This window comes from Rutidosis leptorrhynchoides, chromosome 4, assembly GCF_046630445.1.
Source record: "Rutidosis leptorrhynchoides isolate AG116_Rl617_1_P2 chromosome 4, CSIRO_AGI_Rlap_v1, whole genome shotgun sequence".
Lineage (NCBI taxonomy): Eukaryota > Viridiplantae > Streptophyta > Magnoliopsida > Asterales > Asteraceae > Rutidosis > Rutidosis leptorrhynchoides.
Window position 1 is genome coordinate 23,296,009 of NC_092336.1, and position 72,089 is coordinate 23,368,097.

Here is a 72,089-nt window from a genome sequence, read left to right on the forward strand (position 1 = left end):
GCGCGGTTTTACCCTGTTTTACATAAGATAAACTACAAACATATATATACATATATTATTATTATTATTTTTTAAAACCTTTATTTATTAAAACAATTTAAATGAATAATTTTTTTAAAAATTTTGTTTCCTTTTATTTTAGGTAGTTTCGGTACGTTTACCTAGTTCTTCCCTCGATAAAATTTAAAATTTGTCGTTTTTAAAGCGATTGTTTTAAAAGCAAAGATTTTTGGTTTTTTTAAATTTTTTTTGGTATACTTTAGATCAATAAAATTATAAATAATGATAACAAAATTTTTCACCCCGCCCTCGGGTAAAGCAATTTCGGTTTCATGACCTAGTCTTCAACTTACGATGAATTTTAGAAATTATTTTTTAAACTTAATGTAATAAAGTAAATTTTTGTTTTTTAAAATCACACAAAAATTAAATTTAAAAATGCATATAAATTTCATATAAACCTATAAAACAAAATAAAATTCAGAATGGGGGGAAGAAAACTAGTTCTTTAGTGTCTGCTAGTGGAAAAGACCAATCGGATTCCATTCTCGGAACTACACGAGAACAGAACAACTAACCCTAGACAGTATTATTTCTTAGAACATTTGAATCTCCCCACACTTAGGTAGCTATGGTGTCGAAATTGTGGTTAACTTCATTGTCAATTTCTCTTGAACCATAATCAACTTGCATATCTGTGACTTTTGCTTTAAGCCATTGGTCAGATTCCTGTGTAATATCCACAAATTCAACTAGTTTTGCCTTTTCTTTAGGCGATAGATTGGATACTAACCGGTTACATAACTTAAAGTTCCCCTTGGTTCTAGCATCGTGAATCCGTTTAATAAGTTTCTTCATTGAACTATTAATAACGGGGTCATTTAATTTCGTATCAACAACGGGGTTCTTTGTTATCAAGTCATCATTAGGTGTTTCTTCATTTTCCCCACACTTAGGCGTTTTATTATTGTTAAGCACTACCGTTGGAGTTGGTAAAATAACATGGTTCTTACCAATCGTTTTTGTTGGTTCAACGGTTTTGGTTGGTGGAGATTTAGACTTTCGACTCACAAAGGTGATCGATTTTTCACCATCACTAAGTGTCATTCTACCCTCTCTTACATCAAATAACGCCCCGGTGGACGCTAAGAATGGTCGACCTAAAATTAGAGGAATGTTTGAGTCCTCTTCTATGTCAATGACAATGAATTCGACTAGAAAGGTTAAATTACCCACTTGAACGGATAGGTTGTCAGTAATTCCAACTGGGTGCCTAATGGTTTGATCAAAGAGTCGAACACTCATCTCTGTTGGACTTAACTCACCTACTCCTAATCTCTTATATAATGAAAGAGGCATTACACTCACACTTGCACCTAAATCTGCTAGTGCATCATACATGACACAATCACTAAGTAGACAAGGAACAATAAATTCACCCGGATCACCCAACCTGGTTGGAGGTTTTGGTGGAACTGTCTTCACCGGGTTTATCTTTACGGTTTTTGTTTCTTGCACTTTCTTATTCTTCTTCTTCTTTCCAGAGGTATCACAAACTTTATTACCTATTACTTGCTCATACTCAACTCCTTTTCTTGGAAACGGGATAGGTGGTTTGTATGGTGTCACCACTGGCTTTACATACTCGGGTGGTGGTGGTGGTGTAACTTCTTCATTGTTACTCACATCTAAAACCTTCCCATCTTCTGATGCTGGTTTTTCAGAATTCGTTGAAACCATATTAACATTCTCATTCAGAGGATTTACTTTAGTATTACTCGATAGCTTTCCTTGTTCCCTCTCACTCATCATGCTAGCAAGAGTACCTACGTGTTTTTCTAGATTTAAAATGGAAGCTTGTTGAGTTCTTAATGACTGATCAAACCTCCCATTTGTTTGGGTTTGAGATGTAATAAATTGTGTTTGAGATTCCATTAGCTTTTGTACCATTTCTTCCAGATTTGACTTTTTCTCTTCGATTTGTTGTGGTGGTTTATACAAGCTAGGTCTTTATTGATTGAAAGTGTTGTTTTGAGTTGGTTGGTTATTCGGACCTTGTTGGTTGTACGAGTTATTGTTAGGTCCATTTGGATTGTAAAGAATGTTTTGATTTCGATTGAAGTTTGGCCTTGGCGGTTGATAATTATTTTGATAATTATTTCTTGGCCTTTGGTTTATGTAGGAAACATTCTCTCGTTGTTCCATCATTTGCTCAATGTGACAATCTTTCGTTTAGTGTGGTCCACCGCATTGCTCACAACTGATTCGTATTGCGTGAATATCTTTATTCATCTTTTCCATTCATCTCTCGAAAGTATCTATTTTTGCAGAAACGGAATCAAAGTCATGGCTAGAATCGGCTCTAGCTGCTTTAGATGAACGAAAGATATCTTTTTCTTGGTGCCACTCATGCGAGTGGGAGGCTGTATTATCAATTATCTTGTGAGCTTCGGTAGCGGTTTTCTTCATAATGGAACCACCAGCTGTTATATCGATGTCTTTTCGTGTAGCAATGTCGCATCCTTGGTAGAATATTTGTACTAATTGAGAAGTATCTAAACCGTGTTGAGGACATCCTCTTAACAACTTTCCAAATCTTGTCCACGCCTCATATAATGTTTCATTTGGCTTTTGCACGAACGTAACAGTTTCTCCTTGAAGTCTCACGGCTTTAGATGCCGGAAAGAATTGTTTAAGAAATTTTTCAACTAAGACATCCCATGTGTCAATCGCCCCTTCAGGTAATGATTCTAACCAATCTTTGGCTTCTCCCTTTAAAGTCCAGGGAAACAACATGAGATAGATCTGTTCATCCTCAACTTCTCTGATTTTGAATAGAGTACAAATCCTATTAAAGGTTCGAAGATGTTCGTTTGGATCTTCTTTTGGCGTACCACTATATTAGCATTGATTAGTTACCATGTGTAGGATTTGTCCTTTGATTTCATAATCTGGCGCATTAATGTCTGGCTTAATAGTAGCGTGACCTTGGCCAGTGCGTGTGGCTCTCATTCGGTCTTCCATACTTAGAGGTTCTGTTATTTCCATAATTGAATTTATTGAATCTGAATCACTAGAGGATTCTGATTTAATGGTTTCTTCCTCGACAATCTCTGGTTGAATGATTTGTGGTTCAGGAGGAATGATTAGTGGTTCTGGATCTTGGAATTGTCCTTGAATATCCTCCGGGCTTTCAATTTTGAATTCGGGTTAAAAAAAATGGATTATCAGGATTTTGAGTTGGAGTACTTGGATTACTAGATGATGTTTCTAAAGAAAAATCAACGGCGACAATGTTGGCTAGATGTCTTGATCGAGTTACAGGTGGTGAACGTATGAAAGGTGGTGAACGTTTTGCTCGGTGCATTCACTGAATATCCTATTAGTTATAAAAAAAATTATATAGGTTATCAAATTAATAGACTTTTTTGATTTTGCCCACGTTTCGAATAGCCAATAGATGCAGCAGGTAGCCAGGACCCTTTAAATCGAAAGCCCACAACTCGCCACTAACCAATCCAACTATTACTACGAACCAGAAACTTTTGGATGTCTATTAATTTAATCGCTTAAAATAATTTTTCGTTTTGAAATTTTAGAGAAGAAATAGAAAATTCTATGTCCTAAAAACTAGAGCGTCAAGAAATAAGAAAGAAAAAGAGCTCATCGAAAATCGTCGACAAAATAAAAGGTCAAAAAATAATAAAAAGAACGTAGCGCGTCTAAACTTAAAATTCTAAAAACTAAGAATTAAAAGTTACGTCTAAAGGTATTAAGTTTAAAGGAATTCTATATCCAAAACGGCAATTATTTAAAAAGTACTAAAATCTTAAATATAAAACAATAAGTGATGTCGTAAAATTCTAAGGCGCCTAAATCTTAATCTAAAGAAAAAGCACTTAAAGGATTTTACGGCAAAGCCTGAAAATCTAGAAATAAAAGTAAACTACGGCAAAAACTATATCAAAAACTAATTACGAACGAAAAATTATAAAATTACGCTTTAACGATTAAAAATATACAATATATAAAAATAGGCTTAAAGTTATAAAAATACAATTTTTTTATAAAAATATTATTTTTATATTATTTATATAAAAGTATTAGTTTTATATATTTAATTAAACTTAATAAAACTAATTAAAACTAAAAATAAAACTAAATTAAACTAATTATTATTTTAATTAACGCTAAATCTAATTAATTAATAATAATAATTAATTTTAAACCTAACCCTAATCGTACCAGCTAATGATCAGACCTATCAGAGGGAACCATGCGATCGCATGGGTTTATAACTGCCTTCTCATGCGATCGCATGAGATGCAGGTTCAGATGACATGCAGGTCGAAATTTTGCAGGTTCAGTTTCTATATTATTATTTATTTTTTCTTTTTACGTTTTACTTTTTTTTATGTTTTTAATAAATAAAAACTTATACTTTAAAAATTAAAAAAATAGAAATACTTTATAATTTTATATATTTTAAACAAACTCTTAAAAAATATATATATATTTTGTTTTTCTTTTTATATTTTTGTATTTTTAATATTTAAAACGTATTTGTACAAAAGTAAATTAAAACCTAATAAAAATCTTTTTTTTTATATAGCGTTTCGCTTTCGATGTTGTTTTTCCCCGGCAGCGGCGCCAAAAATACTTGATGTGCGTAGAGGTGTATACGAAATAGTTATATTTTTACTACGAAATACTATTAAATACGATACAATTTTACACAAGTTATTTATTTATTTATAGAGTGGATATACCTAAACCTTGCTACAACACTTATAGGCAGTGTACCTAATCGTACAGTAGTGTAGTTTTTAGTAAGTCCGGTTCGTTCCACAGGGAGCTAGCCAAGTTTAACGCTATATTTTTAAAACTATATTTGTATAAACATAAATATATGTATATAAGTAATATTATTATTATAAAAGGGGGTTTTTACCGTTTAATGACCGGTTTGTCGATTTTAAAACATTAGTCGTAGTTAAAACCTAATGTAAAATATTAAAAGTAAATATAACTTAATTTAAAGCGTAAAGTAAATAATGATAAATTAAAGTGCGATAAATAAAATGACGATAAATAAAATTGCGATAATTAAAAAGTATGATAATTAAAAGTGCAATTAAATAAAATGACAGTAAATAAAAGTGCGATGAAATATGAAATAAAGGAATTATGCTTATTTAAACTTCTGTAATCATGATGTTTGACATGTTGATTTTAATTTATTACCATGGGTTAATTGTCCTTTGTCCTGGATTATTCGATATGTCCATCTGGTTTTTGTCCATAACAGTCCATCAGTCATAAATATAAAGTGCGAGTGTCCGCCCATCGTGTCCGATCGAGTGTATGTGGTTATTTATAGGTACGTCCAATTGTAAATCTTTATATTAAATTAACGAACTATCATTCAATTAAACAAATATAAAGCCTATTAATAGCCCATAGTCTAATTTCTACAAGTGTCGTTCTTTTGTTCAAACCCCAATTATGGTACAAAGCCCAATTACTCTGTCTTTAATATTTTAGCCCAACATCACGATTACTTCGGCTTAAATAAGCATAATAATAACTTAGCTACGAGACATTAATTTAAAAAAGTTGAACATAACTTACAATGATTAATAATAGCGTAGCGTTACACGGACAGAATTTCGACTTACACACTTACAACATTCGCTAACATACCCTTATTATTATTAAATTAAAATTAAAATTAAAATTATAAATTATATATATATATATATATATATATATATATATATATATATATATATATCTCGTAAGAGTGAGAGATAGATTAGAAAAAGGTATATTTCATTCGACCAAAACACGCGAAATTTATAGGATGTCAGCTGATACTGTTCACCATGCGATCGCATGGGTTTATAACTGCCAGGCCATGCGATCGCATGGCCCCCTGGGACAGCTCACATTTGCTTGTTTTCTTCTTGCCGAAGGTTTTAATATATAATATAATATATATATATATAATTTTTAAGTATTAATTATATATTATATTATATTCATGTGCATAGTTGACTTGTAATTTTTAGTCCATTGCGTCGAGCGTTGAGAGTTGCCTCTGGTCCCGGTTCCGGATTTTCGAATGTCCTTTCGTACAATTTAATATCTTGTACTTTGCGTTTTGCGTCTTGTACTCTTGTAATTTTGAGACGTTTCTCATCAATAATTTGAACCACTTTGATTGTACTTTGTACTTTTGAGCTTTTTAGTCGTTTGCGTCTTCAATTCGTCGAATTTGTCTTTTGTCTTCACATTTTATTATTTTAACGAATATTACTTGTAAATAGATTAATTGCAACTAAAAGCTTGTCTTTCTTGAGGGATAATGCTATGAAATATATGTTCGTTTTTAGCATTATCAATAACAAAGAACCCCGTTGTTGACACGAAATTAAATGACCCCGTTATTAACAGTTCAATGAAGAAACTTTATAAACGGGTTTACGATGCTAGAATTAAGGGAAACTTTAAGTTATGTAACCGATTAGAATCCAATCTATCGCCTAAAGAAAAGGCGAAACTAGTTGAATTTTTGAATAATCCAGAAGAAGCTGGCCAATGGCTTAAAGCAAAAGTCACAGATATGCAAGTTGATTATGGTCCAAGAGAAATTGACGATGAAGTTAATCACAATTTCGACATCACGTCTACCTAAGTGTGGGGAGATTCAAATGTTCTAAAAATAAAATGCTATCTAGAGTTAGTTGTTCTGTTCTCGTGTAGTTCTGAGAATGGAATCCGATTGGTCTTTTCCACTAGCAGACAATAAAGAACTAGTTTTCTCCCCCATTCTGAATTTTTGTTTTGTAGGTTTTGTATAAAATTAATATGCATTTTAAATTTCAGTTTTGTGTGAATTTAAAAACAAAATTTACTTTATTTCTTTAAATTTAAAAAAATAATTTCTAAAATTCATCGTAAGTTAAAGACTAGGTCATAGAACCGAAATTGCTTTACCCAAGGACGGGGCGAAAAATTTTGTTATCATTATTTTAATATTATTGATCTAAAGTATGCCAAAAAAATAAAATAAATAATATATGTATATATATATATATATGTTTGTAGTTTATCTTATGTAAAATAGGGTAAAATATCGCACTTTTAAAGACTGACATTAAGTTCAGCAAAAGCTACTAATTTTGACGATAAGACGCAAAACATATGTGAAATTACAACAAAAGGAATGAACGATGAGGCGTGCCATCTATCATTAGACGAGCTTAGTAATTACAAACTGAGTATTTTTAATCACTTTTCTACACTAATCACCCTCATGAATTTATAATTATAGTCTGATTTCATGCAAATGAGGGCATTTCATGATCTCAAGTGTGAGGAAGGGTTATAAATTCTCTCGGGTTTACACTTGGTTTAATTGCCAAATTTTGTGAAAATTTGAAAAATTTTAATTAAATGAATTCAAAATCATTTTTATACATATTTATGAACGGTAAAACTAGGTTTTATTACCGAAATTATTGTTACCTCGGAAAGGACATAAATTGAGAAACAACCCAAAACGCTAGAATTCATTTAAAATGGAAGAGAGAAGAATAAAAAGGCAAAGAAAGAGATAAATAAAAGCCAAGTGTGTGGAGAATGTACCAAGTTATTCAATTAAAAACTATCTATCACATGTTTCTGTAAAGTTATTGCAGGTGCTTTTGTTTTGGACTAAATTAACTGTTTTACCCGTAATATTATAATATAAATGGAAGAAAAGATGGATCTACATGATGAATCAATCCCATCATTAAAAGGAAGTAAAGTCTTCTGAAAAAGACACGCACTTCTTGATTTAGGTCAGGAAGTTGTCGTCCAGACCAGCTGTAGGTTGACGAAAAATCTAGAAAAGTCATCTCTAAAATCCGCAGGAAATTCACGGACGTCAGCATCAAACAGGGTCGCCAAGTGGTCAGACTTATTCTAACCATGAGAGGATCTGTCTCGTAAAATGGGGAGGGCGCCGTGCAAATTAGCTTGATAAGACTAATGAATCAGACTCCCAGAACGGATAATCTCCTTAAAGATTAAAAATCAGCTTTTAAGCCTGATATTACTCAATCCTTGAGATTGACCTTAAAGATTGAGAATTACAAACTCATGGAATTCGATGATATCTAAACTCGAGCTTGAACTAGAAAATATTTTAATCAAAAATAAAACCGATTTGTTTTCTGAAAACCTATTTTCAATGCATTCATTACCATTGAACGTAAAATCCCAAGAATTCATCAAAATTCATTAGGTCACCTGAACCAAATTGGGTGTCAACCGTAAGAACGGTGGTTGCATAGCATGGTCGAAGATAGGACCTTATGCCAGACCAAAAAATTATAGGGTGATCTTTACTATTTCTCCTACAAAGGATAGTAATTGCATCCGACACATTGTGGACCATGAACATCTGCATGTCATTAGACATTGCCTTAACAGTTGCTTGTTCATTGCTTTCCTTTACAACTGGACGGTAGTTTACCGAAAGGTAATATACGGAGCAAGTAAACTGGATGTGTGCTTTCCTAATACAAGGATTAGCAAGTGGGTGACACAAAACCACAAGATTTGAGCTAAAATTTTAAAATCTGAAACCCACAAAAATATTTTGCAACATCGGTGAAGGGTTATTTCGGAAAACTTGTCTAGGATAAAATCTAGCTTGAATTTTCAAAAGATAAAATGTTTTCATAAAGATCCAATTTTCTTAAGGATCTAAATTTTCATAGTCACGTGGGACTTTAAACCGCCTTTCAAATGTGCACTTTGCTTTGGAAAACGAAAGTAAATCGGCTATTTGGTTGCAAGTGTCGTTGACCTGAACCCGAGGCAACTGTGGATGGCACACCCACCTTTAACCATGGTTCTATAGTTACTATCATTGTTTATACCGCCGTATCAAAATCACTGATGTACAAAGTGTGAGAATAAAAAAGTGATTCGAGTGAAGTGTGATTTAATTTCAAGTTCTGTATTGCTTGAGGACAAGCAATGCTCAAGTGTGGGGATATTTGATAGTGTTCCAAACGAACATATATTTAGTCACAATATCATCCCAATATGTAAAGTTTTTAGTTGTAATTATTCTATTTTTAAGTTGTAATCGTTTAAATAAATAAATGCGAAGACGGAGCACGAAGATTAAAGAATTGAAGAAAAAGTGCCACTAAAGCTGGAAAAGTGCCACTAAAACCATAGTGCACTCAAAAGTGCCACTAAAAGTGAGTTAAAGACTTGCGCGGATTTTGGGAGTTAAGGAAAATAATTTTTTGTGCAAATTACAAGTTGCAAAACGCAAAGTACAAGATATTAAATCATACGAAAAGACGTTCGAAAATCCGGAACCGAGACATAAACCGAGCATCAACGCGCGAGTCAACGGACCTAAAATTACAAGTCAACTATGCACAAGAATATAATATAATGTATAATTAATTATATATATTATATTATATATTATTAAAATTCAGCAGCCCATGTTTTTAAAAGCCAAAAATATCTGGATCAGAGGGCCATGTGATCGCATGGCCAGGAGGCACAAAATCCATGCGATCACATGGGTGTCAGAAGCTGGCCAAGTCTATAAATTTATATGTTTTCTGCTCGAAAAAACACACACCTTCACACTCTTCTTTCTTTCTTTATGTAAACTATATTTATATTTATATTAAGTTTAAGTTAAGATTAATAATAATTGGGTTATTGTAAGAAATGTTTTACGGGTTTTAAAGTCGGAACTCTGTCCGTGTAATGCTATGCGATAAATAATTACTGTAAGCTATGTTCTTCCTTTTTAAATTAATGTCTCGTAACAAAGTTATTTTATGCTTATTTGAGCCGAAGTAATCGTGATGTTGGACTAAATATTAAGACGGGGTTAATGGATTTTGTACCATAATTCGGGTTTGGACAAAAGACCGACACTTGTGGACATTGGACTATGGACTATTAATAGATGGGGGGTATTGTCTAATCGAATGACAACTCATTAGAATCTGTCGAACCTATCTTCAAATTAGGTAATCTAATAATTATTAAATGATTATGCATGTCCTATTTAGTGACGTTTACACGACATCTTTTATGATCATTTAATTAATTATTCGAGGTTGGGTAATTGATTATTCAAACTAATCAAGTGGGTAAATTAATTTTCATATCTTATTAAAACAGGGGTGGATTACATACAAGGGTAATTGATGTAATTGTTAACAAAGTATTAAAACCTTGGATTACACGCAGTCGATAACCTGGTGTAATTATTAACAAAGTATTAAAACCTTGTTACAGTTTAAATTCCTAATTAGTTGGAATAGTTGACTTCGGGAATAAGGTTAATTTGACGAGCATTTTATAATTATGACCGATGGACTATTATGGGCAAAACCCAGATAGGTATCAAATAAACCAGGACAAAGGACAATTAAACTCAGAGTAATAAATTAAAATCAAAACGTCAAACATCATGGTTACGGAAGTTTAAATAAGCATAATTGTGTTATTTTATATCTCATCGTACTTTTAAATACTGTTATTTAATTTATCACAATTTTATTTTACGCATTTTAATTATTGTCATTTATCTTTACGCTTAAAATATTTAATCGACAAATCGGTCATTAAACGGTAAAACCTCCTTTTTTATAATATTACTACTTATATATATATACATATATACATACATATATATATATATATATATATATATATATATATATATATATATATATATATATATATATATATATATATATATATATATATATATATATATATATATATATATTTGTAAAAATATAGTTGTATAAAAATATAGTACGTAATCACTAGCTCCCTGTGGAACGAACCGGACTTACTAAAAACTACACTACTCTACGATTAGGTACACTGCCTATAAATATTGTAGCAAGGTTTAAGTATATCCATTCTATAAATAAATAAATAACTTGTGTAAAATTGTATCGTATTTAATAGTATTTTTTAATAAAAATAATAGTATTTCGTACCCCACCGCTGCACACATCAATACTTAAACTTAATTTATTCACTTTTAAACTTTTGGGGACAATTTACTGAGCTAGTAATCTTTGACTTAGGTTGAGGACCTTTCGTACCGACTCACTACTTGCATACTTTTCATAGCGACTTTTACCGCACATTCACTGTGAGTTATAGCTTCCCTTTTTTACTTTAACTATTTTTGGGACTGAGAATACATGCGCTTTTTATGTTTTATATACTAGACACGAGTACTTAAACTTTATATATGTGTGGGTGACATAACGGCACAAAGATTCCCCTTAGCTCGGTAACATTTAGTCATTGGTTTATGAACCGGTGAACGCGAATCTTAGATATGGATCCATAGGGTTTGACATCCCCATTCGGACTAGTCGAGCTAGCATTAAATGGGTGTTTAATACTTCGTAAACTTACGCACTTGCCAGGTGTACTTTTAGGGGGTGATATTACTTGTTAAGTTAGTTACCAGGTGCCCACGGATAAGCATATACTTTATCATACTGATTTGAAACGCTGGTTGAAGCACTGAAATCTCGTGGTCTACATTACTTTACTGATTACAAACAAACTATAGCTCACCAACATTCGTGTTGACTTTTTAAGCATGTATTTCTCAGGTGCTTAGACGTTATTGCTTCTGCTGTTAGACTTGTTATTGTAGTCTTGGTGCTATAGACTTGCTGTTACAAACTCGCTGTGTTAGACTTCCGCTGCATTACTTAGAGATGTCTCAATCATGGAACTTTTACTTTGCATTCACAACTTATGTTACATTTGAACAATGACTTTGTAATGACCTTTGTGTCACGTACTTATGTTAAGGCTTTCTATTCGTAGAAGCACGTTATCTTTGTAAAACATTTGACGTTGGTAAAGACGTCACCTTTTCATGAATGCAAAACTTGTTTTAAAACAGCATGTAGTATTGTACCCTGTAATGGACCTATTTTTGATGATCCATACACGTTGATTTTGTACGGGGCGTCACAATGTGTTTTAGGGCACGGGTGGCCAAAATCCTAGTACATATTTCAGATTTCAGTGTTTAGTCATTTCATGCTACTTAGTTGAAATAGTGCAGCAAGCTAAATCGGAGTTCCAAAGTTCGGTTTTAGAGTGGCGTCAGAAAAGCCTGCAAATCGGAGTTCCAAACTCCGGCTAAGGCTTCGTAGGGCAACGGGTAAGGAATCGGTCAGACAAAAGAAGAGAGAGGATCCAAAGCGAAGATCCAAATTCCGGTTTCGACTGAAAAGGGTAAAATCAAAGTTCAGAACTCCGGTTTTACTAGATTTCTAAAACGAATCCCAACATTTCTATTCTTGTATCATTTGAATCTTTTATTACTATTTTAAAAGAAAAAATATCAATTTTGTACTTAATTATTGTAGTATTTTAGGGCACATAACAACTATATTAGAAGTTGGCTTCTATAGTTCGATACTTTGATCGAATTTTTTGACGGAAGAGTTTTTTTGAGTGACTTTTTAAAACACAGTTGTCTTCTTAAATTTTCAAAAATTAGTACAATGTCTTAACCAATTGATCCTTATTAAGTCTCATAAGATGTGTATAAACTGATAAATAATTATTGTTTGTATTATTTGCAAAATAACTGTCTAAATAAATGAATTATCAATTGAACCTTTATGTGAGTAGTTATAAAATAAGTTAATAATAAATTTTAAAAAGTTATTATCAAAATATGATTCACACTATTTATTATTTTTATTGAAACGTATCATAATAAGTTAAAAATAAATACCTTTTTTACTTCTATTAAATTAAATTTAGTATGTCGAAATTAGGAGTGTAAATTAACCGAGCTAATTGCGAGTTACTCGAGTTCGACTCGTTAAAATTCGAGTCGAGTCTAAACTAGCTCGAGCCTGAGCTTGAATATATTTTAAAGCTCAATTATTAAATGAGCCCGAACTTGAGCTTTATATCTCGAGCTAGAAAATTTGATGGTTTCCAGTGGTTTTCAGCCGTCATCTAGATGGCTCTGTTCCAGCCGTCATCTAGATGTTCAAAGCTGCCGACGTTGATAACGCGTATGGAAGTGGCAAACTTGAACACGATGACGGTCGCCAACTTCCGCCAACCTTCCTCGTTCACACCATTCACCGCCATAGAATTTTTGCTATATATAGAGATGTAAACTTTCATTGTAAATCATCCCAAATCACTCAGAGAAGTGTAATCACAACCTTGAGAGTGTGTGTGAGTTTGAGAGTTTTTTTTTTAGTTTTGTAATACTCGTGTAATCTATTCTTGTGAGTAATAGAGTTATTTTCTCTCAAATTTATATCTCCGAAAGTCCAGGCGATCCACTCTTCCTAACAAGTGGTATCAAGAGCTTGGTTAGAGACGTTGGTCAAGTTTTGGGTTTTCTGAAGTTTTTTCAAAATTCAATTTTGAGTGTACCATTGGATTCGTTTCGTCGAACCGAGTCCAGCGCAAAAAATGGTGACTTAAACGGAGTTATAACGAGCCTAGAAAACACGGTCAAAGTTTGGTCAACTCGCCGGAATCTCGCCGAAGAAGACGACCGGTGCCGGAATTTTCGCCGGAGAAGAAAGTCATGTAGCAATTCACTGTAGCAGTCCTGTAGCAATTCACTGTAGCAGCTGGCGGCACTGTAGCAAGTTCATATAGCAGTACTGTAGCAAGTTTATGTTGTAGTACTGTAGCAGTACTGTAGCAATCCTGAGATTTTACAATTTGGTCCCTGAAATTTTCAGAATTTCATTTTTGGTCCCTGAAGTTTATAAAAATTATAATTTTGCCCCGTAAGTGGAATTTAAGCCGCGAATTGTCTATTCCACCATTTTCAACCGTTCCGGACGTAACGGTGATCTCTGTTTTCTAGAATTCAACCCCGTTTGTGTTGAAAAATTATGTGTAAGGTGATAATGTCCATAGAAGAGTCAACATCATCTTCGAGAGCTATGATTATGCTCACAGGCACAAACTACACACTGTGAAAACCTCGAATGGAAGATCTCCTCAGCTGTAAAGATTTGTTTGATCCTATTGAATTGAAGGGTATAATCCTTGATTCTGCCGAAGAGATAGATTGGAAGAAATTAAACCGAAAAATTATTGGTCAGATCCGTCAATGGATTGATCATAGTGTCTTCCACCATGTTGCACAAGAGACAGACGCATATGCCCTCTGGAAAAAGTTGGAGGACATATACCAGGCTAAGACTACTCGGAATAAAGCCCTGCTGATGAGGCGTTTAGTCAACATGAAGCTCAAAAGTGGAACTTCAGTTGCCGAGCATACCAGTGAGTTCCAGAGCTTGGTCAACCAGTTATCGTCTGTAGAGATGCCCCTTGGCGATGAAGTTCAGGCGCTATTGCTACTTAGTTCTCTTCCCGATAGCTGGGAAATGCTGGTCGTAACACTCAGATACTTAGGTCTGAATGGCAAACTTACCATGTCAATGGTCAAGGATTCCCTATTCAGTGAAGAGGCAAGGAGAAAGGACATGGGCACAGATCAGACTCATGCCTTTGTCACCGAGAATCGGGGGAGACAACGAAAGAGTAGCAAAAACAAATGGAGAGGTAGAAGCAAGAGCAAGGGCAGGTCAGCTGATGGCAGAAAACCAACATATAAATGCCATCATTGTGGATTAGAAGGACATATGAAAAAGAACTGCTATAGATTGAAAGAGGAACAAGGTCAAAGCAGTTCACAGCCGAAGAATAAGGGTGGAGAAACATTAGTGACTATCTCTGGTGATGTCGCTTATTGTTCAACCCATGATGAGACATGCCTTCACGTCTCACGAGAAGATACGGAATGGGTGGTAGATACTACAGCTTCCTACCATGTGACTCCATACAAGGAATACTTCACAACATACAAAGCTGGTGACTTTGGAGGTGTGAAGATGGGAAATTCCAGTTCCGCTGAGATTGTCGGAATTGGTGATATCAAGATAAAGACAAGTTCCGGGAGCACAATCACTTTAAAGGATGTCCACCATGTGCCAGATCTTCGGCTGAATTTACTTTCTGGGGTAGCTCTAGACAAACAAGGCTATGATAGTCATTTCTGTAAAGGCATGTGGAAATTGTTAAGAGGCGTTATGATAGTCGCTCGAGGACACATTTGTGGCACACTATACAAGACTCATGTGAAGATCTGCACAGACAACATTAATGTTGCAGAAAAGGAGGCTTCACAAAATTTATGGCACCAGAGACTCGGTCACATGAGTGAGAAAGGGTTGTCTACCCTAATAAAGAAGGAGCTTATTAATGTAGACAAGGACGCTGCACTAGATCCTTGTAATAATTGTTTGTTTGGTAAGCAGCATAGAGTCTCGTTTAATTCCTCTTCAACGAGAAGATCAGAGTTAATCAGTCTGGTGTACTCTGATGTTTGTGGTCCCTTGGAGGTTGAATCAATTGGCGGCAACCGATACTTTCTAACGTTTATCGATGATGCTTCTCAAAAGGTGTGGGTATATTTATTGCGGACGAAGGATCAGGTTTTCGATTGCTTCAAACAGTTCCATGTCATGGTAGAACGTGAGACAGGAAAGAAGTTAAAGTATCTTCAATCCGACAACAGCGGTGAATACTCTTCCAGGCAGTTCGATGCCTATTGCAGATCATATGGCATCCGACATGAGAAGACAGTTCCACGTACCCCTCAACACAATGGTATAGTAGAAAGAATGAACTGAACAATCATGGAACGTGTTCGGAGCATGCTCAGTATGGCTAAGCTGCCAAAGCCATTCTGGGGAGAAGCAGTCAGAGCCGCATGTTACTTGATCAACCGATCTCCATCAGTACCACTAAATTTTGAAGTTCCAGAGAAACTTTGGTCTGGAAAGGATCCATCATACTCTCATTTAAGAGTATTTGGATGTTTGGCGTACACACATGTATCCAAGGAGCTCAGACAGAAGCTGGATGTAAAGACTACTCCATGCATATTCATAGGCTATGGAGATGAAAAATTTAGATACAGATTATGGGATCCAAAGGAGAAAAAGGTGATCAGAATTAGGGACGTAGTGTTCCATGAAAGCCATACAATAGAAGATATTAAAAATCCCACAATATCTCAGAAATCAAATGTTGCTGCTCAGGTGCCAGAGGCAACAACGGAATCATTCATGAGAAATGAACTTTCAGTGCAAGATGAAATACCGGAAGTAGAAGATAATGAGAAAAATGACGGTGCTGAGCAGGGGGAGCCACAACCCCATCTGCCAGATGTTCCAGAACCATCACAAGGCGAAGATGATGGTGGATCTCCTCAGTATATTCCAGAAGTTTGTAGATCTGAACGAGGTCGGATTCCATCGAGTAGATATCCGGAATCCGAGTACCTTCTACTTACTGAAGATGGAGAACCAGAGAGTTTTCATGAAGCAGTATCTCATAAGAACAAAGAAAAATGGTTGCTCGCAATGAAGGATGAGATGGATTCTCTGCAGAAAAATCAAACTTATGAGATTGTAGAACTTCCACGCGGGAAGAAGGCACTGAAAAATAAATGGGTGTTCAAGCTGAAAAAGGATGGCAGCGGAAAAGTGGTGAAATACAAAGCACGACTTGTAGTCAAAAGATTTCAACAGAAGAAAAGGATTGATTTTGACGAGATATTTTCACCAGTAGTCAAGATGACTTCAATTAGAGTCATACTTGGATTGGTCGCAAGTATGAACTTGGAGCTTGAACAGATGGATGTAAAGACAGCTTTTCTTCATGGAGATTTACATGAAGACATTTACATGGAGCAGCCAGAAGGTTTTGAGGTTTCAGGAGATAACCTCGTATGCAAGTTGAAGAAAAGTTTGTACGGTTTAAAGTAGACACCTAGGCAGTGGTACAAGAAGTTTGACTCGTGCATGGTGAGTCAAGGGTACAAGAAAACTGCAGCAGATGAGTGTGTCTACATTCAGAAGTTTTCCGAAGGAAATTTTGTTGCTCTTCTACTATATGTAGACGATATTTTGATCGTAGGGAAAGACGCAACGAAGATCAACCAGCTGAAGAAGGAACTCTCGAAGTCTTTTGACATGAAAGACTTAGGACAGGCTCAACAAATTTTGGGAATGCAAATTACCCGAGATAGGAAGAATAGAAGATTATGGCTATCTCAGGAGAAGTATATTGAACGAGTCCTTTCACGATTCAATATGAACAATGCCAAACCTGTTAGCATTCCATTAGCCAACCATTTCAAGTTAAGTAAGAGATCATGTCCCTCATCCAAGGAAGAGATCGGGGAGATGTCGTCAGTACCATATTCTTCAGTAGTTGGAAGTTTGATGTATGCAATGGTGTGTACAAGGCCCGATATTGCTCACGCAGTGGGAACAGTGAGTCGTTTTCTCTCCAACCCTGGGAAAGAGCATTGGGAGGTGGTAAAATGGATTCTCAGATATCTTAAAGGTACAACAAAGATATGTCTTTGTTATGGGGGAGCTGATCCAATCTTGGAAGGCTATACAGATGCGGATATGGCCGGAGATCCTGATAGTAGGAAATCTACTTCAGGATTCATTTACACTTTTGCAGGAGGAGCTGTTTCATGGCAATCAAGACTACAGAAGTGTGTTGCATTATCCACAACCGAAGCAGAGTATATTGCTGTCGCAGAAGCTGGAAAAGAAATGATGTGGTTAAAGCGTTATCTCCAAGAATTTGGAATCAAGCAAAAGGAGTACAAGGTATATTGTGACAGTCAGAGTGCTCTAGATTTGAGCAAGAACTCCATGTACCATTCCCGTACAAAACATATTGATATTCGCTATCATTGGATACGCGAGGTAATTGATCGACAACTGTTGAGACTAGTGAAGATCCATACAAAGGAGAATCCTGCGGATATGTTAACAAAGGTGGTGACTCGAGAGAAGTTGGAGTTATGCAGAGACATAACTGGAATGTTCGTTGATTCGGCTGGAGGGGGAGAATTGATGATTTCCAGTGGTTTCCAGCCGTCATCTAGATGGCTCTGTTACAGCCGTCATCTAGATGTTCAAAGTTGCCGACGTTGACAACGCGTATGGAAGTGACATACTTGAACACGATGACGGCCGCCAACTTCCGCCAACCTTCCTCGTTCACACCATTCACCGCCATAGAATTTTTGCTATAAATAGAAATGCAAACTTTCATTGTAAATCATCCCAAATCACTCAGAGAAGTGTAATCACAACCTTGAGAGTGTGTGTGAGTTTGAGAGTTTTTTTTTTTTTGAGTTTTGTAATACTCGTGTAATTTATTCTTGTGAGTAATAGAGTTATTTTCTCTCAAATTTATATCTCCCAACGTCCAGGCGATCCTCTCTTCTTAACAAAAATCTTAGGAGCCTAAATTTAATTTATATACATTACATATTAATTTATTTAATAATATAATACATATTTATAAATATGAGTCCAAATAATAATGTTACATATTAAAATATGTAATAAAAAATTATATAAAAATGAATATAAAACTTAATTAAATTATATAATATAAAATAAATAATATGATTTACTTAATGAGTCGAGCTGAAATATCAAATATGCTAAATTCGAGCTTGTGAATTATGATATTAGGCTCGAGCCGAGCTCGAGCTCGAGCTCATACCCTTTGAAATAAAAACGTTTACACCCTAGTTCAAATCAAAACGGCCTTATTAACTACCTACCATTCACGTTTTTAATACGAGTATATCATTAAAAGTTAAATACAGTAATGAGTTTTTGTCATATTTGATATATTAAAAGTTAAATACAGTAATGAGTTTTTGTCATATTTAATTTAATGCTTTCACAACAAATTTATAATGGCCACCTTGAAGCCTTGACGTATAGTCAATTCCACACGTCGTAAGTTGATTTTTGTAACTGTTATTAACAACGTGGAATTTCAACAGCTTTATTCAGATTTTTAATTCTAAAAATATGTAGATTCTATTGTTGTCACATTTTTTTCATGCAACTTTGCAAATTGCAATCTCGTTATCATATTTTTAAAATCAAACAATCAAGATAACTTGTATACTGTACGTACTACAGAGTATTTTAAATTCATGATTTTTATAAATGAAAATATATTTAATCTGTAATGAATGTATACAGAAAAATTGTAAACTTAATCAAAAAATGTAATACAATATACAAATGTAATATTTTAAAGTTTGAATCTGTCGTGATAATACTTGTGACTTTGTGAGGGACATCCAAAAGACCAAAACAAATGTAATTATCCTTATCATAGATTTAATTTTTATCCACAAATTCCGGCCTTAATCATGAGTTACCAACTTACTACTATAAGAGAACATTTCCCGGCGACGATAACGTCTAAATTATGTATATTTTAATAAGCATTTCAAGGCGTTATCTTGGTATTTAATCGTCATTTTACTTAAGTTTTTATCTAAATTGTTAATTGTTAATGATTCTTGTAAAGAGGTATTTTGACGTTTTGGTTTAGAAAATGTGTTAAACAGGACAAAAACAAGAAAAATGCAGAAAAATGGTCAAAGCCGTCGGCTAGGATTAAAAGAAGCCGCCGGCTAAAGTGTAGAATTCCATAATGTTCCTTATATACTAATCTGGGCCGACAGTCGATCAACTGGTTCAACAGTCGGTCGACTGTCTCTCTTATATTGGTTGATCCGAACTTGAGCCTTTTATGCACCAACAATAATCATTTCTCTCGTTTTTATCATTCATCATATACTAAATCCAAAAATTTTAAAATATTAAAGAGAACATACTACCATTGTTCATTTAATGTTGGTGTTTTTTTATTTTATTTTCTTAAAAGCAAAAAGACCTTTTTGATCAACCCACAAAATATTTACAAATAATGTTAGTGTGGATCATCATATACGATCTAAGATCTAAGATCTAACAAGTAACAACTACAAATATTGGTGATCCAATCGCATTTAAATTAACGATTAACGTTATTCATTCGTAATCAAAGCGTATTTACGCCACGATATACGTGATTAATCTGTTATACATGGTTTCTAAAGTACATTCATCGTACTCAAATGATCTTGTTTGATTAATCAAGAATCTCTAATCATCATCATCTTTAACGCTAGAATATATTATTCTACGATTTACTATGCGAACATCGATTAATTATGGTACTTATCGGAGTTCAAGTATCTTAACGATACTCCGTATTTACTTTAACTTCATTATCATCAAATCTTGGGGTAGTCAACAAAATGATCGAAAACTATTACATATGTACAGGTAATCGTTTATCACATATATTTGTGTAAAAATGTTGGTGTTCTCCGATTATATGAACGATGTAAATTTTATATATATATATATATATATATATATATATATATATATATATATATATATATATATATATATATATATATATATATATATATATATATATATATATATATATATATATATATATATATCCTCTATCTTATGGGTAATCGTTTATCAATATCTTTGCTTGATGTAATCTTACAATTTGAAATAATTATTGTATAAAGAATTAAAAATTAAATTTTGAAGTATTGAATGAGTGGTTAACTGGTTATAGATAAACACAATTGATAAGCTCGAAGATCGTCTGTCATTAAATTTAATTATTTAAACATATTGGTCAATCGGAATACGCATCACAAACTGTTATTGGTCATCATTATCCACAGACCACAACAATATCGAAACATATTTAAAACATAGATTATGTTTCATATATCTGATAAGAATGAAACATATTTAAAAAAATAGATTATACTTGATGGATCTCATAAAATACGGAGGCTTTTAGATAAAATACGGAGTACATTTTTAGCATGTTGTAAAACATTAGTGTAATTAAACGTTTTATTTTTTTATCATGTTAATAGGTAATAATGGAAACCAATTTTTAGTAATTAAATTAAATTAGTTTACTCTAAATTAAATTAGTTTACTCCGTATTATAAACACAAGTAAAATCAATGTGTTTCTATAACATAGAACTAATTAAATTAAAATGTTACTCTAATTATTTTGGATAAATTTTAGTACTGTCATGTACTCCGTATTATATAAATGAATTATATATATAAAATAAATGAGTGGTGTACTTAACCTGTTACAGCTCGTATGGGTCCTAACATAAATCCACAAGACACTATCAATCATATATATCACAATAAATCCATCACTTATATACTCAACCCAAATGAAACAATTTCAAGTCTAAAAAAACCTGAACTTATAAAATGTTGACCCACTTCAGATCTGCATTTATACAAAAACCCATATCATAGACAAAATAGCAAACCAAACCCAAAAAAACCCATGTCATAGACAAAATAGCAAACCATTAGATCATCATCCTTCATGACCTACATAAGGTGTTATTGAAGACAATTACCGATACTTTGAATAATACAATTACCGGCGTACAACAAAAAGAAAACACGCAAGATTACAAAAACACTTTATCCAATTGATCCAATAGTAGTGTATCCACCAAGATTGATGCGAATAAGGTTTGATTAGAGTTGCAAACACCCAAAAGTTACTGCAACTCCACTACTGCATATCATCAATTATATCAAAATGGTCACTTCTAATTATGAACTCTTAACATAAAAAATGGGTATCATTATGAAAATCATACCATATGTTCCATATGCAATCTGCAACTTACATTTTCAGCTACAATGGCAGCAGATGCTTCAAAACCACAAAATTTTATCTGCAAATTCAAAACCCGAAAATTTTAGTATCGACTATTAGAGCACAGCAATTAAAACGAAACCTATACCAAAAAAGAAATAACTTGAAATAATACCAAAAAAGTTGTCGGAGAATATAGATAGCTTTTTTGTAACCAGTATGAAAATATAGATAGCTTTTTTGTATGTAAGAACTACATGAACCTTGCTTATATAGCAGACTCACAAATATCAAGTACAAACATGAGCAGCGAAAAAAAAGGATCTAGAAACAGAGATACTAAATTACGTGGATAGCCTCTTTTAAGTTTACCTCGTCATTGAAGGTCCAACAATTGTCAGCAAGTACCTCAACGAAAATATCCTCATAATAGCTTAGTTTGTTAACATAAAGTAGCCTATGAATACAGTGAATGAGGATGAACATGAGGTTACAGTAAAATTAGTTTGTTAACAATAAGACCCATATATATTGAAAAATGGCTGGGGAAAAAAAGTGTTTGATAAAAATCATGCTTTCCTCAAAACAATGCCGATGCGTTGCACGGGTGGGTAAAATTCCGTACAAAAATTAATTGAGTTTCTGTCTTATATTATATTTTGTTATTAAAATTAATAGAAAAGGTTTCATCAAAAAAATTAAATGAAAGGTTAAAAGACTACACCACAAGTTTGGTTTAATAAAAAAACGTAATGATTTGGTATTAAAATGTGGTTGCGTCGTCTTAGTGAAGAAACAGTTGTAAGAAACAATGTAAACCATCAGCCCATATTGACTCGTTGACCTGAACATATAATTAACCCGTTTTGACTCACTATCACGCCTTATTTACTGACAACAAAATATGTCTTTACTTGAATGTGGTAATGTGACGACCCGGAGATTTCCAACCAAATTTAAACTTGATCTTTATATGATTTCGAAACGATAAGCAAAGTCTGTACTGTTGAGTCTCAAAACTTGTGAACTATTTTCATGGATTCAATTATCCTTTGACCGATTCCCGACGATTCACGAACAGTTGTGTGCATATAAATATGTACATATATATATATATATATATATATATATATATATATATATATATATATATATATATATATATATATAAGTGCAAATATATAATATTAATAAGGTATACTTTAATCAATTGAAATTGAAAATGTAAAATAACAAAATAAATAAGTTATTATTAGGATGAATATATACAAATAAATATATGATATTATTTATGAAACTATATGAATATATAGATAAAAGATTTTAAATAATAATTATTATATTATAACCTCTATAAAATATATAAATACTAAATATTCATTTAATGTTATTTTCTAGTATATAAATACAATTAATAAATATGATATAATTAATGAGTTGTAATATTATTATATTAAATGAAATTATAGGTTAAAATATAATTGTTATAGCATTATTATCATTACTTTCATTATTATTATTAATACCAATAATAATATTAATAATTAATCTCAGTATTAGGTATATTATAATAGATAATATAGATATGAAATTTAACGCATTTAACTTGTCATCTTTTCAAATATTATTATTACTATTATTTGAAAAAGTATCTAATATTAATATCAGTGTTATTATAATTATTATGTATATTACCTAATTATGAAAGTTGATACAACTGATTTGATATGTTATTACTATTATTACTAGTATTATTGTTATCATAATTAGTAGTAAGATTACAACTTTAGTTATTATTAATAGATATGTATTATTATTATTGTCTTTATAAATATTAGTATTATTAATATCATTAATATTATTATAGTTATTATAATTAGAAAATAATACAATCTATTAGTGATATCATTAATAAAATTTGTATTTTATTATTAATAACTCTGTTAGTACAAATTAGTATTTTAATTATTATTAATTAGTATTATTATTATTTCTAATACATATTTATTAATTAATTAAAAACTATTTATATAATTTATATAAATCAGAAAATGGTGATCGATTCAGTGTAAAGCAACTAACAACTTGTTGCTAATTTTTGTATCTGTCTTTGAGATTATTACTTGTCCATATCAGTCTCCATCAAATTTTATTTTCTTTCTCCTGGCTTCATTATTATTCGAATCATTCTGTAGGCACACAATAATTTTATCAATCTTCCTTTGATTCCGATTTCAATCATTCAGCAACCAACAACAATCACATTATATGTATACTACTCCAATTTGTGAAAAATAAAAACAGAAAAACAAGATATACAGCTCGTTACCTCTGTACCTTCTACTTTTTAACCAAATCACAAAATTGAATGAAATTTAAAAATCCTTAAATGAGGTCTTGTTAGGAATTCTTCATTCAAGCTATGTGCAAAATTTCAAAAGCTAATTTATTGTATCGAGTACGAATTCATGAGTCAAAGTTTTAAATTCAAAAGTTAACAGATTTGTTCTTGGTTAAATTCGAGTTGTATTTGATGTTTTGAGTTAAATTGACAGTTCTAATAGTTTGTAGGATTGATTTGAAATACACTTCGTGTTATAAACTTTGTCCAAATCCTTCTCAATTACAAAATCAAATTTTTTTTTATTCTAAAAAGGCCAACGACGAGCAGCCTTGCTGCTGTGACCTTTTTTTTAATTTTTATTTTATTTTATTTTGTTTTCAATTAAATAAAAACAACTGATATTGATATTGTTTTGTTTCAAAATATTTAAATCTTGCTTTGTTGATATGAATCCTGGGATTTCAGTCGATTTTTTTTATTGAAGATGAAGAGATAGAGAGAAATAGATGAAAACAGTTTAAATAAAGTTAAAATGGGAATAATATCAGAAAAATAGAAACAGAGGAGTGGTCTTGGGGTGTTATGGGTGCGCGAGAGGTCGCGGGTTCGATCCATGGCAGGGACGTTTATTTTTGTTTAGACAGCTTATTCCTTGAGGTAGTCTCAACTTTTTATTATTATTATTATTATTATTATTATTATTATTATTATTATTATTATTATTATTATTATTATTATTGTCATTGTGATCCTTATCAATATTAATGATTGTTGCTGATTAGGTTAATATAAATAATAAAATTAATATTATTATCATTTTTGTTATTACAAATTAATATCACTAAGTACTGTTAGTATTATTATTATTAATATTAGTACATGTATTATTATTATTTTTAATGGTATTATTAATTATTGTTATTAGTACTAAATAATATAGTTATTATTATTATTATTATTACTAATATGTATTATGTATCAATTATCATTATTATTATTATAATCATAGTTATAACTAAGAATATTGTTATTACTATTATTATTATTATTATTATTATTATTATTATTATTATTATTATCATGTTAACAGAAATACTATGATTAGAAATATTATCATTTTATTAGTAAGTAATGTCATTAAGTGTTATGAGGATCATTATTAGTATTATAATGAAAATAATAAAAGTTACTATCATTTTTATTAATATTAGTATTAGTATCATTTTAGCATTATTATTTTTATAAAAGTATTACTATTAAATATTACCATAAGTAATAAGGTTGTTACAATTAGTATTACTAAGTACTATGTAATAATATCAAAAAATATAATTTTCATTATCATTATTATTAAATTACTTAATTTATTAAAAACTATTAATATTAATTTAGTATTAATATAAATTTTTTTTACACACTAATGAAATACATACATATAAAATATTTGATACATATAACATAACAAAAGTATATTTGTATATAGTAATAATGAGATATGTAAATTAATAATCTAAAAATTTTATCACTAATAATATATATATATATATATATATATATATATATATATATATATATATATATATATATATATATATATATATATATATATATGTTCGTTTACAAGGATATGTATTAATATATACACAAATGATATAGGTTCGTGAATCCGAGGCCAACCCTCCATTGTTCAGTATCGTCGTATGAATATTTTTACTACAAAATATTGGATCGTGAGTTTTATTTACCTTTTTTACCCTTTATATTTTTGGGCTGAGAATACATGCGCAATTTTTATAAATGTTTTACGAAATAGACACAAGTAATCAAAACTACATTATATGGTTGAATGATCAAAGCCGAATATTCCCCTTTTTGCTTGGTAGCCTAAGAATTAGAAAACATCACTAATTTTGAGAATTAGTGCACGCCTAATTGACGCGAATCCTAAAGATAGATCTATTGGGCCTAACGAACCCCATCCAAAGTACCGGATGCTTTAGTACTTCGATGTTATTTTATATCATGTCCGAAGGATTTTCCGGAATGATAGGGGATATTCTTATATGCATCTTGTTAATGTCGGTTACCAGGTGTTCAATCCATATGAATGATTTTTGTCTCTATGCATGGGACGTATATTATGAGAACTGGAAACGAAATTCTTGTGGTCTATTAAAATGATGAAAATGAATATTTATGATAAACTAATGAACTCACCAACCTTTTGGTTGACACTTTAAAGCATGTTATTCTCAGGTATGAAAGAAATCTTCCGTTGTGCATTAGCTCATCCTAGAGATATTACTTGGAGTCATTCATGACATATTTCAAAAGACGTTGCATTCGAGTTATTGAGTTTATCAAGATTATTATTAAGTCGTTGATAGTTTGATATATTATGAAATGAAATGCATGCCTGTCAACTTTCGATGTAATGAAAGTTTGTCTTTTAAAAACGAATGCAATGTTTATAAAATGTATCATATAGAGGTCAAGTACCTCGCGATGTAATCAACTATTGTGAATCGTTTATAATCGATATGGACTTCGTTCAGATGGATTAGGACGGGTTATGAAAGTTGGTATCAGAGCGATGGTCTTAGCGAATCAGGTTTTGCATTAGTGTGTCTAACTGATAGTTGTTTAGATGCATTAGTGGGTCTGGACTTCGACCGTGTCTGCATGTCAAAAGTTTTGCTTATCATTTAGTGTCGAAAATTAATTGCTTATCATCCTTAAAGTCTAGACACGTCTTACTGCCTCTATTGCATAGATAGTGTATAGACAAAATTCATATCTTAGCGTATCTGCTAATTTATATCTTAGCGTATGTTACTATAAACTTTGCCTGACAGCTTCCGTAGATTCCTCCGTAACTTATGGGATTTTAGTATTATATATGCATATGTAAATTATGTATTGCAGGGTACTAATATACATCCTATAATCTATTTATTATCGAAAATCCTTCATCTGATCGTACGAGATGAATCCCTCAACCAGTTCGAGTCCCTCAAATTCCGATAGCTATTCCGATAGCTATTCCGACATGAATGTTCACCTAAGCTCCAGAAGCAGCGTCACCAGAACGAATCAACCAATCGGCCATCCCCAATTCATCTGATGGGTTCGTAGTCGACTTAACCGATGGAGACGAGAAGAAGGCGATCCTTTCCACCCACCAACCTGCACTTTTGACGATGAACCTGAAGCACTTACCGACGAACCCATTCGAAACACCATTTTCACACTCATTTTCCGAATATCTCGCCAAGATTATATTCTATCTAAAATTCTAAACCTTATTCATTCGCTCATTCCTACCGACAATCATCCTGGAGTAATAAGTCAACGAGCCTCGCACCCGAGTTGTAGCCTTGGAAAATATGGTGCAAAATGCACCAGCTTCAGCAACATCACCGGCACCAACAGTACCATCAGTAACAGCACCAGTACCATCAACAATCCATGTCTCAACATCTCATTCTGTACCTCGAGTATAATTATCGTTCCATGAATCGTTCTACATCATTTATCTTCGTTCGACATGGCGATTATATAATCTCTAATATTTTAGAGATTATATATTTTTATTCTAACGGTAAATCAAATGAGTCTAATATCATATTGACTCATTAAATCCATGATTACATCTGAAGAAAATATATATGTATATATGTTTTCATAAAGATTATAATTAAAAATTCTTTTGTACAAACTGTTAATGATGAAAATATTTTAACGGGTAGGTAATACCCGAGGAATATTTAGGATTTCACATTAATAAGTTACACTGTACATTCTTCGAATCTGATTCAACGGTCATTTACTATCCTACTTACATCCACAGATATACGTATCCGTTCACCGCAGAATAACCATTTCCATTCAATTTCATACTTGGATTTTGATCTATCAGAATCCAACAAGTGGCATAATGAAGAAAACGTTGGACAAAATAAAATTTGTTAGAAATAAACAAATTAACTATGAGAAATTTTGTTAAGAATCCACGCTAACGAAATCCTAGCTAACTGTTCCTAGCTAACTGTTAATTTCGTATTACATCTTAATTATCGCAATTTATTTATCGCAATTTAATTATCGCAATTTATTTTAACGCAATTTTAATTCTTGCAATTTTATTTATCGTCATTTAATTTCTGTTATTTATTTTATGCACTTTATTTATCGTCATTTAAATACTGTTATTTACACATTTAAATATCGGGACACGTATACAAGGTTTTGACATATCATATCGACGCATCTATATATATTATTTGGAATAACCATAGACACTCTATATGCAGTAATGCTGGAGTTAGCTATACAGGGTTGAGGTTGATTCTACAATAATATATATAGTTTGAGTTGTGATCGAGTCTGAGACATGTACACGGGTCACGATACGTATTAATTAATTCGAATATTATATATTAAATTATATATGAATTATTGGACTGTTAACTGTGGACTAAAAAAAACATTGGACAATTAAAATAAATTAAAATATTGATTATAACATATGAAACTAAACAATTCTTCAAGCTTGCCACTTGATTTCATCTTAAACCTCATTTGTATCTTGACGATTACAATCTGCGATTCAAACCTTTCATGATTCTAGAAAACACCTCAATCGAGAGGATGAACCAACCGCACTTCATCTATGAAAGGAAAGAATGATGCATATAGTTATGCACCTGAAAACACTCGGAACCAGAGTAAATATTTAACACGTATCTGTACTAACTCCGTTGGCGTTGCTATTACTGAAAATAACTTTGCGATATCTTTTCAAATTAGCCAATTTTATCACAGCTCCAGTAAATCAACTTCGACTACTCGTTCAAAACAACCATATTATAACCTTGATATATATGCGTGCTTTTTTATTATTACCGGGGAACCTTTTATATTCCACCATATTACCATCAGCGTTTAATCATCTAAAAATATAATTCTCTTGAAACCACCTCGGATTGATAACTGATGATTCAGATATCGTAGCATTAAATGCAGAGGAAACAGAAAAATTGTAGATGGTCGAAACGGTCAAAAGTTTGATGATGAAGAAGGGAGTGTTAGAAACGCTCGATAGAAAAGTTAGAACTGGAAAACAGATTGAGCTAACCACGAAGGAGACCAAGGACAAATACAAGGACCATACCCTATATTCAAAGAATCCAAGTAATTCTGAATCCGTTGAAATCTTTAGAGAATATCTTGCTCCGAAGTCATGTTAAATCTTGTGGAGAATCCTTCTTCATTAACCTTCGATCTTAGAAATTCTGAAAATATCATCATAAATATCTTCAATATTCCTGAGGATATTTTCATAACTCTTCTTGTCCGAAATTAGTTATCTCTTCGTGCTATCGGTGTTACATCATAAAAGAAACTATTTTAGTTTCTAAATTCTGAAACCTTCGAGTTTAAAATATGAATGATTTTGAAGTAGTGTTGGGGATTGAAGCATGAGTTAATATAATATAATGACACTTGATCAACGTAATTATATTACAGTAAGTTATGCTGAGTTTCTAATGAAACGTGATGATTCACAGACCATAACGTCATCATGTGCCATATTACACGACTCTTACATTTTATCTAATCTATAAACATATCAAGAAACATATTTTCTTGTTAGTTCTATCTTTTCTCTTGATATCTGGTAATTTGCCAAATCAAATCGTGCTACTACCTTTCCTTTCTACCTTGTATATTATGATAATTCGAAACTCCATACCTACGAATTCTGGACCATTACTTGCGAAAAGAAAACAAAAGCATGAAGCTCCGAAATAGAAATAGGGGTATAAATCGCAGCAAATAGGAGAGAGCATTAACTGTGGATAACAATGATTATAGGAGACAGAAGCAGGGACATCGAAATATAAGGGAAGATATAAAACCCAATAACAACGCAGAAATTACAAATCGTAAATATTAATACGAATAGCAATATAAAGACACGGTATAATTAAGAATAGTATCACCCCAAGGTAATAGTAGAAGTAAACTGATTTTTCTGGTGGAAGACTGAAAAGAAGGATGACAGAAAGGATAATTAGGAGAACATCAAGGATTAGAATTGGATTAAGCATTTTCACAATCTTTTGGATGTATGAACTAAGAAAGAAAGTATAGGAATGGTGAAAATAATGGAACGGAAGAGCTTAATTTATAATGGAAATATCAGACAGAGTAATCAAGGCAGATCATCGTATTTAATTATATAGATCTTAATTTCCTTATTCGCCGAAGAATCAAATCTTTTTGATTTCGAAGATTTTTTTTTTAATCCCGTGAATTTCGGAATTCAACCAAGACAATGTCAAAAGTTAAGACACACCTTATTATCTAAATTCAACCCTGACTCTGTCAAAAGCTAAGACAAATCTTTATCCTTTCATTTCACTATTTTGTGATAGCTTCACTCGTACGCTCCGCATAATCGAATCGTTTTATCTATATTAATCAATAATGATAAAACTCTATTTATCAACTTATATTCGTCAGGAAGATATTCTTATTGTTAGTTATGACGACCCCACTCAAATTTTGGGACGAAATTTCTTTAACGGGTAGGTACTGTGACGACCCGGAGATTTCCGACCAAATTTAAACTTGATCTTTATATGATTTCGATACGATAAGCAAATCTGTACTGTTGAGTCTCAAAACTTGTGAACTATTTTCATGGATTCAATTAACCTTTGACCGATTCCCGATGATTCACGAACAGTTGTGTGCAAATAAATATGTATATATATATATATATATATATATATATATATATATATATATATATATATATATATATATATATATATATATATAAGTGCAAATATATAATATTAATAAGGTATACTTTAATCAATTGGAATTGAAAATGTAAAATAACAAAATAAATAAGTTATTATTAGGATGAATATATACAAATAAATATATGATATTATTTATGAAACTATATGAATATATAGATAAAAGATTTTAAATAATAATTATTATATTATAACCTCTATAAAATATATAAATACTAAATATTCATTTAATGTTATTTTCTAGTATATAAATACAATTAATAAATATGATATAATTAATGAGTTGTAATATTATTATATTAAATGAAATTATAGGTTAAAATATAATTGTTATAGTATTATTATCATTACTTTCATTATTATTATTAATACCAATAATAATATTAATAATTAATCTCAGTATTAGGTATATTATAATAGATAATATAGATATGAAATTTAACGCATTTAACTTGTCATCTTTTCAAATATTATTATTACTATTATTTGAAAAAGTATCTAATATTAATATCAGTGTTATTATAATTATTATGTATATTACCTAATTATGAAAGTTGATACAACTGATTTGATATGTTATTACTATTATTACTAGTATTATTGTTATCATAATTAGTAGTAAGATTACAACTTTAGTTATTATTAATAGATATGTATTATTATTATTATTATTGTCTTTATAAATATTAGTATTATTAATATCATTAATATTATTATAGTTATTATAATTAGAAAATAATACAATCTATTAGTGATATCATTAATAAAATTTGTACTTTATTATTAATAACTCTGTTAGTACAAATCAGTATTTTAATTATTATTAATTAGTATTATTATTATTTCTAATACATATTTATTAATTAATTAAAAACTATTTATATAATTTATATAAATCAGAAAATGGTGATCGATTCAGTGTAAAGCAACTAACAACTTGTTGCTAATTTTTGTATCTGTCTTTGAGATTATTACTTGTCCATATCAGTCTCCATCAAATTTTATTTTCTTTCTCCTGGCTTCATTATTATTCGAATCATTCTGTAGGCACACAATAATTTTATCAATCGTCCTTTGATTCTAATTTCAATCATTCAGCAACCAACAACAATCACATTATATGTATACTACTCCAATTTGTGAAAAATAAAAACAGAAAAACAAGATATACAGCTCGTTACCTCTGTACCTTCTACTTTTTAACCAAATCACAAAATTGAATGAAATTTAAAAATCTTTAAATGAGGTCTTGTTAGGAATTCTTCGTTCAAGCTATCTGCAAAATTTCAAAAGCTAATTCGTTGTATCGAGTACGAATTCATGAGTCAAAGTTTTAAATTCAAAAGTCAACAGATTTGTTCTTGGTTAAATTCGAGTTGTATTTGATGTTTCGAGTTAAATTGACAGTTCCAATAGTTTGTAGGATTGATTTGAAATACACTTCGTGTTATAAACTTTGTCCAAATCCTTCTCAATTACAAAATCAAATTTTTTTTCTTCTAAAAAGGCCAACGACGAGCAGCCTTGCTGTTGTGACCTTTTTTATAAATTTTTTTTATTTTATTTTTTTCAATTAAATAAAAACAATTGATATTGATATTGTTTTGTTTCAAAATATTTAAATCTTGCTTTGTTGATATGAATCATGGGATTTCAGTCAACTTTTTTTTTATTGAAGATGAAGAGATAGAGAGAAATAGATGAAAACAGTTTAAATAAAGTTAAAATGGGAATAATATCAGAAAAATAGAAACAGAGGAGTGGTCTTGGGGTGTTATGGGTGCGCGAGAGGTCGCGGGTTCGATCCATGGCAGGGACGTTTATTTTTGTTTAGACAGCTTATTCCTTGATGTAGTCTCAACTTATTATTATTATTATTATTATTATTATTATTATTATTATTATTATTATTATTATTATTATTATTATTATTATTATTATTATTATTGTCATTGTGATCCTTATCAATATTAATGATTGTTGCTGATTAGGTTAATATAAATAATATAATTAATATTATTATCATTTTTGTTATTACAAATTAATATCACTAAGTACTGTTAGTATTATTATTATTAATATTAGTACATGTATTATTATTATTATTTTTAATGTTATTATTAATTATTGTTATTAGTACTAAATAATATAGTTGTTATTATTATTATTACTTGAAACAACCCAACCCGTATTCAACCCGAGTAAATTTATTTTTTCTTTTTATCATAATAATATATGCAACATTGGTCCATGTACGTTTCCAAAAACATCATCATTACAATGATAAGTTTAAACACCTTTAAAACATACAATATATAAATTAAGTTTACAAAACGGGAATGCAACCCGGGACCCATTTGATGTATCCAAAATATAATTCATGATCCGAATAGTTCACTTTACAACCAAAACCGAGCATGATGATTGGGAACGCTACCCAATCCTAATCAAAAGTATAAAGCAATCTGTAAAGCACTAGTCCCCAAGCAAACCCAAGCCGCCACTTGCAACCTATAAAAATGTAAACAACGAGAGGGTAAGCTAATGCTTAGTGAGTAAAACAATTATACACATACATATACAATTTACCTACTCGTATCCACGAACACGAACTACGCATGCATAACAAGCTAGTAACAACATACAACTAGCACAATATTAGCATAATAAACACAACAATGTAATAATGCTAAATATAAACACCAATGACGTACAACAAAACTAACCGAAATACAATAAGGGGTAAGATCCCTGCGTACAAGTCACCGATGCTCACAACATCCCTCGGGTTACCAAATAAACCCCATGAGTGGTATTGCCAAATCGAACTTAAGAACACCCGTCACGTCTAATGTGGTATCGTCTCATCGAACTTTAAAACCTACATATGAGGTATCGCCAAATCGAACTTTAACCCTCATTACCCTCCAATATAAATCATTGATATGGTATCGACAAATCGAACTTAAGACCATATCATACATACATGACAATGAGGTATCGTCAAATCAATTTAAACCCTCATTCCCTACGACACGAATAAATAAATCATATATATACATATATAATTATTCCACTCACCTTATCACGCCGGTGGTGATTAAAACACTTCTGTGAGCTTCAAGCGAAGTACCTAATACATTAAGTACCCAAATCAACATACAAACTAGTGGGACTAACCACCAACACTTAACTCTCGAGCATTTAATGACCCAATTGCATTACATGACCCATTTACACCAAAACCGCCCATTAAAGGCCAAGACTCATCATTAATCACTAAAAGCTAGTGATTAAAGTCTACTAATGCCAACTAACACAAACTATGGGTATTTCATACCCATCTTACCTAACTAGGTCAACCATTACCCATTTGGCCCATTTCAACACTTAGACTTATATTTTGGTCAAACTTGCACCCATTAACAATCTTTCACAAATTCACAAGTGTACTAGTGTTTTTAACATCAATTTAACACTTACAAACACCAAGTCCATGACCAAACCCTAGATTACAAGCCTTAGGGTTTTCATACACCAATTTAACCCAAATTCACCCATTTAACCCCCAAATGGGTCTTACAAGTCTCAAATGAACAAACCCTAGCTATAAATCAATTAAAACTCAAAACACGGAGTTAAGACTTACCAACACTATCACGACGTAGCTAGAGTTGTAAGGAACAACTTTAAAACTCGGGCTCGGGCGAGATTTGGTCTCCTTCTTCTCCAAGTGAGCTCTCTCTCACTAAAAACCTCAACTCTCTCTCTAGGATTTAATTGGTGAAGGTGAAGATGTGATAAATGAGGATTGGGTAAGGTTGAATCAGCTTTAAACTCCCCAAAACAGGCTACAAGTGAAAGGACTATTATACCCCCAAAAGATGCCATTTAAAATGGCTAAAATGTCATTTCAGCGACATTTGTCGCGTTTCGCGACACTTCGTCGCGTTTCGCGACACCAGGACGCGATTAAAAGCACTCAAACGCGACAAAGTGGTCAGAAATCACCATCAGAAGTTGTCTCGTTTCAAGCATGTTTGTCACGGAACGCGACACACCAGAACGCGACAAACTGCACTCAAACTCGACAGATTACCTGATGTACTCCAATTTCACTTTTAAAACATCCCAAAGTCAAACGTGGTCAATGCATTACATCCAAACTATTAAATAATCATTCTTGGACTTTAAAGAGTCACCTTTAACAACTAAATCGTCACCTGTGATTTATCGAATCCACAAATCCGAGCACAAAACTTGCTCAATCCCTCACATCGGGAAAACTCAACCAATCTTCCTCGCATACCATACCAAGTACATCGCTAGTAACAACCACATACCTAAATAAAGTCAACCATCTAGCCGATGAAGACCGAATCAAAGCGAATCCTTACGGATAACACTTACCACTCAACATGGTCACAAACGACTCAACGGAGCCAACAAAAAGGCCTCACGATTGGATAACGCTCGACATAATATTTGCAAGAAAGCAAACGTACCAAGTGATATGGTATCGTCAAATCGAACTTAAACCCACATCACATACTAATGCGCCTATCGATATGGTATCGTCAAATCGAACTTAAACCCATATCTCATGCCAACTCACGCCTTGATATGGTATCGGTAAATCGAACTTAAACCCATATCTCATTCCACCGCTTATGCAAATGAGGTATCGTCAAATCGAACTTAACCCTCATTGCACGTACGCTAAGTATGTACACATACTTAGTATAATTCTACTCGACTTGGAATTTCCGTTCACTAGTTACATGTATCGACATCATGACCTAGTAAAAGTCACTTACATCACTAATATGCACAAAACAACGATTCTCTAAAAGAGATTTTGACGCGTCATTCTTTGTCCACGAGGCCTCATATTGCTCGTCAAAACCGCTCACTTAACTCTCGATGAGTTATCAACGTTACTACCTCGAGTAGTAATTTAAATCTAAATCAATAAATACAATTTCAACCTAAATTGTACTTTTCCATCATTCGACCATTCAAGGTCTCGACACGAATTCCAAATCTATCACAAACACCGTCCGAAATCTCACATTAAAATCCCTTTGTGCGAGAGTAACACTCCCCCACTTAGGATCTCGTCCCATAATCACATTGTCAAGATAATATCATCCGACGATAGTTATCATTTTCCAAAATCCGTGACCAATCACTCCATCGGTCGTAGTCCTCGAATTCTCAAGAATTCATTTCGCACACTAGAGATTAACGTTTACCGTCACCCGTTGGCGTTAATTAAACAATGACATAAAGCCAAAACACAACACGCACCTTGTACAACCGTACAATGCTACCGAAAGGTAGACTTTTCTAACAATTGGGTTCACCCGACCCGTCACAACACTTGCTCCAATCTTGGGCATACGAAGGATCTTAACCTATCCTTAATCACTTCAACGAAGAGTTCATCACAATTTACACAAACCTTGTTCTTGCAATTCTCCGAATGCCATAATTTGTCAAGGTTCCACCTAGTCACTCATGTACCTAAAGGTTTCTCTCCGGTACCCTAAGTACAACGTAACAACAACACCGTCGGAGTCGAACATTACGCTTTCAGGTATGAAAAAGGCACCTGACATCGCATCATTTAGACTCCACTACTAACATTATCAAAGTCAAAAGACTTGTTACCTAGGGTTCCATCCGCTCACGGATACCCATATCCTAATTAGAATGACCTTAAGTCATACGTGCTCTTCGAACCTTATGGTTCATAATCTCACAACACAAAAGTGACCATGCACTAACAAGTAACTCCAAAGCCTACTCCCATGGCTTGGTAAAATATTTTACCCCACACTAAGGAATGCTTGGAAGCACCAAGTCTTACGCCCTTCGACCGTCATCCCAAACATCATCATGGGGTAATTCCGAAAGGAATGCTACCCTTCCTTTCACTACGCACTTAACACAATACATCAACCAAAAATTCATAAGTACATTCCATTAACATAATCGAAAAGTACCTCAAACGTTATGGCTAGTTCCTCCGCGCATCACCAACCAACTCAGGACACTCCGACTTTCGGTGTCCCTTTTTCTGACAATTAAAACACGTAACCTGGTTGGAAGTTGGCTAGGTACAATCGCGAGACAAATGACCCCGTAACCCACAGTTGTAGCAAGCAGGGAGGTAATTTCTGGAGCCATCCTTCTTCACACTACCGACAACTTCGGTCACACTTTTACTCTTCTTGTTCGAATATATCGTAGTTTCGAACTTTTGCTTACTAACATCGGAACCGCTTGCCTTCGACACCTCCGGTTCGAAACCCCGAGCTAACTCAAACAACTCTTCGAAAGACTTAGCCATCCCCTGACTAATCTTACGTTTCAATTCATCGCTTAAAGTACGATAGAAATCTAGCATCAACATTCGGTCATCACCGACATACTCCGGACAAAAACGAGTTTTTGACAAGAAAGTAGACTTGAGAGTAACCAAGTCCATCGAACATTGTCGCAAATCACGCAACTCGTCCCGGATTTTATTAAGGTCGGACTGAGTTCGGTATTTATCAAAGAACTCCTTTCTAAACTCTTCCCATGACAAGCTCGAACATTGTTCTTCACCATACAATTGAATCTTGTCATCCCACCACAACTTGGCTTCTTCACGCAACATACTAGAACCGTATCTCGTTTTCTTCTCGGGAGGACATTCACTAGTACGGAAAGCCCCCTCGATGTCGGAAACCCAACATGTACTCTTCAACGGATCCCTCACCCCATTAAACATAGGAGGTTGAGCATCCTTGAAGTTCTTGTAATGGAAGTCTCGCCTTCCATGTCCACCGTTACCATCACCTCCTTCACCGCGAGGATAAATGTTTCTAGCTTCGAATACCTCTTCGATCGCGACATTCATTCGTTCATTGATTAACTCGGTTACTTGCCCATCAACCGATTCCTGGAAAACCTTTCTAACATCCTTGAGAAACTCCGCTTTTTGCCGTTTAAAGATGGCCTCAACCTTAGCCGTGAACTCAGAGTCGTCGCCTTGTTCCTCGTTAACTTGTTTGTTCCTTGTCGTCATTCTAAGAAATGAACTCGGTTAGGAACGCAACATAAATAAATTACATACACCGCCACGATCTATATTCGCAATCATATAAATACATTACCGTTCGTACACCCCATCTAGTTCAATACTTGTGGTACATTACTCACTTGACTTGGCTTGCAACCGTAATAATGGTCGCGAAGCATTATTACGCTCACACGCCATGCCGAGCTCATAAATATAACAACCATCTTGCTAGATGTCCAACATAAACAGCATGATTAGTAACACAAAATCAACATATAACTAAAACCTGAACCGACCCGTAATCCTACAAGTCTCGCATAATAGCACACACAAAAGTCTAAGTCTAGGCGCCTATCTCAAGTCACCTAAATCCCTTAGACCATGCTCTGATACCACTTGAAACAACCCAACCCGTATTCAACCCGAGTAAATTTATTTTTTCTTTTTATCATAATAATATATGCAACATTGGTCCATGTACGTTTTTGAAAACATCATCATTACAATGATAAGTTTAAACACCTTTAAAACATACAATATATAAATTAAGTTTACAAAACAGGAATGCAACCCGGGACCCATTTGACGTATCCAAAATATAATTCATGATCCGACTAGTTCACTTTACAACCAAAACCGAGCATGGTGATTGGGAACGCTACCCAATCCTAATCAAAAGTATAAAGCAATCTGTAAAGCACTAGTCCCCAAGCAAACCCAAGCCGCCACTTGCAACCTATAAAAATGTAAACAACGAGAGGGTAAGCTAATGCTTAGTGAGTAAAACAATTATACACATACATATACAATTTACCTACTCGTATCCACGAACACGAACTACGCATGCATAACAAGCTAGTAACAATGTGATGATTGCTCCAAATCCATATGGACGAACACGTCATTCATCGATTTCATTGCAAGGTATTTGACCTCTATATGATACGTTTTGTAAACATTGCATTCTTTTAAAAAGGCACACCATAAATGAATATTTAAATCAAAGGTTTTCGACATCTGATGATTTCTACATATAGGCAATCACCGTAAATAATAGTTTACAATAATACTTCCATTGACAATGCAGTCAAAATAAGATACATGGTGATGATTTGGTGAATGCAACGTTTCCTTGAAAAATATGTCATGTAAGACTCCATGCACATAGCTTGTCTAACACATAAGCAAACAGCGGAAGACTTCTAGGAAACCTGAGAATAAACATGCTAACAAGTGTCAACACAAAGGTTGGTGAGTTCATATATTTATAGTTTCATATAATCTGTATATAAAGGTGGATCACAAGATTTCAGTTGTTTCGTCCAGAAACGTTTATCAAAATATTCTACAAGATTGAGCACCCTGGTAACTAAACTTTAACGTTATAATAAGTACCCCTGTTTTAACATACATGCAACCAACATGTACAATACACGCAATCCAACGTGTACTAAACTCAAATAGCATACGTCTGTTTTATAGTTCAGGCTAGGGTTTCTATACCTGGAACAGACGGGGATGTCAAGCTCTATGGATCCATATATAACTACTCGCGCCCACCTGTGCTTATAACCGGCAGTTACTAGTTACCAAAGCTAAGAGATTTTCGGTTCAAACTCAGTGTAGAATTTAGTATGTACTTGTATCCATTGCGTTTAAAATAAATTGCATGTATTCTCAGCCCACAAATATAGATTGCAAAAGCAATTAAAAAGGGAGCAATGAAACTCACCTTAGCAGCACATAAAGTTGTTCATCGTAATGTGACCAAAACTCGAAATATCAAATAATCGTAGATCTCAACCTAGAGAACATATGTTGGTCAATAAATGTCTATCAAGCTAGGTCAGGTCATACTGTATCACAATCCTAATGCTCGATATCGACATACAAAAGTTATCCAATGTTGTTTCAAAAAGTCAATTTTGACAATAGTTCAACAAACGAGACGTACCTTATATAAGGATTCATTTACTCGGCTGGTAATATTTAAAAATCCACTTTATCAATCTTGTAAACAAGTTGTTTAAATCTTAATTGCAAATTCATAAGCAATTCCAATTAACGTCAATTATAATTCAGTTGATCATATCTTTTAATCCGTTCATCGAAACTATTCGATGTCTAAATGAAAAGTCATTGATTTTTCGCCAGCTTTCCAAAAACATGTATATCATATACCTTTTACCAGTAATATATGTATTTAATTCGTGATTCATTATAAACTGTTTAGCGACGAAATTTAGCATACAAGCATGTATAAATATATATACTCGAGCACTAGACATGGATACACAATTAATATATAAAATATAAAATATGAGTGCTTACGTATCAGTATTGAGATTCAATATTGTAGGAAAGTACGTAGACGTAACGGAGATGATAAACACTAGGTTTGATTCACAAATATACTCTCGAACATTACCCATAACCACCTTGGCAATAACCCATAATTTCCTTAGCTCTATCTCGCTTGAAAACCATTTTGAAAGTGACACGCTCATAACCTCGTCTTAGTATTTTATGTATAATACTAATTAATAATATTAATAATAATAAGATTAATAATAATATTAATCTTAATAATAATAATAATAATAATAATAATAATAATAATAATAATAATAATAATAATAATATAAATATAAATATATATACGAGTGTAATATGTATGTGTGCAAAACTGGAACGAATTCGACTGAATTTATAGATGTGGCCTGATTTCCAACCCCATGCGATCGCATGGTTTTTAGGCATCAAGGCCATGCGATCGCATGGCCCTTTGATCCAGCTCACAAACTTTTGTTTTCTTGTTTGTCGACATATTTATTTATTAATATATAATATATATAATTTATATTAATTAATTATATATTATATTATATTCTCGTGCATAGTTGACTTGAAATTTTCGTTCCGATATCTCGTACGTTGTCACTCGACTTATGCCCCGGTTCCGATTTCTCGAACGCATTTTCGTACGTTTAGAAAACTTGCATTTTACGTTTCATGTCACGTACCTTTGTCAAAATATAGCCTTAAATTATCCCTAAACTATACCACTCAAAGTATATATTAAACTCAAACTCGACACACCAGAACGCGACAAACTGCACTCAAACTCGACAGATTACCTGATGTACTACAATTTCACTTTTAAAACATCCCAAAGTCAAATGTGGTCAATGCATTACATCCAAACTATTAAATAATCATTCTTGGACTTCAAATGATGCCCCGAGCATCATGTTTAGAAAAACGGGATGTTACATTACTAATATGTATTAGGTATCAATTATCATTATTATTATTATAATCATAGTTATAACTAAGAATATTGTTATTGCTATTATTATTATTATTATTATTATTATTATTATTATTATTATTATTATTATTATTATTATTATTATTATTATTATCATGTTAACAGAAATACTATGATTAGAAATATTATCATTTTATTAGTAAGTAATGTCATTAAGTGTTATGAGGATCATTATTAGTATTATAATGAAAATAATAAAAGTTACTATCATTTTTATTAATATTAGTATTAGTATCATTTTAGCATTATTATTTTTATAAAAGTATTACTATTAAAGATTACCATAAGTAATAAGGTTGTTACAATTAGTATTACTAAGTACTATGTAATAATATCAAAAAGTATATTTTTCATTATCATTATTATTAAATTACTTAATTTATTAAAAACTATTAATATTAATTTAGTATTAATATAATTATTATTTTTTTACAAACTAATGAAATACATACATATAAAATATTTGATACATATAACATAACAAAAGTATATTTGTATATAGTAATAATGAGATATGTAAATTAATAATCTAAAAGTTTATGTATATATATATATGTATATATATATATATGTGTGTATATATATATATGTATATATATATGTATATATGTATATATATATATATATATATATATATATATATATATATATATATATATATATATATATATATATATGTTCGTTTACAAGGATATGTATTAATATATACACAAATGATATAGGTTCGTGAATCCGAGACCAACCCTGCATTGTTCAGTCTCGTCGTATGAATATTTTTACTACAAAATATTGGATCGTGAGTTTCATTTGCCTTTTTACCCTTTATATTTTTGGGCTGAGAATACATGCGCAATTTTTATAAATGTTTTACGAAATAGACACAAGTAATCGAAACTACATTATATGGTTGAATGATCGAAGCCGAATATGCCCCTTTTTTCTTGGTAGCCTAAGAATTAGGGAACATCACTAATTTTGAGAATTAGTGCACTCCTAATTGACGCGAATCCTAAAGATAGATCTATTGGGCCTAACGAACCCCATCCAAAGTACCGGATGCTTTAGTACTTCGATGTTGTTTTATATCATGTCCGAAGGATTTCCCGGAATGATAGGGGATATTCTTATATGCATCTTGTTAATGTCGGTTACCAGGTGTTCAATCCATATGAATGATTTTTGTCTCTATGCATGGGACGTATATTATGAGAACTGGAAATGAAATTCTTGTGGTCTATTAAAATGTTGAAAATGAATATTTATGATAAACTAATGAACTCACCAACCTTTTGGTTGACACTTTAAAGCATGTTTATTCTCAGGTATGAAAGAAATCTTCCGCTGTGCATTAGCTCATCCTAGAGATATTACTTGGAGTCATTCATGACATATTTCAAAAGACGTTGCATTCGAGTTGTTGAGTTTATCAAGATTATTATTAAGTCGTTGATAGTTTGATATATTATGAAATGAAATGCATGCCTGTCAACTTTCGATGTAATGAAAGTTTGTCTTCTAAAAAAGAATGCAATGTTTGTAAAATGTATCATATAGAGGTCAAGTACCTCGCGATGTAATCAACTATTATGAATCGTTTATAATTGATATGGACTTCGTTCAGATGGATTAGGACGGGTTATGAAAAGTAAGCCTAAACTTAAGCATTCAAGAACCAATCTTCTTATTGTAAACTTTCTATAAGATTCCAAAAAATACAAAATATATACTGGTTGTTAGAATTTTTAAATGATGTATTTGGTATATAATATAATAGATTGTTGAAAATCAAGATTTTAAGTGAACCTCGTGGGTGCACTAAAGCTCATCCCAGCCTACATTCCTTATAATTAACTTTAATCACTAAAGAAGGAAATCACCCTAACTAATCTATAATCTATTATTCTTATCACGATATGGTATTGGCACAAGTGATCATAAATATTTTTCTATATTTGTTCTTTATAGGAATGCCCCTAGCCAAGTCTCACTATTCAGAGCCCACCCGTACATAATTAAGTCAACATTACTGGATTTAGGTTCAACTAATATGTCAGAAGGTGATCTCCCCATACATACAATGTACATAATTTATAATGTGCAGTTCTTGGTAAATAGGTTAATTAAATGATTAAATTGAAGAGGTGGATTATCCATATTTCACATGCTTTTATTTATCTTTACATATGCAAATGACTAAATCGCTACACGATATAGTTGTGGTAAAGTACACATACCAACGAAACCAACGTTTTGCCATAAGTGTGTAAATCTCCCTATCTGCAAACTCACAATTGAATGTCAAAGACTGAATCTAACACTGAATGCACATGAAACCTACAAAAGTTATACAATCAAACCGTTTAGCGTATCTCTCTTTTAAAATAAAAAATAAGATAGATAAGATTTTAGGCAATCATAGGTTTATTGTGAAGGAACAAAATGGGACATATAAATTCATATGGGCATGCTTGTTTCATTAAAAAACATAAAACAATGCAGAATATATATGAAAATAGCAAATATATGACTGGGATTTGATCTATGACACATAATTATTTGGAATATATATGAAAACAACACGAATCTTCAAGAAAACCATCACAAATCACAGAATATATATGAAAACAATGCCGAATCTTTACAATATATGAAAATAGCAGATAAAAAAACAACAATTGAATCATTTAAGAACATCAACTAAATTCTGATTTCAGTCGCTTCTATCCATGAATTCAAACAAATAAATTAGAGATGTAAACAAATATGTATATCAGTGATGCCAAATAAATCATGTATTATACACCAAATAAAAGAACCAATGATGTGCTTACATGACCCCAGTTGAATCCCTCCATAACCAACTGATGATCCCTAGGAATCAGTTTAAAGCTATTCGTATGATTGAACTCCTCAGATATGTCCTGATTTGCAATATATAAAGTATAAACAAACGATAATTAGGAACGCCATACAATAAACTGCTAATTACTATTATATGCAAGTAGATGTGAAAAATCGAAGGAAAATGAAATAAAGGTGGAATGATATATATATATATATATATATATATATATATATATATATATATATATATATATATATATATATATATATATATATATACTTGACCAAATGTGTATCCAGCACCCCGAGGTGAGATACCCCAACCACAACAGTCATCAGGGTCAGACCATAAAAGATTACACATGTACCCCTCTTGAGTAATCTGCAGAGATGATATCATTAAAGTTATCGTTAGTGATAAACAAATATTTTCACAGCAAATAAAAATAAACCTAACGACTTTCATTTTTTAAAAGATTCAAATACTTTTCTAATCTATACATATAAACCACAAAAAATCATTTCATTAGAGACCCCAAATCATTATCATGAAAACACCGAAATTTAAAACCTAAACAAACACATTACTCCATAGCTTTTTTCTGGCTTTTTCATCAAAAACTTAACATCACACTCAAATTATTATTAGTATCATTATCGTTATCGTAAGGATAAGGATTTACATTTAATAGAAAAGGAGACTAAACAAAGAGAAAATGAAGAAAAATTTATTGATAATCGGAAAAAGTGGTTACTTGGGTCAGCATCTATTACAATATTTATCAGAATCCCAAAATCTGTAGAAGATGAATTACTAATCTCCTTCACACATCATTCATCACCTCCACCGTAACTACTACTTAATTCCTTTCCAAAAGCAATATATATATATATATATATATATATATATATATATATATATATATATATATATATCAACAATAAGATACAAATGTTATTCTAATTTATATTTCTTCACCATTACTTTAAGCAATCAAAATTCTACTAATTAAGCAAAAAAGAAGAATGAAACTAACCTGTTTCCTGTTTTCCATTGATGACACTTTTTCAGCAAGAACCGTATCAAAAACAGAAGGATCTGCATATGTAAATGAACAAATTATTTAAATATATTTTACAATTGAAAAACAAATTATGCTTGTTTCTGTTACCGGATCGATGATTGTTTCAAGAAGAACATATACTAAAATTAAATCAGGTTGAAAAAAGCAAAGAGTAGCGATTATACATACATCTTCATCGAACGTATATTAGACCTTCACAGCATATGCATAAAACCTAATTATTTACTTTTCAGTTTGGGGTAAAGGGATAGTAAACCCTAAATGATGAGAGATGAAGGACGAATTTTTATATCGAAATTTGTATATTATTTTAAATATACAACCGTTAATTACTTCATATAATTAAAATTAAAATGTAAGAATAAATTGTGGCATAAAATCGAACAATAAGTTGGAATAAAATCATACCTTCATGAAGAATCAAGTCAAAAAAAGATGAGATCAAAAGGAAGATCATGAAGAGAGAGATTGTGTAGTTTATTATGTCTGTAGATCTAAATTTGATTTCATATACTTACGGAGAGAGTTCAAATTTCAAATTTTAAAAAAGCTTTGATAAATGTGTTAAGCTTAAAAGATGTTTTTTGCACATGGTGTCCTGCAAAAAAGTAGTCTTGGGAAGGGCACTAAAAATTAAAATTTGAATCTGATTTTAAAAACTTGGGCCACATGGGATGGTGAGGTGGTGTATGTATATATATGTATAGGTATGGTGTGAGGTAAAAAAAATAGGAACAAATGTTGTATATGTATAGGTTTTTTGTGAGACAAATATCTCTCCTAAGTAGCCCTAAAATCATGGGTTGGATGACACATATGATATATGCTTATAGATTTATATGTAGTTATATATATATATACACACACACACACACACACACACACACACACACACACATATATATATATATATATATATATATATATATATATATATATATATATATATATATATATATATATATATATAGCTAAAAGTTCAAACGAGAACCAAAAAAATGGCGAGAACTGCGAGAACCACTAAATTACAAGGATTTTCACATTTGAGTAGGTTGAATCAAATATAAATATTGATGGAGAGTAACATTCAACAAAAAATAGTTTGAAAAAACCTATAGTTTAACTATATAATTCAATATATAATTTCTCATTCACATGTGCATATGTGTTTGTGTAACATGCGAACATTTCATATACTTAACAACTGAACATTTAATTTGTGGTTGTGAACATTTCTTTGCCAATGATATGAACATTAGATAACACTTATATGCAATTTGTTGAATATAAATGCATATAAACCATGTAATTAAAGAGTTCTCGCAGTTCTCGTCCTTTTTGTGGTTCTCGTGTGAACCTGCCCATATATATATATATATATATATATATATATATATATATATATATATATATATATATATATATATATATATATATATATATACCAAAATGCAAGCTTGGATTACTGTTGGTTTAGCCTTCGATGTCATTAGTGGAGAAGCCCTCGCTCAGCGTCGGGACTCCGTTTCGAATATAATTTATTGTGTTTGGTTCGTAAAATTATTTCGTGTTTAACGGTTATGTCGGTTAAACCTATCCCAAGTCGTACGAAAATTTTAAATGCGGTTAAAAATTTAGGTGGATTTGTTTGGGAGTTTTATGGAAAATAAAGAAGTTACGATTTGGCCCTTAAACTTTAACCTTAGACCCCTATGGAGTTTACATTTTTTACCCTAGTAATTACATTTGGCGCCCTAAATTTTATAATGGTTCTCAATGTTTAGTGTGGTGTCATTGTAGGTACAACCTTTTTGCACGACGTATAAACGATTAAAGCATGGGGAAGAACTAGTCATAAAGCCTTTGTCTTTTAAAGATGTAGAGAATAATATATATATATATATATATATATATATATATATATATATATATATATATATATATATATATATAATGAGTTACGTAGTTAATTTTAATAAGAAAAAAAGTTAAACAATAATAAAGTGAAAAATTATGTGGTTGATTTTATAATAATAATAATAATAATAATAATAATAATAACAATAATAATAATAATAATAATAATAATAATAATAATAAAGAATAGTTGTTAGTTAGTAAAAATTATGGGATCGATTTATAATGAATGAGAAGTGTTATGGTTAAAGTATAAAAATGTGAAAACTATGTGGTAAGTTTGTAAAAGCTATAAAGTTACGTGTTATAAAAGGCGGGATTAAATTGTGAAAATATAAAAAGTTTGAGGGGTGTTTGTGAAACTATTGAGGCCTACTATTCATTTGCTCCATATCATGTAGATATATATAGTAATAGTAATAGTAATAGTAATTTGACATATAAACATTCTTTTAAATCAATTAATTGCTTAGATAAATAGTACTCCGTATAATTATCAATATGCCCTTTTTTTTTCATTCGCAAGAATTCGAGGATCGCTCACAAACCAAATGATCCCACTTTCTTTGTCACTTCTTTTGACGAATATATATATATATATATATATATATATATATATATATATATATATATATATATATATATATATATATATATATATATATATATATAAATAGATCAAATGATCGGTGGTAATACATTGGGCAGATCCTGACGATCTGCATTGGAAGTACATTGTACATGGTCACAAACGACCAAGACTAATTGAATTCACATTGTATGTCCTACACAAACCGGACAATATTGAAACAAACATTGAAATTACAAGCAACCAACACCACCTATCAAAAATCTAAGAAATACATATAACCCCGATTTCGTATCCAACCTTGCATTTGTCGTACCCTGTAAACCGCTCAACCAAAAAACGTTCACCGGGCAATCCAATAACACCTAACCTGAGGCCTGCAAACCAAAGAACCCACTCGTATCCAATAAACCTCATTCCCACTCCAAGTAAAACCAGAGAACCACCAAGCACTTCGAGTAAGTACAAATCAGTGTTCGGGCAGACAATACGACCTCAAGGGAAAACACCAGCCCACATCAATTTTCTGAAGTCAACCAAGGACCACGTCGGCAACGACACTGAGCCCACACGAATAGAGCCGGCGACGGGACAGATGGAATGAACAAACTAGACGAGCAGCAACCGACCGGAACAAAACACAAAATCACACCACAAAGAAACCGAGTCAACTTCACCAAATTTTCTAAGGACGTTAACAAACCCTCGGACCCAAGCAGCCAACAAAACAACGGCCAGCTACCGCTGGTAGCCACCAACAGCAGATAATGACAACCACCACAGCCGACCACTATAATCCGTCGTTCGCAGCCACTTAGAGTCCGACAACCACCAACCCTCCAGCGCCGCCGACAGCATCACGACCACCGAGCATCGCTAGGATTCACACATAAACAGGCACCACCGTCACCAACCCCAACGACCTCAACCCCCCACCAAACCCGAAGCCGACTGAGAGTGTTGTAAAGTTCCACTGGAACTCGCCGCCCACAACCATAAAAGAGTGACCATGTCGGCGAGGGACGGAGGAACGTCAGACGGCCGGAACCCTCACAAAAACCCCAAAAAAACACTCGAAACACCCAGATCCCAAGCAAGAATCGTTCGGAATTGTCGCCTGGCCGCCTAGAGTGAAACCGGAGAAGAAAGTCGGGCCCAAAAGCAACGCCGGATAAGAGATAAGGGACGATGGTACCTTATTTAAAATGGAAAACAAGTAAAGCCGAACCACTGGCGATATGCCGATGGTCGGAGAAAAGGAGGTACCTGGATCTACAAACGGCTATAAGAAAAAGAAGAGATAAAATAACACCTTACTAATTGAAGGTAAGTTTAGGGAGTTCATTTGTGGTGGTTAAAGGTGGAGATGTGATGGTTGTTGGTGGAGAAAGATGAAAGCCAAAAGATTCTGTTCAAAGAAAGGGATGGTTCTTATCCCAAGTTAGAGCAAAAATTGATCATGGGCTTGGCTAAAAAACACTAAATTGTTGTACTTGCTTTGTCACTTGATGTGACTTTTTATTTAAGTCACATGCATTGCATATGACTTTTTCTTTTTGGTTTAAGATGAGTAGTGTTTTTTTATTTCTTTAAAACAATGTCATTTTTTTTCACTTTATCATCATTGATTTTTTGTTTAATTTAGTAAAATAAAAAAATTTATTCTATTGTACAATAGAGTTTGTAGGATAAAGGATTTGTATAACGAAAAAAGAATAACTAACAATGAAATTTATTTATTTTTATTTTAAAAGATATATTACAGTATAACTATTTGCTATTATAATCTTGACAATTTCGCAGCAAAGGCGTAGACTAAAGCTCATTTAATCTATTTGTAAAGACAAAATTGTCCAAATCGTTCTCGTGTTTATGGGTTTTGCCCAAATCGTCATGTGTTAACAAAACTGCATAAATCATCCTTAAATGCCAAATAACGTCCCAAATTAGTCACTGCTTTAACTTTTGTTAAACTATCCTTTAATCAAAATACACAAAATATACTTGAGGGATCATTCAAGTCACATACCATCCTTAAAGGGTTACAAAATTCATTTTACCTAAAATGAAGAACCAACCAACGATAACTCCTTCCCAATTTCACATAAATAAACATCAAAATTATAACAAAAACTCACACAAAAAGTTCTCAATTCTAAGAATTAAATTATGTTCGAAGACGTAAGAACTGACCGCAATCGGTTGAACATTAAAAATGCTATACCGTTTTATCTATATTTGGAGGGTAGAAATTGGCACCAGGTGGTTTCTGCAAGGGAAACGTGACCTTATATTCAAGACCTTTCCACCCAGGCAAGACCTATCAGAGCATATAACTTAACTTACAGACGCAATCAATCAGTTGTTCCATAGTTACGTCACATTTAAGTTTAAAAAAGCAACAGTTTGTATCAAATTTTATATTTCATTGTAATTGTAATAGCTGACATTGTTTTATTATTTTCATAGCACTCTTTTAGATTATTTCTAGGACTCTCATGGACAGGTTTGTGAAAAACAAGATTCAATAAATAATAAGCTCACGCAAAAGTTTGTATAAACATCAGTTTGTAATAATTATGAAGTAGATGGCTAGTTTTAAAACTATTAGATAGATAAGATTGTACAAACAGAATTAAATGAAGGTTTATTACAATAAGCGAACGAAGAACATCAATACCGGGGTGACCAAGGCGATGATGCCATAAACTTGAGGAAGAAGCTGTAAAAGTAGAAGGTGAGGACAAGCTGCGTAGTAAGCTGGAAGTGAGCGGGTAAAGATCACCAGTACTATTGCATCTCAGAACCGGTATGCCCTGCGGAAAATCCTTCACGGTAAAACCAAAAGGATCAAATTCTAATGAGATATTATTATCAGTTGATAAACGACGAACAGAAATTAGGTTTTTAATAAGATTAGGGGCATGAAGAACATTATGCAAGTATAAGGGACGAGAAAGATTAGAGATATGAGATTGTCCAAAACCTTTGATGGGGATTCCATGACCATTACCGACAATTATATTTTGAGACTGTGTTAACGGATAATAATATTTTAAATTACCTGCATTAGTAGTCATGTGTGATGTGGCTCCTGTATCCATGTACCATGTATCTTCTGGAGGATGAAGGGTCATTGTGTGCATCGCACTCTCAATATCAGTGGTAAAATAACTAGCATTAGAAGAAGCAGATGCCATATTAGCCTGACTAGGCCGAGGCCCAAGAATTCCTGCATTCGTGGGCGAGTGAGTTGGCCGAGCCCAGTTGCTTGTTGGATATGGACAGGGAGGCACATTCCAAGGGACCTGGTGTTGGGCTGGTTGAGAGGCCCAATTAGAATTGGTGTTGTGAGCCCAATTAGGGTTGTTGTAGTGCCAGTTAGGTGAAGTGTTGCCCCTGTAACTATTTCCTTCGAGTGTTATGAGAAATACGATCTGATCCCTGTAACTATTTCCTTCGAGTGCCAGTTAGGTTAAGTGTTACCTCGCTCCGTCCCTTGTGTCTTTCTTGGATATCCTTCTAATCACTCATGGTCTGCAACTCACACGCTCATCACTGACTTCTTTAGTTTCCTATACTGATGCTGACTGGGGTGGATGTCCAGACACCCGTCGTACTACTTCTGGTTATTGTGTATTCTTGGGTACCAATCTAGTCTCCTGGTCTGCTAAACGCCAACCGACGGTTTCACGCTCTAGTGCGGAGGCTGAGTATCGCGGGGTAGCAAATGCCTTTTCAGAATCATGGTGGCTTCGCAATCTATTACTTGAGTTACGATGCCCCATTTACACAGCAACCATTGTTTTTTGTGATAATGTTAGTGCCATCTTCTTGTCCGGTAATCCAGTTCAACATCACTTAACGAAGCATATAGAAATGGACATTCATTTTGTTAGGGAAAAGGTTGCACGTGGGCAAGTTCGAGTCCTCCATATTCCCACGAGATTTCAGATTGCGGATATATTTACCAAGGGGTTACCTCGTGTGTTGTTTGAAGATTTTCGGTACAGTTTAAATGTCCGTCTTCCCTCCCGCTCAAACTGAGGGGCTGTATTAGATAAGATTGTACAATATATTTTATATAGTCACATAATACTCGACATATGCTGGCAGTTAGTCAGAATGGAAAGTAAATCCTCTCCATAATTTGTGAGATATTTGTTTAGAATAGAGTAGGGCAAACCTGTGTATATATACACTGCCGCATGTATTGTATACCATCGATCAATTCAGCATATTGAATTATAACAAAAACGATAATATAAAATTGGTATAAAAAATGTGATGCCAATTGCAGTGGAGGGTCTTACCAAGGAGATTTGTTAATTGAATAGTAACTCCATTTTAATTTATCAAACGATAACTCATCACGCCCCTTTAACCATTCCTTTAAAGACGTATTGCTGCACCAAACCTGGCTCAGCAAAAAAAAAAAAAATACAAGTTAATAAAATAAGAACAATATATCAAATGGAAATGATACTCAACGATAGAAGCAAGATGTGGACAAAAATGAGTAGACTCTTAAATTAATGAAGACAAACCTGCTGAAGGAAATTATTATCCATCATTCTTGCAGCTTGAATGAGTAAAACTAGAGCATAATTTAATTCTTAGATTTGAGATTTTTTGTGTGACTTTTTGTTATAATTTTGGTGTTTATTTATGTGAAAATTGGGAAGGAGTTATCGTTGGTTAGTTCTTCATTTTAGGTAAATGAATTTTGTAACCCTTTAAGTATGGTATTTAACTTGAATGATCCCTTAAGTATATTTTGTGTATTTTTGATTAACGGAGAGTTTAACAGAAGTTAAAGCAGGGACTAATTTGGGACGTTATTTGGCATTTAAGGATGATTTGTACAGTTATGCTAATACAGGGACGATTCGGGCAAAAACTCATAAACACATGGACGATTTGAGTGTCATTTGTAAAAGTAGTAGGGAGTATAAATTGTGTAAAATAAAGGGGGGAAACCCCTAATAACAACGTATGAAATTGGTAATCACAGAGTGACGTGTCAATAACTGAAGGTGGTAGGGTTTAAAAATGACAAAGAAAATTAATGGACTTTAATTAGAAAGGAACTAGTTTGGAGGTCCGTGCTTCGCTACGGACACCAAATCCACATACACATATAATTTCAATACTTTTCTTAATCAATAATAAATAAACGGGTTATAAAATAAGGTAAATTATAAGTCGACTTTCAAAAATAGATAAAAATAATCATTACATTTTGTATATAAGATAAAAATATAGGTAAAAAGTAAGTGGTTAAATGGTAAAGTAATTAAAAAGCATAATATAATGAATGTAATGTTTTAAACTGTGTATTTTTACCTAAAGACTATTAATATTGGACCGAGGAGTAACATATAACAATATTTTATAATACTTAAAAAAGTAAACAATTTTTCTATTTTGTATGTAATATTTGTATATGTTCGGTTTCATATTGGCCGGTGGTCTTCACTTGGGGTTGAGAAACGACTTTTCTTTATTGAAGAATAAATGAAGGATTATCAACGTCTCATCTCTCCTATAACCCATACATGTGAGATTGAGTTTTGTTGTTGTGTTGTTGTGTACAACAAATTTTATATTTTAAAGAAAAATCAAAGAAATCATTTGTTCAATTACTCAATCAACGTTTTAACCTCCAAAATCCACCAATGGGCCTCTGGGCTGACCCGTCTTATATATTATACAAACAAAATCACTTTTTCATTAATTAACTTATTTCTCCAGTGTTCTTTTCCCCTTCTTTCATCCCATATACCACATTCTCCTTCTCATTCTTTTCTTGTTATTCTTTTACTTATCATCTACTAAATGTCTAATATTTAATATCTAATTAGGTAATTAAAATTAGTTCGTTATGAATACTTGAAATATTGAAGTTTTCTAGATCTGTTGTATAATCCTTTTAACCACACGACTTCATTTTAGTTAATCTAGTTCGTTTAAAAACTATATATATATATATATATATATATATATATATATATATATATATATATATATATATATATATATATATATATATATATATATATATATATATATATATATATATATATATATATATATATATATATATATATATAGTTTTTCGACTCAAATTTTTGTTTGTATATCGATATACATAATATGTATATTTATAGTTGCAAAATACAGAGCAACTGTGTTTATCTATGGATTTATATTTTATACTCCATTGTGGCAAGAAAAAAAAAATTCAGAGCAACTGCGTTTATCTATGGATTTATATTTTATACTCCATTGTGGTAACGGAAACCCCAAAAGATTTATATTTTATACTCCATTGTGGTAAGCAAAAAAAAAAAAAATTCAGAGCAACTTTGTTTATCTATGAATTTATATTTTTATACTCCATTGTGGTAAGGGAAAAAAAAATAAAAAAAAAAATTGCTACAGTGATTTCGCTACAGTACTACTATAGCTGATACAGTAGCTACAGTGATTTTTAGGGTAGGTGGCGTGGTATGATTGGTGGGTTTTGTCCATATTTAGTATATAGTATAATATAATATAATATAATATAATATAATTATAATAATGTGCCAAACCACACCGTGAAATGCTTCTATTTCATAAGGACCATTGATTGATTGCATGTGTAATAAAACAAAACCTTGAAATATATTAATAAAAAATAAAAAACATTTAAAAAAAAAAAAAGGCATATAAAAAATATTGTACGACACCATTCTTTCATCATAGTCATATTTTGATCGGGTACCTGTGTGTTATGGGCTCACCCAACTTCTGCTGTACCAGTTACGCTCTTATCAAATGATTTTATTATACTGACCAAAGTTTATTACACTCGTTCTGTTTCAAGACCACTTATAGTGGCGGTGTCTTCTGAAAGAAAAAATAACGTGGAATGGTTGTGATAATAGTAGTGAGAATGGTACTTGCCGATAGAGTCTAGGGAAAGTTTTTTTTTTTTGGGTAAAGGGTTTTACCCGATAAATATTATTTATAAAAATAATAAAAAATAAATATAAGATCAACGACTGCAAGTACACCTTACAGCGTCACAGACAACCATCAAAACAAGCTAGACCTAAACACATCTAGGGCCGGCTAGCAAACATAAGGACACCTACCAATCAACCTAAACAATGATACAACAACTACAACCAACCTTTTTTCATGCCAAACGTTGTTGTTTCCTTAACACTGTTTCCCACCATAAATTCAGCCGTTTCCTCTTTATCAGACTCAACATCGCTCGGGTCATCAATTAGGTTATATGCATCTTGAGTTAGTGCTCCACACGAATTTTGAATCTTCACTTGAGAACTCTTACTTGTCCCAATTGTACCTCTTTTACTACCATGTGCAACCTTCGACAATTCATAGTTCGTATCACTTTGGGCCACACTTTTCTTTGGCCTATAGACCAATTTTTGCTTTGGCTTTCCCCACCGAACCCAACCTTCTGTTTGTTATTATCCTTTGTGACAACTTTCGCTGCTTTCTTGCCAACTGTTACAAACCCATCTTCATCCTTAGACTGATTTGATGGAATTCAATGAGTCCATAAAACATGTCATTAAGGTTAACATAGTTACAAAACCAACTTGTAATTGTTAAGAAAGCGGAAGCAAGATTATCAATAAAACAAGTTTATATGTTAAACATTTAGTTGAATTCCATGTTAATATCAAGTCTTGAAATTATGCTTACAAATATAACAAGATTAGAAGGGTGTTTATACCTCCTCTAAGAATGTAGAAGGCTGAAATTTGGACAGCAGGAAGCTAGAAGAAGATGATGCAAAATGGAGCTTCAAAAGGATGAAACTTCAAGGAGAAATACCCCAAACTATACACCAACACTTAGCCTTTAGTTAGGATTTTATTGCCACTTGAAATTTAGCTTGCAACCCACAAAACAAACTCTCTTTCTTTCCCTATACCTCACGACCAGAAGACAGCAAAGAAGGAGCAGAATGCAATTTTTGTGTGTGTTAGTTTAATGTGTATTGCAAGTCACACTTGAGTCAAGGCCTTTGGTAAACTAATAGGCATGTACCTTGGCACTTGTGTGGTCTTAAAATAAACAAATACAAGCATGGGTGTGACATCTTGGAGACCAAAATTCTGCACACCACATATATATTTTATAACAAGATTTATTTTATAAAACTTGTATTTATTTTATAAAACTTGTATAAAATAAACATGTATTTGTTACTTGTAATTATTTTATAAACCATTTTATAAAATATAACACAACATAATTATTTAAACCTATAAATAATTAAATCCACATCATATATAAATTATCCAAATAATTTATCTCAAGTGATCATAATTTAGAAAACTGATTTTCTAAAGTTCAAGTGTCGCGTATTCATTTAACAATCCAACCGTTAAAATAAATACATATAAAGTGTTGGTAAGCTTGTTATTGGGTATGACCCGACTTGGATCATAACATAGTGGCCACGTTAATTTAATATGTCTCTCGGGCATACGAAATACCTTCAATCTCCCACTTGCACGAGAAACATAAGAAATTAATGCAAGTGATGGATACCACCTAACGACCGTCCATCACCCCCAATATGTTATGACTTTGTGCCATTCAATAACATCATCCCTTTCGAGTTCCCATCTCGAATATGAATAGGTGAATCTTTTCATTATATCCTTTCGTCCTAGATGTCATGTTAAATCCAAGAGACATAGAGTGATCACTCTCTTCTAGATTTAACTTTATCAGGCCTTAGACATCTGACTCTCAACGAATAAGAGGGACAAATTCCATCTTGACTACATACGTCCTAAATATATACCTTGCAATATACCTGAGCTCTTCCTTATGAACTACCATATTTCAGAATAGCGAAGGAAAGAATCAAGGCACAATACTTGGTAAATATCTGAACCCAATATGTATCTCAGGTCAGAGGATACAATGATATTCGCCTTTAATCAAGACTACATGTGATCAACCACAAAGGCTCCATTTAGTAAATCTTGATGGCGAGTCTTCCAATATTTGCATCCCACAAATATCTATGAACCTTGGTTGCAACCTTGCCCCACATTCATCCCGTGAATGTATACCAATCCAAGTTCATAATAGTCTAAACCTCACACTTGCTCCCACAAATGTGATCGACTACGAAATTTAGAATAATAACTTATTCATGGATAAAATATGCAAAATAGGAACATAACTCAAGATAAATTAATCCCATAATTGTATTAATGAGTTTGAACTACTTCGTTCCGTTACAATACATAAAACAGATCATGACCAATCACTAGAATATCGAAGCCCAAGTGCACAAACATGTCTAGTATGTTTCGCTCCATGTAAGAGCTTCGTGAGAGGATCCGCTATATTAAGATCTGTGTGAACTTTGCGAATACATATCTTTCCCTTTTCAACTTCATCCCTTATGTAGTTGAATCTCCGCTCAATGTGACAGGTCTTTTGATGAGCACGAGGTTCTTTGATGATTTGAGCAATCGCACCCTCGTTGTCACAAAAGATCTCAAGAGGGTCCTGAATGGAAGGGACTACTCCTAAGTCGTCGATGAATTTCTTCATCCATGCAGCTTCCTGAGCTGCCAATGAGGCGGCGATGTACTCCGATTCTGTAGTGGATAAAGCAACAACATCCTGTTTTGAACTCTTCCAAGAGACCGCACCTCCATTTAACGTGAAGACATAACCGGACTGTGACCGAGAATCATCTCGATCAGTTTAGAAACTCGCGTCCACGTAACCTTTTACGGCGAGTTCCTCATCACCAGACCCATATATTAGAAACATATCCTTAGTCCTCCTAAGGTATTTCAATATACTTTTAACCGCAATCCAATGACTGTTTCCTGGGTTATTCTGGTATCTACTTGTCAAGCTAAGAGCGCATGACACATCCGGTCTAGTGCATATCATTGCATACATGATTGACCCAATGGCAGACGCATATGGGACTTTCTTCATTCTCTCCTGTTCATCTTTCGTGGTGGGGCACTGAGATGAACTGAGAAGTGTTCCCTTTTGAATAGGTACCAAACCTTTCTTAGAGTTCTCCATCTTGAACCTTTTCAAGATCTTTTCAATGTATGCACTTTGATTCAAACCTATCAGCTTCTTGGATCTATCCCTGTAGATCCCAATCCCCAAAACGTATTGTGCTTCTCCAAGATCCTTAATGGAGAAGCATTTACTTAACCAAGTTTTAACACCTTGCATAGCCGGAATATCATTTCCAAATAACAATATATCATCCATATATAGTACAAGGAACATGATTGTGCTCCTACTAGCTTTCTTATATACACAAGCTTCATCACCATTTTTAATGAAGCCAAACTTCTTGGCCTCCTCATTAAAACGATGATTCCACATTCTAGATGCTTGTTTCAATCCGTAAATTGACTTCTTTAACTTGCATACCCTTTTAGGATATTTCGGATCAACAAAACCTTCTGGCTGAACCATATAGACATCTTCCTCAAGATGTCCATTTAGGAAAGCGGTCTTGACATCCATTTGCCATATTTCATAATCATAATGAGCAGCAATGGCAAGTAATATCCTAATAGACTTTAGCATTGCCACTGGCAAAAAGGTTTCATCATAGTCAACCCCTTGAGTTTGAGTGAAACCTTTTGCTACAAGTCTAGCTTTATATGTATCCAAGTTTCCATGTATGTCGGTTTTCATTTTGAAAAGCCATTTACAATCAACTAGCCTAGAGCCAGGAGGTTGCGCAACAAGTTCCCAAACTTGGTTGTCATACATGGATTGCATCTCAGCGTTCATGGCTTCCTGCCATTTATCTTTATCAATCCTTGATAAAGCATCTTGGTAGTTAGTTGGTTCATCTAAATCAACCACATAGCATCCATCCATGAGAAACCCATATCTCTCAGGTGGATTACTAATCCTACCAGATCTGTGAACGTCTTGTGTATTTTGATCATCCATTTGATCACTCTCAACATTTTCATGTTGAGTGCTAGTGTTAACCAATTGTGTATCATCTACTTGATCTTGAATCTCTTCAAGATTTATTTTCCTTTCACTTTCGCCTTTCATTAAGAACTTAGTTTCAAGGAATTCTGCCTTCCGAGCAACAAATACATTTTGCTCGGTCGGATCATAGAAATAGTATCCCATATCATCCTTGGGATATCCTATGAAGATACACTTCGTGGATCGAGCATGCAACTTATTAGCATCATAGCGCTTAGGATAAGCTTCACCTCCCCACACTTTCAAGTATGATAGAGAAGGAGGTTTTCTAAACCACATCTCGTGAGGAGTTCGTTCCACTTTCTTGGTTGGGGCCATATTTAAAATACGAGCCACGGAGCTTAGACAATAACCTCAAAATGATAGAGGTAGCGAGCTTCTTTCCATCATAGATCGAACCATATCCATTAGGGTTCGGTTCCTCCTTTCGGAAACCCCATTAAGTTGGGGTGTTCCTGGTGGAGTAAGTTGTAAGATAATCCCACAACTCCTAAGATGATCTTTGAAAGCATCGCTTAGGTATTCACCTCCTCTATCGGTACGAAGTACCTTGATTGTCTTGTTGAGTTGATTTTGTACTTCGTTTTGATATTCTTTGAATGCTTCAAAAGTTTCATCCTTATGTCTTAATAAGTAGACATATCTGAAACGACTAAAGTCATCAATGAAAGTAACAAAGTATCTTTCACCATTCCTAGTCATGGGTTTAAAGGGTCCACATACATCCGAATGTATTAATCCCAATAAATCTTTAGCCCTTTCATAGGTCCCTTTGAAAGGTGATTTAGTCATTTTGCCTTGTAAACAAGATTCACATACATTAAACGAGTCCATCTCATTTGATTTCAAAAGTCCATTCTTTTGAAGTGTACGCATTCGATTCTTGTTTATGTGACCAAGGCGACAATGCCATAAGTAGGAATCACTCAAATCCTTTTTGAGTTTCTTGGTGCTAGTATGGTATATTGAGCTACTAGATGATGTATCATCATGAACCAATTCATAAATTCCATTTAAAGGCGAAGCCTTAAAATAGAATACATTATCTAAATAAACGTGGATATCATCATTAACAAAATTAAGATAAAAACCACATTGTTTTAAACGGGAAACTGAAATAATGTTTCGACATAAATCCGGTGCATACAAAACATTGTTCAAAATAAGTTCCAAACCACTTGGAAGCTTTAATACAAAGTCTCCTTAAGCCTTCACTTGCACTTTGGCTCCATTATCCATAAAGAGACTTGATGTTCCCGCTTGCTTGCTACTTCTTTTGAACCCCTGCAAAGAATTGCAAATGTGAGTTCCACATCCAGTGTCCAATACCCATGTATTAGAAGAAGTAATACTAAGCTCTATATATACCATATATATATTACCTGAGGTTTGCCCCACATCCCTCTTTTCCTTCAACTCCTTAAGGTAGACCGGGCAGTTGCGTTTCCAGTGACCCATTTCACCGCAACCGAAGCACGGGTCTTCCTTGGGGTTTGCTTGTCCGGCAACCTTTTGCTTGTTGTTCTTGTTTTTGGTTGGGGTAACCATCTTCCCCTTTCCCTTGACTTGATGGGCGGGTCCTTTCCTCTTAGCCGCCTTTGGCTTAGAGGTGTTATTACCTTTGGACCCACCATCATTGACCATTAGCACGGGTGAAGCCCTCTTACCCATGCTAGTTTCCGCCGTCCTAAGCATGCCATGAAGTTCGCCAATGGTCTTATCCATCCCATTCATATTGTAATTAATTACAAATTGGTCAAACCTCTTTGACAAGGAGTTTAGGATAAGATCCGTAGCTAGCTCATTAGATATGTTGAGATTAAGATGGTTTGCGCGATCAATGAGGCTTTTCATCTTAAGGACATAAGATGAAACGGATTGGGAGTCGTCCATACGACATGCATGAAGCGCTCGACACGTGCTTGTTGAAGGAACATCTCCTTCAATTGCGTGATCGTGTCGTATGCAGTATGATGCTCGAAATCCTTTTGGAGTTCGGGTATCATAGTCCCAAGCATTAGGCAGGCGACTTGCACCGAATCGGTGCAATACTTATCCCAATAAGCCATGCCTTCCGTATCATCCTCTTCGGGTTGATCGGGAATGGGGTCTTCCAACACATACGCTTTATCCTCGAGTTTGAGGACAATCCTAAGATTGCGGAACCAATCCATAAAGTTCGTATGGTTGAGTTTGTCTTTCTCGAGGAGAGACCTTAACGATAGGTTGTTCAGGTTAATAGGTGCGTTTTGCATATTGTTGTTATTGGCGGCCATCTACAAAATTTAACAAAGTTCATTTAAGTATCGATTTTAAATTTAATAAATAATACCCTTTAAATATTAATTGACTTATTAAATATTAGAATCCAACGGTAAATCAAATTTCGGTTAGGTGACCTTTATCCTGTTATTTGATTTAGCTAGGTAGTCATTTATATGACAATTGCAATCCTTTTGCAACTTCTAAATTATGGGATCATGCAATCCTTTTGCATGGCATATTTATCCCATCAACGCCTATTTGTTTCTCATGCTTCGGTGACCCTAAGTTCATGATTCCCAAATCAAGTCGTCCTACTTGTGTAAACTTGTAAAATTCAACATACAAGTGGTTAGGTGACCTTTATCCCACAAGTGTGCGAAATTCACCTTAATCATATTAGTTTGCTCATAACGGTTAGGTGACCTTTATCCCATTATGAGTTCCCTAATATTTTTAAGTGTTGCACAAAAGGATGGCGTTTAACTTATTTACCTTGTTAATAGAAGGGATTTTAAGTTTTCATTAATTCTAGTTTAAGAAAACTTTTATGCCATACACCAACATGCATTTAGTGTATGGTTTATTTGAAATCCATTTTCATGTCATGTAATTTTAGCCAATTACTTGATATAAACCATTTTATACATATGATCCTTATCATGTTCTTAATGTCCTTTTAGCCATTTCAATTTAACCGATTAAATTGTGGTTTGGTAAATTTCATGTTGTTAATAATTCAACCAATTTAAATTTTAGTTTTGCTTGTTATTAACTTGTGTGATAACTTGTTGTATTAACATACACAATCCACAATCATACAAGAAATTAAAACAACCACGCATGCAAAATAAATGTTCACAATCAAGCCTTTTGGTAGACATTTTGTTTAGCCGAAAACAAAATGCCACCGGTCAATGGGTAAAACACAAAGTAAGAGGTTTTAACCTCCCACTTAACCTTGCATCCACATGCTTCTTGTGTTCTTCCTTGTGTTCTTCATGCATCTTCATCTTGTTACAAAATATATCCTAATACATTTTGTCTAGAAAATGAAAATACAACCTAATCTACTTTACATACCAAATGTAAAATAAATTACATAACCAAATGAATGAATATTACAACCAAATGAATAAATTAATTATTACATACCAAATGAATAATACAAATCATTCAAACACACATGCATTCAAACATAAGGTCAAGGCATTGATTGTGAACTACAACATATGAACAAAAATGACCAATTTGCAAGTTCCAAACCCTCTTGGAACCTCCAAGAATTCGGCCAACCTTACAAACCCACCCAAACCCGAACATTTTTTTTACATTCCATATTCATGCATGTGTATGGAATGCAAATATATTGGGTTTAAAGACCATAAAAGAAGCATAATCCATAGACTTCGGCTCTAGATACCATTGATGGAATTCAATGAGTCCATAAAACATGTCATTAAGGTTAACATAGTTACAAAACCAACTTGTAATTGTTAAGAAAGCGGAAGCAAGATTATCAATAAAACAAGTTTATATGTTAAACATTTAGTTGAATTCCATGTTAATATCAAGTCTTGAAATCATGCTTACAAATATAACAAGATTAGAAGGGTGTTTATACCTCCTCTAAGAATGTAGAAGGCTGAAATTTGGACAGCAAGAAGCTAGAAGAAGATGATGCAAAATGGAGCTTCAAAAGGATGAAACCTCAAGGAGAAATACCCCAAACTATACACCAACACTTAGCCTTTAGTTAGGATTTTATTGCAACTTGAAATTTAGCTTACAACCCATAAAATAAACTCTCTTTCTCTCCCTATACCTCACGGCCAGAAGACAGCAAAGAAGGAGCAGAATGCAGTTTTTTTTGTGTTAGTTTAATGTGTATTGCAAGTCACACTTGAGTCAAGGCCCTTGGTAAACTAATAGGCATGTACCTTGGCACTTGTGTGGTCTTAAAATAAACAAACACAAGCATGGGTGTGGCATATTGGAGACCAAAATTCTTCACACCACATATATATTTTATAACAAGATTTATTTTATAAAACTTGTATTTATTTTATAAAACTTGTATAAAATAAACATGTATTTGTTACTTGTAATTATTTTATAAACCATTTTATAAAATATAACACAACATAATTATTTAAACCTATAAATAATTAAATCCACATCATATATAAATTATCCAAATAATTTATCTCAAGTGATCATAATTTAGAAAACCGAATTTCTAAAGTTCAAGTGTCGCGTATTCATTTAACAATCCAACCGTTAAAATAAATACATATAAAGTTTTGGTAAGCTTGTTATTGGGTATGACCCGACTTGGATCATAACATAGTGACCACGTTAATTTAATATGTCTCTCGGGCATACGAAATACCTTCATGATTTCCTTCGGTAATCGTCACAACTTTTGGACACTGAGAATCCATGTGCCCAAAGATAGCACAACATGCACATCTTGGGGGGCTTCCATTCATATTCTACTTTTAAAGTGAATACGGTTTTGCTCTTCCCATCAATACTAGGAATCGTCATTTTAATGTTTTCTTTGAAGTCCTTATTCGACGACATTTCTATCAACGCACGAGCATAATTAGGCTATCCCCATGACTCCAAACACATAGCACTCGTGTATGAGTCCAACATCATAGGCGAACCAATATGAGATGCTGTTACACTCAACCCGGTCTCAGTAAAACCCGCAAGCAGAACATCATGAATCTTCACCCAAACCGGCACACGTATCAAGTCCTCTTTCGTTAATGGAACATCCGGAGACCATGCATTAAGAATGATAGGAATTGAACGGATAATCCATGGTTCGGATTCTAACACTCCTTGCAAACCTTTTTATGTAGCAAATTTAAAGAAGAAGAAACCTTTAGAGTTCATCATAATCTTTTCAAGACTAAACTTCTTTCATACGTTAGTAACATAGTTTTTAACCACCGGATATGCTACTCGCTTGCCTATAAAATACCCATAGAGAGTATTATTGTACCGTTCATTCACTTCCAATATAGTTTCAAGTGGAAGCTCAACATCTATACCATCATCAAGATTAGCAGAAGGTTCAGTAAACCTAAAACTCACTATCTTTTTATTTGGATTACCATTAACAGCACCAAGATAGGAAGATTCGGTAATACATTTAGCCTGGACCACATGTGAAAACTTATCAACCTGCGCACACCCAAGCAATTTATCACGCAACATCTCAGGTTTATTATGATTTCCTAGCACCGGGAACTCATATTCAAAATCAGACACCTTAGGTTTACCACCGTCAAACAATTCATCAGAAGAAGAATCACCACCTAGGGAAAGTTGTAAGATGGTTAGGCCACTTCCTATTGTGGCTAAACTATTTATCCTCTTAACTTTGCACATCAGTGCCACATCAACACCAAAATCCTATAACTAACCCATAACTAAAGACTCTCTGTACAATACTTCTTTTTATATACAATGTATAAGCAATAAAGCATCAAATACAAATAATTAAGGGTGAATGGACCTTACTATATCTAAGAGCTCTTGCCAAATTCACGGTGAAAGCGGGTACCTAACATGGGTAACTAAGCTGTGCCTATGGTCCATTACGGATAACTACAGGTAACTAGCGAGTAATGACGGATAATGGAATCATAGGGAGTGGTCTTATGAGAGGTTGCAAAACAGTTATGCATGATGTGACACTGTAGCTCTTACCATTTTTGTTTAATTATTACTCCGTAAATTATTAATTTCCTTATCTAAATATTATACATATATTCATTTTTTTTATTTTTTTATTCTTTCTCCTCTGCCACACTCCACCACCTTCTCTCTCTAAAATTTTTATCCTCCTACTTCTCAAAACCCTAGATCTAGTATTGTGCTCGCTACCATCTTCACCGCTTCCCTCCTTCTTTTCCACTGCTCCTGCCGGTTTGCATCTCCGGGAAGCTGGGTAAGTACCATGATACATTCGGGTTAGTCAAGTTTTTACGTGTCGTTGGGCGTAAAATAATCCTAATAATATTTGGCTAGTAGTTTAATAATCTGTAAGGTTGAGGCTTAAATCTAACTGTCACTCCTAATCTTAAAAGGTAGTAGTGGGAGTATGACCTAGGGTCGTTCTTTAAAAAGCAGAGAATATGAAAACATGTAACTTAAAAATCTTTGGTTAATTAGATGGGAGTTTTAATAGTGAAGGTTGATTTAGTTTTTACACTAATAAAGTAAAATGCATAAAAGTAAATAGGGCGGAGGTATCGCGATTTATGCTTCGATCAGGGGCATGGCTGCTATGACAGTGATCTGTATTGGTGCTAGGTAGTTAAATATTTTAAATGCAAAGGAAGAGGTAGTTTTATCCTATAGAATGAGTCAATTCGACAAGCCTACCAGACTCTGGTTTGAGTGTTGGTCAATACTAATAGTCCGGTATGTCATTTGGGGTTGAGGAATTGCAGTGTTATTACTGAGAGAACTTGTTTTTCAGTTAACAATTCAGATAGGAGAGCAGCCATTGTTCTAGTTTTACTCCCTCATCACGAACGCGGACGTTCATATCTGAGTATAGATTGTTGAATGACAAAGTTTACAAATGTCCTTGGGATTCACTAGAGTAGGTTGACATGGTTTATTAATGCTAGTCTACTTATTTGTCATTTAATTCAGAGAGTTATCTAATCCTATTATACGTCTTTAAGTTGTCAGACTAGTAGATAAGGAAATAGGGAACGTCTAGGTGATTCATTCTAGCAAACTAAGAAGACATACTATTCATAAGGTAATAGGTCCGGTCTGTTTAGGCGTTTCAGTAGCAGGCAATTAAGATGAATAAACCGTAGTGGTATTTATCTCAGGAATCCTTCCTAAGATAATGGCTGCTTAATTTACAGGTTGAATTTACCTCTAATCTTATAATCCTTATTTCCTATTAGCACACGAGGTGTCGGGAATATAATGGCCATGTCGAGTTCATAGAATCTATCAGGCATGATTAACTAAGAACCTAAGCGTAATGAGTTAGCTACTCTCGTGGGTAAGACTAGGTTCTAAGCCACATTAGAAGTTGGATAAATAACGATTACTAAACGTGAAATCGAACATTCCTTATTTTTATCCAATGGCTAACCGCCACAACAGTATCAATTTAATAATTAACTACTTTAACACATACACCCGCCATAGCAACCACTCAAATATCGCTAGCATGGCAATTGAATCACAAGGAAAATAAAGATAAAAATAAATGAATAAAAACATACTTAAATTAAATAAATAATAATTGCTTGGATTAAAACCTGGAATGACATTTATACAAATATATGACCGTCTAGTGCACTTTCTAGCTCAACCTCCTTAATTACTAATCAAAGAGATTAGCAATTAATTACAAATATAAAATGTGATGGTTGGTGTGATGGTTAGGATCCCATATAAAAGTATTGATTTTTGGAGCTAAACGGCCACTAAAGTACCCTCAAATATAATTAGGTTTGGAAGGAAAAAAATTGAAACTCCACTAAATTTTCATCCTGAATTCGCCACCGGATGTGGGATACCTTCAAAACTCACCCAAACCTCTTTTTCATTTTCTTAAAGGCATTTTTCATTACTTTCTAACTACTAGAATTGGAATTTCTTCCGATTTAATTAAACTATGTATGTATGTTTGTATGTATGTGTATGTATGTATGTATGTATGTATGTATGTACGTATGTACGTACGTAGGTACGTACGTATGTATGTACGTAGGTATGTAGGTATGTTGTTTGTATGTATGTATGTATGTATGTATGTATGTATGTATGTATGTATGTATGTATGTATGTATACTAGGTTTTGGAGCCCGTGCGTTGCACGTTGGAATTCATATTATTTCTAAGATACCGTACTTATAATATTAGTAACATCACATAGAAACTTATACAATTTTTGTCACATATCTGATATGAATGAAACATATTTAAAAATAAAATTATACTTGGTGGAAATCATAATACTGTAACATAATTCAAATATTTCTAAAAAAACATTATACATACATAATAGTTCAAAGATATCATACCAATGAAATTTTTTTAAAACGTTTCTTCAATTAAGTCTATAAGTGTTGCAAGACTTCTTTGTATACCACATTTTTTGTTGTGTTGGAAATTTTGTTATCCTTGTCTAAGATTAATATCTTGATTCCTTCCCGATTAGTAACCCGAGATAGTGCAACGTATAGTTGTCCATGACTAAACACCGGTTTTGGAAGAAATAAATCAACACGCGATAGTGATTGTCCTTGACTTTTATTTATTTTCATTGCAAAGCAAACCGACAACGGATATTGTCTTCTTTGGAATTTGAAAGGTATTCTCTTGTCCGTCAGTATGATAAGCATACGTGATAACGCTGTAATCTTCCCCACGTTTGAGCCTGTTAAAATTTTTTCCTTGATGATTTTTTCTCCTAAGTGCACAATTTGTAAACGTGTACAGTTACACAAACCTCCTGCCTGATCTATATTTCGAAGTAACATAACTGGTACACCAATTTTGAGCCTCAGATTGTGCTTTGGTAAACCACCAACTTCAATGCTATTTAGGAAATCGGTAGTGTATAGTTCACTATTAAAGTCAGTGTTTCTCTGTGACACACATATACTGTCTGAGCTCAAATATGACCTTTCTTCTCTGTCCAAATACATCATCATTCTATCATTAATGATGTTAACTACTTCATGAGTTGGAGCAAGAATTGCACGTTGCTGATAATATTCTGGATTGCCAAGATTAAAAAGATAATCTGGATAAATAGTTGAGATGATCGAACCAATTGGATCATCAAGATCTGTTATCAAAAGATCTTGTGGAATTTTAATATCAAAAACTTCGTCTTCAGATTCACCGACATCACCGTTGCCTATGTCAAGTATCCATTGAGCAAAAATTCTAGTATTGGTATCAGTTTCAATACCACATAATCTCATGTTAACTGTAAGTTTTAAAAAAGTAACATAATCCCACAAATAGGAAGAATTTAGAGATACACCTACTATATCTTCTCTTTTACCTTTTTGAATAACCGGTAATATTTGTCTAAAGTCACCACCAAACACAACTATTTTACCCCCAAAGAGAGTATCCATACTGTCAGGATTGGATTGACGACATATATCACGCATAGAATGATCCAGTGCTTCAATGCACATCTTGTTAACCATCGGGGCCTCATCCCAAATAAACAGTTTTGTTCTCCGAATAAGCTCACCCAATTTGCTGCTTGGAGAAATAGAACAAAATGACTCATCCGTAGGATGAAGCGGTATGTGAAAACGTGAATGCGCCGTTCGACCTCCAGCTAATAGCAAAGCTGCTATCCCACTTGACGCAACATTTAAAACAATTTCTCCTTTTCTGCGCAATTCAGCTGAGAGTGTTTTCCAAAGGAAGGTTTTTCCAGTACCACCATAACCGTACAAAAAGAACACACCTCCTTTGCCGTGATTAACCGCTTTTATTATCTGATCGTATGCCTCCTTTTGTTCGTATGTTAACTTTGTAATGAAATCTGAATGTTCATTTGTAAGTGAAATTTTGTCGTAGGAGAGCTCATCTATAATAAGATGGTTTTCTGAAATATTTCTTGTATCATTCGATGGGCATGGAATTGAACTAAAACTTCTCAATGAACTACTATTGCGTTGAAGTAGTTTGTCAATCTCTTGTAAAGTCAAATCTTTTAATAGTTCAATCTCAATTTGTGTCCCTGCAATCAATTAAATTTAATTTAATAATATACTACAATATGACAATTGAAGTATAATATAATTTAAATATCCTTACCTGTTCTATGCGGATGAACGATATCCACCGACAAAAATCGAAATGTTTTCTCAAATACAACTTCCGACCGACTCATAGTGTTAGATAATAGTAACTGTGCAAATAATTTTCTGACGAAATGACCACCCTCCCCAAAAAAAAATGCATCTTGTATACCTTCTATATACTCCTTATCATCATCCAATAAACCTAAATCGTAGCAGGCGTCTCTGTAGCTATTAAATATCTGACCATTTACCGTGCGGATATCTTCATAGGAAGTTGGACCTTTAACCTTGTTGAGAAGTATTCTAAGAAAAAAAAGATCACCAGACGCTGGTGCCACATGATGAATACGACCAATTGCACCGGTGTTTATTTTACGCCTAATCCAACTTCGATTATCTTTATTCCAATGAACTTTGTCGGGAATTCAACATAAGTCAATTCGCGTGCTTCTTGGTTAGAAGCGTTACAATTCATCCGTTCGATGAACATTGACGTATTGACTGATGGCTTTTCTAAAACCTCATCAATTAATTCCTCTTCATCAAAAATGATTTGCTGTTGTCCCTCCAAATGGAATGGTAGTCTTATAACGCTGGGGTAATGATGATGTATATCGAACTTCATAATCTTCCAAACGGCTTCACACGATGAAACATACCGACAATCGTAGTATTCTTGAATTTCATCAGTTTCTGCATTACATAGCTGCGCTGTAATCCTATCATTACCTTTGTTGATATATTTGAACAAATAACTAATTGAAGCAACTTGGTTACACCACTCAACATTGAGTTGGACTTGGTACCTTTTAAGGAGGTAAGGATTATAAGCTACCACACTTCTGTTATCCAATTCATGACCTTGTTTTGTTACCATTCTTCCATCATCCCTTCTTCGGTAAATTGGATAACCGTCTTCATCGGTTTTTGTTACATCCGAGAAAGGTTTTGGAAACCGTTTTGTACATTTTCTGTCTGAATCAGTGCACTGGCACGATGGATTCTTTTCACCGCAAGGACCGTGAATCATTAAATCTGACACGAGTTGATAAAGTTCTGGTTCTTCGATTTCATCCGGTATTTCAGCACATATATACTGATCTACATCTTTTGGTTGAGGCATTTTGTTTCTTTCATCAAGGAATAAGCAGATATGGGCATGAGGCAAACCACGTTTCTGAAATTCAACGGTATAGACTTCTAAAAAATAAAGAAACAAATTATTAATAAGGATGTTCTATATTATTGAATAATCTAAAATTTTGTTGTATATTAATGATTATTCAATTAGTATGTAGGTGTTTCATAGAATTAAATATTTTAACAGAAGATTATATACAAAAACTAATTAAAAAGTAATAGACAAACCTACTTTAACAGTACCAAATAATTTTTTTCCTGATATCTTTCATGAGTTGACCGAGCTTCATTTTAAACATCCTTGCGCAAAAAGATGGTTTGTCTTCTGGTTTAAAACCGGTCTCGTCCAATTCTCTTGTGATTTCTGGCCACTTTGGATTACATGTGAAAGTTAAAAATAAGTCCGGATGGCAAAATACACGAAAAGTGCCATAGCATCATGATAATTCTCAATCATATATCTAGCACTCCCTGTGAATGACGAAGGAAGTTTTATCCTATTTCCCATCATACTATTTTCCGAAGTACCTGACGCCACTGAATTCAGTAAGTTTGTGTAAGTATCTGCTCTTAGAATATTCTAATTTTTCCTGATGTATGAGATTCTTTCGGCCTCAATCATAGTGTAAGCATCAACTACAAATTGTTGGTACAACTTACGACCCAAGTGCACAAGTGTGGGAACAACACGTTCTTGAAGTTTATATGCAAAGAATTCACGCATAGTAACCCTCTTTTTCACTCTTGTGGAATGCTCATCGACATCACGATGAAGAATGTCTGTCTTGTACCCATCTTCTGCATAAATAAACAGAAGTGGATATTGTAGGGCTAAATATTCGGTGTGAAGCTCAAAAATTCTTTTTAACCCTTCAATACGACTGTCTATTATAATATCCCTTTCGTCATACAAAGAAACATTGATATCACCAACAATAAGTGCTGCTACTTCGTCTACCGTTGGCAGATTATAATTACATCCATCTTTGGTTCGTCTACCAATTGACTTAATTTTCATTTCAAAATTAGGTGTTTCTAGAAACCGGTCATGAGCCATCCTAAATGTCTTGACAAGAGGATTATGTTCATCGAGAACTTCCATTATTTGACGAATGAGATCCTCGTCTAGTGAATAGCGTGAAGACGAAGGCTTTGTTTTGTTTTTTCCACTGTTATGAATTCAACCAATCATAAATATGAATGTTAATATTCTCATATATTAATTTAGTACATTGTTTATTTGATGTTAAGCTATATGAATTACACGAATCATACCTGATTGCTTCTTTCCTGTTATTTATTTCATTTACAGTATCATATATGTATAATTGTCCAAATCTTGGTTTTCGACCATCCGTTGGTAATAAACCTCCATATTGGTGACAATTTTGACCACGAATACAAAATGTATAAGGGCCACGACCTTTGTTTACACGATCGTCCACCTTGCCACCCATTAAAGTAAATGCAAAAATCATGTTGTACTGTCGAACATTCTCAATGAAATGTTGACTCTTGGGATGATTGTTAGTATATAGATCCCAAATTAGTTTAGGAGGAGGTTTGTTGAATTCGGGCAGCGCTATTTTACCTTTCAAACAACAAAGTGAGAATGCCTGGGAGAAACCGTATTTTTTTCCCTACTTTCGTATTATGCCATAATTTAGCACCACAAGCGGAACATATATAAGTAAGATTGCCGTAATCAACATAGTCTGCCAAAAATAACAATTTATTGGTTTAATTTATAAAATATAACATAGCTTAACAAATTAAAAAAAGTTATAAGAACAACCCTTTGAAGTTCCTTTGAATGATTTATTTTGAAGATCATCAGTGTTTACTTCGTCAAGATCAAAGGGTATCGGTGTAATATTTCCTTCCAATGCTTGTTGTTTTGATTCCGCTTTGACCGTACTTTAAAAAATGCCAACTTAAAAAGGTAAGTATGTAGATTTTAAAAGATAAAACATGTTTGAATATTATATATGTCATAAATAATTACCTTTGGATACACTGTATGATGAAGTGTAACATTTGTCAGTATTATTAAGTGATTCCTTTGATATTCTAAGAGATGGTGTTAACGGTGCCAGAGTTGC

General features: G+C 33.1%; 2 protein-coding genes and 1 long non-coding RNA gene across 3 annotated transcripts in view; all 3 read right to left on the minus strand.

Annotated features, from left to right (window-relative positions):
• Positions 1 to 21,311: 21,311 nt before the first annotated feature.
• Positions 21,312 to 48,133, minus strand: LOC139840493 (serine/threonine-protein phosphatase PP2A-4 catalytic subunit-like). The gene is made up of 6 exons (XM_071830758.1): positions 47,992 to 48,133; positions 45,163 to 45,224; positions 44,406 to 44,507; positions 44,113 to 44,202; positions 21,703 to 21,780; positions 21,312 to 21,317 (listed from the first exon to the last, which is right to left on the minus strand). Exons 1-6 carry the CDS (start codon positions 48,131 to 48,133, stop codon positions 21,312 to 21,314), a joined length of 480 nt encoding a protein of 159 aa, XP_071686859.1.
• Positions 48,134 to 50,355: 2,222 nt separating this feature from the next.
• LOC139904156 (uncharacterized) lies at positions 50,356 to 52,330 on the minus strand. The gene is made up of 3 exons (XR_011778685.1): positions 52,264 to 52,330; positions 50,781 to 52,133; positions 50,356 to 50,544 (listed from the first exon to the last, which is right to left on the minus strand). It is a non-coding gene; the product is annotated as an uncharacterized lncRNA (long non-coding RNA).
• Positions 52,331 to 67,131: 14,801 nt separating this feature from the next.
• Positions 67,132 to 72,089, minus strand: part of LOC139840494 (uncharacterized) — a 9,325-nt gene continuing 4,367 nt past the window's right edge. The window contains exons 3-8 of the mRNA XM_071830760.1: positions 71,579 to 71,702; positions 71,263 to 71,277; positions 70,648 to 71,156; positions 69,224 to 70,047; positions 69,017 to 69,134; positions 67,132 to 68,783 (exon numbers count right to left, since the gene is read on the minus strand). Of these exons, the coding sequence (XP_071686861.1) occupies positions 67,132 to 68,783; positions 69,017 to 69,134; positions 69,224 to 70,047; positions 70,648 to 71,156; positions 71,263 to 71,277; positions 71,579 to 71,702 (3,242 nt within the window). The remainder of the gene's footprint in view (positions 68,784 to 69,016; positions 69,135 to 69,223; positions 70,048 to 70,647; positions 71,157 to 71,262; positions 71,278 to 71,578; positions 71,703 to 72,089) is intronic.

Coding starts and splice junctions, on each gene's coding strand:
- LOC139840493 (XM_071830758.1), bottom strand. CDS start 48,133: ATGAGGTTTATTGGATACGAGTGGGTTCTTTGGTTTGCAGGCCTCAGG. Junction 44,508..45,162: donor CAATGGAAAACAGGAAACAG/GTTAGTTTCATT, acceptor TCATCTCTGCAG/ATTACTCAAGAGGGGTACAT. Junction 21,781..44,112: donor AGGGATTCAACTGGGGTCAT/GTAAGCACATCA, acceptor TTGAATTTGCAG/ATAAAATTTTGTGGTTTTGA.